General features: G+C 53.1%; 3 protein-coding genes across 6 annotated transcripts; 1 reads left to right on the top strand and 2 right to left on the bottom strand.

Annotated features, from left to right (window-relative positions):
- The first annotated feature begins 917 nt into the window (after positions 1 to 917).
- PCYOX1L (prenylcysteine oxidase 1 like) lies at positions 918 to 3,873 on the top strand. Its single transcript, XM_054287997.1, has 6 exons — positions 918 to 1,038; positions 1,289 to 1,495; positions 1,931 to 2,105; positions 2,186 to 2,397; positions 2,486 to 2,626; positions 3,143 to 3,873. Exons 1-6 carry the CDS (start codon positions 918 to 920, stop codon positions 3,799 to 3,801), a joined length of 1,515 nt encoding a protein of 504 aa, XP_054143972.1. The 3' UTR covers positions 3,802 to 3,873.
- Positions 3,874 to 4,854: 981 nt separating this feature from the next.
- Positions 4,855 to 5,488, bottom strand: IL17B (interleukin 17B). Its single transcript, XM_054288208.1, has 2 exons — positions 5,229 to 5,488; positions 4,855 to 5,104 (listed from the first exon to the last, which is right to left on the bottom strand). Exons 1-2 carry the CDS (start codon positions 5,486 to 5,488, stop codon positions 4,855 to 4,857), a joined length of 510 nt encoding a protein of 169 aa, XP_054144183.1.
- Positions 5,489 to 37,094: 31,606 nt separating this feature from the next.
- On the bottom strand, positions 37,095 to 69,174 carry CSNK1A1 (casein kinase 1 alpha 1). Of its 4 annotated transcripts, none has more exons than XM_054287681.1 (11): positions 68,746 to 69,173; positions 67,835 to 67,941; positions 57,364 to 57,490; positions 55,461 to 55,559; positions 52,988 to 53,071; positions 50,159 to 50,298; positions 47,023 to 47,101; positions 45,960 to 46,034; positions 44,530 to 44,636; positions 43,533 to 43,681; positions 37,095 to 38,614 (listed from the first exon to the last, which is right to left on the bottom strand). In XM_054287681.1, the coding sequence occupies exons 1-11, from the start codon at positions 68,866 to 68,868 to the stop codon at positions 38,607 to 38,609; spliced, it is 1,098 nt and encodes a 365-aa protein (XP_054143656.1). In that variant the 5' UTR covers positions 68,869 to 69,173; the 3' UTR covers positions 37,095 to 38,606. The 4 variants fall into 4 exon arrangements, with proteins under 4 accessions (XP_054143656.1, XP_054143658.1, XP_054143659.1 ...); XM_054287683.1 differs by having other exon boundaries at positions 43,569 to 43,681; positions 68,746 to 69,172; XM_054287684.1 differs by lacking the exon at positions 52,988 to 53,071 and having other exon boundaries at positions 68,746 to 69,163.
- Positions 69,175 to 69,374: the final 200 nt, after the last annotated feature.

The raw sequence follows: 69,374 nt of genomic DNA, 5'->3' as shown, positions 1-69,374 counted from the left end.
GTTCCAGAGTTTTTACTCAGCCTTTGCTATCCTTTGTAATCCGAGGAGCAGCGGGCTCCCGCGGGATGCCCTTGGCACAAACCGCTCGCTGTCAGGCTCCTTGTTTTGCCCGGGGCAGAAAGTCCGAGCGAAAGCTGGAAACGCCTTTGCTGCTGCACGAGGCGGGCAGGACCCAGCCTGCTGTGCTCTGCCGGGACCCGAGCTGTGTGAGCATCACCCGGGGCACACGGAGCCATGGAAAACGTGCTCAGGGTGCTCTGGCAGCACTGGGGCCGGAGCTGTGTGAGCATCACCCGGAGCACATGGAGCTCATCGAAAACGTGCAACACTGGGGCCCAAGCTCTGTGAGCATCACCCGGTGCACACGGAGCCATGGAAAACGTGCTCAGGGTGCTCTGGCAGCACCGGGGCCGGGGCAGCTCAGGCCGGACCCTCGCAGCGGGACGCGTGTGAGGAGCGGAGGGCAGGGGGACGCCGGCAGGGGGATGCGGGCAGGGGGATGCGGGCAGGGGGACGCCGGCAGGGGGATGCGGGCAGGGGGATGCGGGCAGGGGGACGCCGGCAGGGGGATGCGGGCAGGGGGACGCCGGCAGGGGGATGCGGGCAGGGGGATGCGGGCAGGGGGATGCGGGCAGGGGGACGCCGGCAGGGGGATGCGGGCAGGGGGATGCGGGCAGGGGGACGCCGGCAGGGGGATGCCGGCAGGGGGACGCCGGCAGGGGGATGCCGGCACGGGCTGTCGCAGGGTGTCACTGTCCCCCGTGTCCCCTCAGCGCCACTCCCCGCCCCGCGGTGCCGGGGCCGCCTCCCAGGCCGGGCCGCGCCGGGCTCGGGGCGGGGCGGGCGCGGGGGGCGCGGGGGCCGAGCCTCGGGAGGGGCGGGCCGGGGCGGGCGCTGCCGGCGCCGCTCTCCGCGCCATGGCCCCGCCGCCCGCCGCGCTGCCGCTGCCGCTGCCGCTGCCGCTGCTGCCGGCCCTGGCCGCGCTCCTGGCCGCGCTCCCGGCCGCGCCCGCCGCCCGCGCCGCGCCGCGCTCCATCGGTACGGGGGATGCCCGGCTGGGGTGGGCATCCGGGAGCGCCGGCAGCACCGGGCCGCCTCCCCGCCCCGCCGGGGCCGGCACCGAGCGTTCCGCACCCCTCCTGCGCTCCGCAGCCTGCATCCCCATTCCCATCCCCGCATCCCCATCCCCGCTGGCGCATCCCTGCCCTGGCAGGCGGCCGGGACAGCGGCGGGACCCCCTCGGCCCCGGGGCGCTGCTGACCCGGCCTCTGGCCGCTCTCGCCCGCAGCCGTGGTGGGCGCCGGGCTGGGGGGCTCGGCCTCCGCGTACTTCCTGCAGCAGCACTTCGGGCCGCAGGTGCAGCTGGACGTGTACGAGCAGGCGGGCGTGGGAGGGCGCCTGGCCACCGTCACCGTCAACAAGCAGCAGTATGAGAGCCGCGGAGCCTCCATCCACGCCCTCAGCCTCCACATGCAGGACTTCGTCAAGATCCTGGGTGAGACTGGGCGTCCCAGCGCTTGTATGGCCTGCCTCGCTGGGCTGGGGGGTTTGGACACCGCCGGGCTCTGGGCTTGGGGTGGTGGGGAGGGTTTCTGCCAGGCCCCCTTGGCACCCAAGGAATGTGGTGATCTCCTTGCTGTCTCTCCTGTTGTGCCCTGGAGAGAGAAGAGGACAGGGTGGTCACCATCAGGGGGTCTGCTGGCATTAGTGTTGGGTGGTTGTTCACAAACTCCTGCCAGTCTGTCCCAGTCGCCAGCAGCAGCTCCATGAGATGCCCCATCATGATGTGGCTGGGAACCCGTGCCTTGGGGTCCCTCATTCCTGATGCTCCTCCAAGAGCATCTTTGCCCCTGTCCCTGCTGGGACATGCCCAGTGCTGGCCTTTAGCCCCAGGGTGTGACCCAGCCACGCGCTCCCTGTGCTCCCGCAGGCCTCAAGCACCGGCGGGAGGTGGCCGGGAAAAGCGCCATCTTCAGCGGGGAGCACTTCGTCCTGGAGGAGACCGACTGGTACCTGCTCAACCTCTTCCGCCTCTGGTGGCACTATGGCATCAGCTTCCTGCGCCTGCAGATGTGGGTGGAGGAGGTGATGGAGAAGTTCATGAGGTAGGACAGCCCGTGGGGCTGGGGGGGGTGTCCCTGGCACCAGGGCATCACCGGGTGCCCCCTGCTCCTGTCCCCTCCAGGATCTACAAGTACCAGGCCCACGGCTACGCCTTCTCCAGCCTGGAGGAGCTGCTGCGCTCGCTGGGCGGGGAGGCCTTTGTGAACATGACCCAGCGCTCGGTGGCCGAGTCCCTGCTGGAGGTCGGTGTCACCCAGCGCTTCGTGGACGACGTCATCGCCGCCGTCCTGCGCTCCAGCTACGGCCAGTCCGTGCTGGTGCCCGCCTTCGCAGGTGAAGCCACCTCCCCTTGCTGTGTGACACTGCTCGGTGTCCCCTCTGCGGCCAGGCTGTGGAGCCACCCACGTCTTCCTCTCTGCAGGGGCCATGTCGCTGGCGGGAGCCCAGGGCAGCACCTGGGCGGTGGAAGGAGGGAACAAGCTGGTGTGTTCAGGGCTGCTGAAGCTGACCAAAGCCAATGTCATCTCAGCCAGGGTGACAGGCATCTCCCTGCACAGCTCGGGTGAGCCTGGGCACGGCTGTGGTGGGAGGCTGGTGGTGGCAGCGTGGGAATGCTGTGGCTGGAGGGCATCCTGGTCCTGGTGAGGCATTTGAGAGAGGGCCTCAGGGTCTGTCCTTCTCCCTTTGTCTGATCCTGCAGTGAGGACCCTGCAGCTCCAGCCTCAGCCCTGAGGTTGCTCTCCCTCCCTTCTGAGGTCCATCAGGTTCTCCTGTGGCACCATCCTTGTCGCAGGCTCGCTCCCCCTTCCACCACAGCAGAAAAATATCTGGGGCTTGGGATGTGGGCTGTGTTCCCCCAGTCCTCTTTGCCCCACTAGGCTGGGCCTCTCTGGAAACATTTTATGTCTTAATGAAGCCTTTCTGCCACCCTAAGGCATCAGAAACTCATCCATAACCATCGGGTGCTGTGGTGTGTGCTGGAAAACTAGGGGCTGGAGGTGAGGCTGGAAAAAAGAGGGTCAGGGCAGCAGCACCTGGGGCTCAGGGCTGCTCCTGACTGTCCCCTGTCTCTCTCCAGAGGGGCGAGCCCTGTACCAGGTCCACTACGAGAGCCCCGAAGGCCAGGGCTCGGCTTTCTACGACCTGGTGGTGCTGACGACTCCGCTGCACCCCAGCAGGAGCAACTTCACCTTCGACAACTTCGACCCGCCCATCGCCGACCTGCCCGGATCCTTCCAGCCCTCCGTCACCTCCGTGGTGCACGGCTACCTCAACTCCTCCTACTTCGGCTTCCCTGACCCCAAGCTGTTCCCCTTCACCAGCATCCTCACCACCGACACCCCCGAGCTCTTCTTCCACGCCATGGACAACATCTGCCCCGTCAACGTGTCGGCGGCGTTCCGGCGCAAGCAGCCGCAGGAGGCGGCCGTGTGGCGCGTGCTGTCCCCGCGGCCGCTGGACAAGCCCCAGCTGAAGACGCTCTTCAGGTCCTACTACTCGGTGCAGGTGGCCGAGTGGCCGACGTACCCGCGCTACGACGCCGCCAAGGCGCTGCCGCCCGTCGTGCTCCACGAGAGCCTCTTCTACCTCGGCGGCGTGGAGTGGGTGGCCAGCTCCATGGAGATGACGGCCGTGGCCGCCAAGAACGTGGCCCTGCTGGCCTACAACCGCTGGCACCAGCAGCTGGACAAGATCGACCAGAAGGACTTGATGCACAAGGTGAAGACGGAGCTGTGAGGCCACTGAGGGGTGCTGGGCCAGGAGCTTTGGGGTGTGTGTGGTAGTTTGGGGAGTATTTATTGCCTTGGGGAGGCCAGGGGGGGCTGGGGGACAAGGGACAGGCTGTGTCCCAATGACTTGAAGGCCTTCAGGAATACAGTTCCTGCCCAGTGCTGCTGTGTCTGTGCTGTGTGCCTCAGTTTCCCTGTTCCCTCACCCCAGGCTCTGCTGGAAAGGAGCCTGTGCCTTCTCCTGAGAAAGGGTCGCAGTGTTCGGGAGGGATCTTGGGGGGCTTTGGGAGGGATCTTGGGGGGCTTTCAGGGGTGAGGCTGGCTGTCATTGGCAGCAGATGGGTCCACCTGAGCTTCCCAGCTCCCACCAGTCTCTGCTGCCTTCCTGGCTTTGCCCTTGGGAGCCTCACAGGGAGGCCTGGAGATGCCAGGGCCTCTCCCATGCCTGGAGCCAACCCTGCTCCTGTGCCCCAGGGATGCAGGGAGGCTCTCACAGCTCCTGCCAGGTGCTCTGTGCTTCTGGGGGTGCCCAGGCTTGTGTTTAGGGGGCAGAAGAGCCTCAGTGGGAGAAGCCGGGCAGGACAGAGGGGCAGCGTGAGGGGCCAAGGCAGGGGCAGCTCACACCAGGGCCAGCAATGCGCTTTATTGAGACCTCAGAAGCTGCCCAAAGCACCAGCAGCTCATCCCCGCTCCTTGGGCTGCCCACCTTGGTACAGAGGAAGCTGTGGGAGGGCTGGGAAGGACGGGAGGGCTGGGTGTTGCCAGGAGCTGTCGCAGCGATGGAGCAAACAAAGGGAAGTGGGGACTTTGGGAAGGGAGGAGACCTGATGCTGATCCTGATCCTGATCCAAGCTGCCTCTGCCCTGGGTGTCCCCAGAGCAGCTGCTGGGGCTGGGGCTGAGGCTGAGGGAGGCTGCAGGGGGATTTTGAGGAGCCCTCGCACAGGGAGCTCCCCTCACCCTGCTGCCTCTCCCAAAGGGCCGGGCAAGCTGGGGAAGCAAGAGCAAGCTGGGTAGGATGGCCAGCACAGGGGGAGCTGCAGGGTGTGAGCTCTGCAGCCTCAGAAGATGCAGGTGCAGCCCACGGCGATGGTCTCCATCACCATCTGGTACTTCTTGTGGCACTTCTTGCCCTGTGCCCTGTGCCCCGGCGGGCCCGGGCAGAGCAGGCGGCGCACGGGCAGGCGGCTGAAGATGGGGATGCTGGCCATGCTGCGGTCCTCCTGCAGGCTGAAGGGGTTAATGCAGCCGCTGCACAGGCACCGGGCCTCGGGGATGTCGGCTGGGATCCGTGAGGCATCGTGGTTTATCCTGGAGGAGAGGGAGACAGGACGAGGCTGCAGAGATGGTGCTGGGGTGAAGTGGGTTCTGCATCACCAGCAGCCACCACAGCCCCCGTGCTGGCACTGAGCCACCTTGGCTGTCCCCAGCTCACCTGTAGGCCCAGGGGGACAGGCTCCTGCCGTTGGACCTCCAGAGCCTCAGGTTCACCTGGCACTTGGTGTCCCCCGGCTCGGAGCCGTTCCTCAGCTGGCGCACCATGTCCTGGATGCTGCGCTCGTACTGTGCCATGCTGCTGTAGGGCTCCTCCGGGGCCCAGGCCAGGCCAGGGGGGGCCGTGGGTGCCCGTGCCAGGCCCCTTCTCCTGCCCCTGGCTGCCTTGCTCTGGTCCTTGGCTGCGGGAACCAGGACCATGGCAAAGGTGAAGATGCAGAGGAGAAGCTGAGAAAGAAGGAGGATGAGGATGGTGAGAGGCTGCTTGTGCTGCAGGACTGGCATGGAAGGGGAGCTCTCCCTCCTCCCAGGGGTCTCCAGGTGATGGCAGGACCACGTTGGCTTTGAGGTGGCACATTCAGTGCCCAAAGGCAGTGCTGGCCTGCAGGTGAGAAACACCTGGGGGCAGTTTGCAGGGATGGTGGGCACACTCATGATGAGCTGCTGTGTGTGGCTGCCCCTCACCCTGCTCGCAGCTGGCAATTGGTGTTCCCCAAAGTGCCCCTGCCTGTCCTGCCCGAGCTGTGCCCTGTCTGAGGCAGCTGAGTGGGGAGTGACCCAGCCCAGGCTGTACCTGGGCAGCCTCTGCTTTAAAAGGAGCCTCACAGAGATGACACAGCCAATAATGAGATCTTTATCCAAGCCCTCCCTCTGTGCTCTGAGGACGGTGAGAGAGAAAAGATGCTTTTTCCCTCCCTTCTCCCTCCAGCCTCGCAGCCGTGTGCTCCTGCCCGGCAGGCTGCCCAGCAGGGAACAAGGTTCCTTTCTGTAATCCTGCTCGCTGCTATGCGTGTCCCTGCAGCGGCCCAGGCTGCCCCACACCCTGCCGTGGGTGTGCAGTGCAGGGGCAGGGAGGCTCGGTGGCCGGAGCCGCACTGTCCGGCTGTCTGTCTGTCTGTCTGTCCATGGCTCTGCTCTCCCAGGCTGCTGCAGCCTCACCCTGCAATGGCCCTGGCAGGCCACAGCAGCGCCTCCAAAGCAAACAACCCCAGGTAAACACGCATGCAAATCATTCTGTTAGGGAAGGAAAGCGAGGAGCAAGCCCCGAGATTTGGGGAGGCACCTACCAGGTTCGGAGCCCGCTCCATGGCCGCTCTCTGCGCTGTGGCCGCTCCCTGCGAGCCGGGCAGCTAAAAAGGGAAAGCCCCAGCCCCAGGCTGTGCCCTGCCAGAGGTGTGTCCGGTGCCCAAGGTGCCAGGGAGCCTGGGAGCAGCCAGGGCAGGGGGCCAGCGTGGTCTGGGACTCGGCCACCCGTCCCCGCCCCAGCGCTGGCCGTGCTGCCCGCGGTCAGTGTGGTCAGTGGTGGGTTCCCTCTGGAGCAGGCGGCCCCGAGGGGCTCTCCTGGCAATAACAGGCTCTGGGGAGGGCGTTTGGGCTCTCTCGGTGTCACCAGCACGGTCACAGCCCTGGCAGGCTGGAGGGACACGGCTGCTGGGTGGCAGAGCAGGGGCTCACAGCAGGAGGAGCAGGGGTGGCTGTGCCCCGTGCTGGCAGCAAGGTGAGTGGGTCACCTGGGGCTGAGGGCCTGCTGTCACCTGTGAGCCACCCCCAGCACAGCTCTATGTCCCCAGGAGCCCCCAGACCCTTTGCCCAGCAGTGAGATGGTGGCACCCATCCCTCCCTGCAGCCCTGCTCTGTCTGTCCCCAAACCCTTCCCTTGTGCTGTCCTGCAGCTCCTGCATGGGGACACAGCAGCTGTGCCACAGCTGGCCCTGGGGCTGCGGGGGCTGCCTGTGCTGGGTGATGCCCTGGCTGTCCGGGCACTGCGGTGCAGGGTGCTGTGGCGGGGGAAACTGAGGCACGGGGGTGCTGGCTGTAACTCCCTGTCCAGAGCACAAGGGCTGGCATTGCTCCCCCTGCTCTGTCGCTGTCCGTGCGGTCCAGAGCCACGCGATGGTGCTGTCCGCCAGCCAACCGCTGCCAGTCCTTCCCCTCTGCATCCCTCCTCCTCCTCTCCATCCCTCCCTCCATCCCTCCGCCCCTATCCCGCCCTGCATCCCTCCCTGCATCCCTCCTCCTCTGCATCCCTCCCTCCATCCCTCCGCCCCTCCATCCCGCCCTCCATCCCTCCCTGCATCCCTCCTCCTCCTCTGCATCCCTCCCTGCATCCCTCCTCCTCCTCTGCATCCCTCCCTCCATCCCTCCGCCTCCATCCCGCCCTCCATCCCTCCCTCCATCCCTCCGGGTCTCCTCCCCTGCAGCCCCAGCCGCAGGCGGATGCCGCCGCTGTTCCCCACGCTCTGCCCTGCTCCTTGGGATGTTTCCTCCTCCTCCCGCCTCGCTGTGCATCCCCAGGGATCCCGAGGCCCCTGAGCTTTGTAGGGCAGAGGGAAATTTCCACCTCCTTTTCCCATCCACGGACTGTGCCTCTGGGAAACCCCATAAATGGGTAAAGGTCTCTGCACCCCCAGCTCACCCTATCCCATTCCTCCTGGCAGCCCTGGGGTGCAGCAGGGACCGGCCTGGCTGCTCCCCCTGCCCAGCCCACATTAACACCCCCACATTAACAGCCCAGCACAGCTCCAGGGGCTTTGCTGTGCCCTGGGCTGGGATCTGAGCACAGTGTCCCGTTTGTCACCTTGGGACCTGGGCTGGGATCTGAGTACAGGGTCCCCTTTGTCACCTCAGGATCTGGGCTGAGATCTGAGCACAGATTGTCGCATTTGTCACCTCAGGATCTGGGCTGGGATCTGAGAACAGTGTCCCCTTTGTCACCTCAGGCCCTGCCAGGGGAGCCCTGCACCCACCCTCCTGTGCTTCAGGTGTACAGCAGCACCCTGCCTTTGGCCAGCAGCATTTTTGGGGTGCAGAGCCTGCACCCAGAGCCTTCACCCCGTTGTGGCAGGGCCGGTGGCAGCCCCGGGCGCCTGCGTGTGCCGAGCTGAGCGAGCGTTGTGTCAGCGCTCGGCAATGCTGTTTACACATGAGAGAGGCGCAGAGGCATCTGTGCCGGCAGCCAATTACCCAGTTTTGATCTTTTTTGGTGAAAAGGAAACCAGGCCTTGTCAGACATGGCCAAATTTGATAAGCTGGGGGAGGCGGGGGCGGGTGTGGGAGGCTTTTCCCCCCTGGCCTGGCCCAGGGGCTGGGATGGGGAGGCTGGGCCATGGCCAGTGTGGGGGCTCCGTGTGCCCATCCTGGCTGCAGTGCCACCCCTGAGAGAGCAGGGCTGGGGTTACCCAGAGGGGACAGGAGAGCTGTTCTCAGGTTTGGTTCGCGCTCATCTCTGCTGCTGTCACCACTTTGCCACGCTGCCATGGGAAATTTGGGTGGAGAGCAAGGCCTGGAGATGGGGAACGGGGATACAAATGGTGCAGGGGAGGATGTGAAGATAAGCTGCACCTGCCCTGAGTAAACCCAGGTGTTTATTGGCCAGATAAGCCTCATGGAACCCAGCCCAGCCCCAGAGATGCAGGGCATCTGTGTGGTGCTTGTGCTTGGCAGCAGGGATGTGCTGGGCAGGGATCCTGTGGCAGAGCACACCACAGGGACTGCAGGTAAGGAAACGAGGGGAGGTCAGGCCAGAGCTCCAGGCTGGCAGAAAACAGCTTTGTGCAGTTTCCCACATCAGGAATGTCCCTGCAGGGGTGGGAGCTGCTGAGGTGAGGGCTCCATCCCCTCCATCTGCACTGGGCAATGGCTGGTGCCACTCTGCAGGGCACGGCCGCTTCTCTGGGCACCAGGCTGCCCCAGAGCCCGGCTCCTCGTGGGGTTTGTGCACACCTGAGCTCAGCACACACCCAGCCCAGCCAGACAGGCGGGTCTGGCAGGAGGCTCCAGCACGGCCTCATCCCTATCTCTGCGTGAGCAACATTTTCCACTCATCAAAGCAAAGCTGCAGGCAGCTGTCCTGGCCAGAGCCAGCCCTGTGCCGTGCTGGGGGGGGTGGTCAGCCCCCCAGAACCCCCTGGCAGGTACTGCTGGCCCCGCCACAGCACGGAGCTCACATCCTTATTTGCACAACGGCTCCAGAGACGGCCGAGCCAAAAAAGCTTATTTTAAGCTTGCTGGAAAAAGAACATTGTTTGGTGGGAATTTAAACTCCCCATTCTCAAAAAAGGGAAAAACAAAAAGTGCTTCATTCTGCCGGCTCCTGCCATTGCATAAACACAGAGACAGGCACGGCTGGGCAGGGTGGGCAGGAATTTATCGCTGCCATCGAGCAGGATGGGTTGTGGGACAGGGACCCCTTCTCTTCTGTGCCCCCAGTGCCCCAAAATCCCTCATGCTGGCAGGAGGGAGGGAAGGGGCATCGCCCCACCGTGGTGCCAGGGTGCTGCGGGCAGGAGGGGTGAGCGCACTGGCAGCCCGAGCTCTGGCTGGCCCGGGCTCTGCATGGCTGCACAATATTATTAATAAATATTATTTATACAGCCCTAATCCAGCTCCCCGCGCGGGCAGCTGGCCATGCTCGGGGCTGGCTGTAAATCACGCCCTTCGCATCCCCGAACAGCAGATTTGGGCGTCGGGAGGCAGAGCTGAGCTGGGGGCACAGCAGCACCCGGACAGGAGGCTCCGGGGGGCCCGGGGCGGGGGAAGATGCGCGTCCGTCCGTCTGTCTGTCCGTCCGTCCGTCCGGCACATCCTGCGCGGCCCCTCCGGCGCATCCATCACCCGCCCGCGTTTACAGCACGTCGCTGCTTTTACACGATCCAGACGCGCAGGTTCCTCCTGTCCCGCTCCTCCAGCGCCTTTTGTTTGCTTTCGCCTCCTGCTGCTGGAGACAGAGCAGCGGATGGAAAAAGCCTGTCCTGGAAAGGGCGGCTTCCTTCCGTCCCTGCCGGCCCTGGCCCCGCTGCGGGCTCTGGAGGGGCCGGTGTGGGTGCAGGGCACGGACAGATCCCGGTCACAGTGTGGGACGGTCTCAGGTTCCTGTAGGACCGATGGGGCACAACCATGGTGTCCTCCAGGACCTGGCCATGGGTCCCCTCATCCCGCCTGGCCCTGCTCCCTCCATCCCCCTGTGCTTGCTCTCTGACCTTTTCCAGCCCTTTGAGCTCCTGTTCTGGCTGTGTCCCCCTGCCCACCAGCACAGAGCATGGGCTGGGGCAATGTTGGGTTTCCAAATATTTCAGTTTTCCTTCCCCCTGCAGTCTCAGGCAGCCAGACACCAACCCTGAGTGCTTTGGAGGGGTAGCTTCATTTTGAGCTGGACTGCAAAGGTGAGACAGCCCTGCCAGGACAGGGGATCCCTGTGCACCCCAGCTCCTGGCTGAGGGAAGGGCCGGTCCTTCAGCCCCGTGTGGGACACATGGGGGAGCCTGGAGCCATCCCCACCACCTTCCCCGCCAGGGCTGGGGCTGGGGGATGCTCCCAGGGACGTGCTGCCAGGGCAGCAGTGCCTCTGGGTCTGTGAGGAGCAAGACTCTTGCTTGAAGGGCTTTGGTGGCTTTTTCTGGCGGGCAGGAGTCCAAGCTGCCAGTTCCCAGGGCAAGGCGAAGGGGGAGGTAAGTGCAAAGCTTGCAGTGGCACTGAGGTCTGTCCTGGAGGGCTCTGACCAAGCCAAACTTCCCTCAGTGCTCCTGGGCAAGGGATCCCCTGCAGGGACCCCCAAACTGCTGGGGAATCATCCCCAGGTGGGAACTGGTGGCATGGAGTCACAGCAGGCAGTTCCCTGCCCTGCTCCCCATTCCCTGCTCCTGTGTCAGGGAGGGAAGGGATTTGCAGGGCAGCACTGGCCGCTCCTGAAGGTCACCTTGAGAGCTGCTGCAGCCCAGCTCCCCATTCATCACTGCCCTGGCCCTGCAGGGGCTGAGGGAGCAGGGGCTGTAATCCCACACGGGCTCAGAAATGCCCTCCTGCCCCCCAGCAGCCCCCTCTGGTGTCGGGCAGCAGATGAAAAGGTTCTAAATTCGGTGTGTTTGGATGTTAGCAGGGCTTGCAGGAGAAGGGTTCCTCTTTGCACGCCCCAGGCTCTTGGGAAGGTGGGAGCACCCAGGGCTCCCTTTCCATCCCAGCCCTGTAGCATCACAGCAATGATCTCCTCCCCACCTGCCTGGGACAGAGCTGCCACTGCCACTTGACCCTGCCCCTACACCCAGCCAGAGAGGCTGCAGGTCAGGAAAAATGTCACTTTAGTGGAGATACTGAAACTGAGCCCGTGCTGAGCAGGGATGGCTGGGCAGCATCTGAGTGAAGGAGTAACAAAAACAAACCCGCGCCAAGGAATCCTGCTTTGCCCCAAATGTTTTTCTTATGGAGTTGTAATAAGACAAGAGCTGTAAAGATAGTAACCTCCTAAACATTACCTTATTAAGGCTTCTCAGAAACCGCAGGGCACGACCCCTCTGGGTCATGGAACAAGAGCGCAGCATCCAGCGAACAAACAGAGGCTAACGTTACATTTTTCACTTCGTTTAGGGAACCTGGTTTCTAATTATAGTGTTTGTTTAATGGCTGAGCCTCACTGCTAGCCAGCCCTCCCAGAGCACAGGGAGAGGGGAGTGGGAGGGCTGGGACATCTCCCTGCTGGCTCCCAGGGCATTGAACTGGGGACAGAGAGGGGTTTGGGGGTTGGAGGCGGTGAGGGAGGGTCAGTGCCCAGGGAGAGCCCCCGGGGACATCCCACAGGTGCTGTCCCTGCTCAGTGCCATGCAGCAGGGGCAGGATGTGCTGGGTGTGCTGCTGTGGCTGTGCTCTGTTCCCATTGCATTTCAGTCAGCCTGGGCTCCTCTCTGCCCTGCTGACAGTGGGCAGAGCTGCTGGGCCCTGGCAAAACCAAGGCTTGTGCTGCCAGGGCCACTGCATCTCTGTGTGTGCACCAATTCAAAAATAATTTTTGGTTTTTTTCCCAAGCAGCCCCTGGGAAGTGCTTCATATTCCAGGTGGGTCACAGGTGGTTCTGGCCCCTCAGAGGCCACCAGGTGCCTCTCCCTGCCGGGTCTGGGCACGCTGCTGGCAGACCCAGGCCCTGCTGCTCCATCCCTGGCAGCTCCCTGGTGCCTCGTCCAGCACAGGCTGGATTCCTGCTTCTCCTGTCCTGCAGCTGCCTCTGGGATCAGGGATATCCCCAAAGTGCTGAGGGGGTGTTCAGCTCCTGCAGCACTGGCTCTGGTGCTGAGCTGGTGCCTAAGTCTGGGGAGAGCCTCAGGGATGCCAAGCACTCCCCACCACCCCTGTGCAAAGCCTGGCAGGATGGCACAGAGGCCTTGGCCCTGCCTTTGGGGCTGTCCCCACCAGTTCAGGGGTCTGAGGGTGGTAGGAGCCTCTCTGGGATGTGTTTCTGGTGGAAGTCCTGCCCTGCCTGACTCCTACTCCACATTTGTCCCCATCCAGGTTACAGCAACCACTGTGCCTGTGCATGGCTCAGGGTCAGCCTCCTTCCCACAGCCAGGATGCTCTGATGGACACAGAACCCAGCTCAGGGGACGTCACCACCCTGGGAAACCAGAGCTGAAGCTGGAGGTGTCTCCCTCAGTAATTTCATGGGGCAGAGGCTGCTCCTGCTGCTCCAGAGCTGAGCCCTGTGCTGGATTCACTGTGAGTGTCACCCAGCAGAGCAGCAGGGACAAACCCCCTCCTGCCCTGCTGGGGCTGATGGAGCAGGGGATGCAGGCTCTCAGTGCTGGCTGTTCCCTGCCCAGCTGCCAGCCTCTGCTCGTGGTGGGGCTGGAGGCCGTACATGGACTCACACGGGCCAGGAGGGGCTGGGCTGGTGATGGAGCTCCCACACCCTGGAACCAGGACAGGCAGCAGCCCTGCAGCCCCAGCCTTGCCGCAACAATCCCATGGGTGTCCCAGCCCTGGGGTGTGGGATCCTGGGCAAAGGGGCTCCCCAAAATCTGTCCCTGTAGCTCCATCCTGTGCTGGGCTTGGTGGGCTCACCCAGCTCTACAGATGTGGGGATGGACCCTCTGGGGCTGGGGGAGGAATCGCTGCCTGCCCTGTGGATGTCTGGGATGGAAAATCCGGGAAGGTGGAGGTGAGCCCGGGCGGGTGGGCTCCTCACAGAGCGGGGACATGGAGCCCCTGCCTGGCTGCTGTGCTGCTCCTTTTGGGGAAACCAGGGACATCACCCTGCCCTCCCAGCAGAGCCCCAGGGCTGCTGCAAGGCCTTTTCCCAGGCCAGATGGAGCTTTTCAAAGTCAGGGCAGTCACGGGAGCCTCCAGGCAGGCCAGGGAGCATCTCCTCCTCCTCTGCTGGCCTGCACACCACCCCAGCTCCCCATGGCCATCCTCCCCATGGGCTGGGGGATTCTTCTGAGTCAATTCTTCTCCAAGGAAAACCCGTGAACCCAAATGAAGTGAATTAAGGGCTATTTAAAGGGGGTACAGCTCCTTTAAAGAAGAATACAATCTCTACGAGCGGATAAACATTGATTTCCCAGTTATGCTGTGGGCCCTCAAGCAGCCATCAGCAAAGAGCGCCTTAAAGTTCTACCCTACAAAAATACAAGAACTTTATGACTCCCTCCCCATGAAGAGGCTACCCTATATTGAAATAGGAGAATTAATGCTAGAATGGAGTAACCAGGGTCCATACATGAAACCGGGAGGAAGTGAGTTAGCTATTCCAAGTGAGGTATTCCAAACGAGCTATTCCAAGTGAGTTGAGCTATTCCAAGTGAGTTATTCCAAGTGAGCTGAGTTATTCCAAGTGAGTTGAGTTATTCCAAACAACTTTCTCCGGCCGGCATGGCCCCGGTTCCCAGGCACAGCCCAGGCCGCTCTCCTCCCCCTCGCTTCCCCCATCCCTCCTTCCCTCCTCTCCCCCTCTCCGCCTTAATGACTTCCACATGGGCCTCTGGCGGCCCGGGCCAAGCCTCCCAGCATTGTCTGAAATCTCCAAATTTAGAAGAAATATGAAAATTGTCAAGCGGCCCTTCCTTAGGGGGTAAAAGCAGCGCCGGGCCCCACGTGACGGCCCCCCAGCCAATGGATCCCCCCGGCGCCCCTGACAGCGCTGCCCGCCGCGGCCTGGCCTCCCCCGCCAGCTCATATAAGGTAAAAACAAAAAGCTTTTTCCAGCTTCTCGGGAGCCTGCGAGCAGTTCTGCACCAGGGCTCCCGTGCCGGCCGCTTCAAAAAGGCCCGAGCGGCGTGCCCGGGGTGGCACTGGCGGGTGGCGATGGCCACGAGGAGGTGACGGGCACGTGGCCGTGTCCCCGCGGTGCCACAGGGCGGCTGTGGGCTCGCAGGTAGGCGGCTGTGGGTGGAGGGGGCACGGGTGGGTGTGTGGGGCGCTGGGGATGGGGAGGTTGGTGTGGGAGAAGTGTCTGAAACACGGCTCGTCCTGCATCCCCTCTGCCGGCCTGGGATGCTCAGCAGAGCTCTGGGGAGCTGGGTTAGGGTTATGCACCCCAGAGCTGAGTGGATGCTCAGGATGCTCAGCAACAGCTCTGGGGAGCTGCGCCCCAGAGATGAGTGGAGCCCAGCCCAGGGTGCTCAGCAGCAGCTTTGGGGAGCTGGGCTGCACCCCAGAGCTGAGTGGACCCCAGCCACCATCAGGGAAATCTGCTGGGCATTGAGTGGCCGAAGCCTCCTCAGGGTTGGGGGATCCTGGGCAAAGGGGCTCCCCCAAAATCTGTCCCTATAGCTCCATCCTGGTGCTGGGCTTGGTGGGCTCACCCAGCTCTTCAGATGTGGGGATGGACCCTCTGGGACTGGGGAGGAATCGCTGCCTGCCCTGTCTGGGATGGAAAATCCGGGAAGGTGGAGGTGAGCCCGGGCGGGTGGGCTCCTCACAGAGCGGGGACATGGAGCCCCTGCCTGGCTGCTGTGCTGCTGCTCCTTTTGGGGAAACGAGCTGGGCAGGGAATGGAGCTGGGGCTCAGAGCCTGAGGCTTGCAGGGTGTTGGAGCCGCCGTTGCCAGAGCACTCACACCGACTGGGAGCATCCCAGTGCTGCCCGTGGCTTTTGGGAGCATCCTCCTGGTGCTGCCCACGGCTTTTGGGAGCATCCCAGTGCTGCCCACGGCTTTTGGGAGCATCCTCCTGGTGCCCACCGCTTTTGTGACCCTGGGGCTGCCCAGCCTTGCCCTGCCTCTCTCTATCCCCCGGGAACGCCCCAAAAATTGCATTTTCCCAGCCAGGAGCCCTTCCCCGGCCCCATCGTTCTCCCGGGCAATGGTGGCTGCATCCTCAAGCCCCTGGAGCTGCCGTGGTGGCTGCACAGTGAGTGACCCTGCAGGGTCAGCACCTGAGCCCTGTCCTGGTGCAGGGGAGGGCACGGGGAGGGCAGCAGTGGTGGCCAGCAGGGCTGGTGGCCTTGCAGAGGCTCCCCGGGTGGTGCCTCGTCCCTCAGGGCTGCCTCTGTGGGCTTTGGGGCTGCCTCTGTGCTCCTGCCCTGCTCCCAAAGCCCTGGCAGGGGCTGTCCCCTCCCTGGGTCACCTGGGGACACTGCAAGGTGCCACGTCCTCCTGCCTCCTTCTCTGCAGGACAACTGCCAGGTGTCATTTGGGTCCAAGGACAGGCACGGTGCCATCCCTGGGGGTACAGGAGGCTCTGTGTGGGCTCTGTGTCCCTCTGCAATGGGCAGTGTCAGTGACCAGGGCACTGCAGTGGCAGCCCCAGCCTGTCCCCACTCTGCTGTTCCTCAGGGTTTCTCACTGTTGCTGGCTGTCCCTGGGGAGGCTGCAGCACCCTGGCCCTGGCATGCTGCACCTCGGGCTGGGGAGCCACTGCTGGGACATGAAATGTGTCCCCATCCCCATGGCAATGTCCCTGGCACTGCCATGCTGCACCTCGGGCTGGGGAGCCACTGCTGTGTCCCCATCCCCATGGCAATGTCCCTGGCACGGGGCTGTCCTGCCTGTGCCCAGCCTGGCTCCCCAGAGCCCGGGCACCATCCAGGAGCCCTCCCAAGGACAATGGAGCTGCCTCTCCACTGCCAGCTGGTGGGAGAGAAGTCAACTCCAGCAAACACAGGCAGAGATTTCCCAAGCGGTTATCAGCAGGAATTGGGGAAAGGCTGTGTCTAGACAGGCTGCAGCTCTGGGTGGCTGCTGGATGGAGTGGCATTTCCCTCCACGCTTGTCAAGAGACAGCCTGCACATGATTAAGATCCCTTTTTTCCTTCTTGGTCTCCTTTTCTGTCCAAGAACTTCCCCTGTCCCTGATCAGGCTTTTCTGGGGTTTGTTCCTCTGCAGTGCCCGGGTATTTTCTGTGAATCCATTTCCCACAACCTGCCTTTGCTCTTCCCTGGCATCCTGGGGCTGGGTGGGCACAGCCAGTGCTCGGTGCCTGGTGGATCATCCTGCAGTGGGTTCTGGAGAGCAGGGCTGGGATGAGCTGCTCCCTCAGACCGTGGCACCTTTGTCTCCTGGTCAGTGACAGCTCTGGCCATGGTGGGTGCTGTGCCATGCCCTGGCAGTGCTGGGCATGCCGTGGCACACACAGGGCACACACAGGGGCTGTGCCATGCCCTGGCAGTGCTGTGGCACACACAGGGCAGCACAGGGGCTGTGCCAGGCTGGGGACCCCGCTGTCCCCAGGGCAGCCCCAGCACCTGAGCCTGAGCAGGGCAGAGGCAGCAGAGCTCAGCAATGAGGCCAGAGGCTGAAACCTGAGCTCGGGGCTGTTTCACCACGGCCTGACCTTGGCTGGGAGCGCAGAGCAGGCCATGGGAGCAGAGCCGCTCCAGCCGGGGCGGGTGAAGCCGCGGTCACGTCCTGTGCCTCAAGGCCGGTGGTGCTGGGGGTGCTCCTGAACCCCAAACCCGCTGCCTGCCAGGACTGTGTGTGCTCCCAGGGCTCATCCCAGCCCTGGCTCCGTGCCTGCCTGCTGGGAACATGCTGCCTGCCCGCTCTGGGGTGCTGGGGCAGTGTGTGCCCAGCACAGCACCCGCAGCCGGGCACTGGGAGGGCACAGGGCAGCGGGATCTCCTCCTCCTGTAGTGGCCCTCAAAGGGGTCACTGAGTGGGAGGTGCTGGTGCTCCCCCAGCCCTGTCTCAGGGCAGGGACAGCAGGGACAGAGGCTGGCATGGGCATGGACACAGCTCCATGCAGGGGCAGTGCCGGGGCTGCAGCTCTGGCTGAGGTCAGGCTGGAGCTGCTTTGTGGACAAGCTGGGGATGGCCATGCTGTGTGTGGGGAGGGGGCTCTGGCAGGCCCATGGCCAGCCCTGTGCCCCCACTGTGTGCCCAGTGTGCAGCTGGGGACGTGACAGATGTGTGTGTGTGTGTGTGTGTGTGTGTGTGCTCACCCTGCCCAGGCTCTGCTGGAGGTAGCACATCCAGGCAGGAGCTCCTGAGCAGCAGCATTGTCCCTGTGCCACCCTCACTGAAACCTGCTGTGTGCAGGGCTGGAGCTGCAGGGCATGCCCGAGGTGCTGGGGGGCTGCCCAGCGCTCTGCCAGCCCTGCAGGGTGGCACCAGTGCCAACAACCCCAGTGCATCTCAGGGGGCTCGGCCCCTTTGGGCTGGACCCTGCTGGGATGAGCAGCTCCCCTTGCACAAGGGATGGCAGCAGCAGGGCCTGGGAAGGGGCTGTGGGCTCTGGTGTGCCCCGTGTGGGGCAGATGGGGCTGTGGGCTCTGGTGTGTCCCATGTGGGGCAGATGGGGCTGTGGGGTTTGGTGTGTCCCGTGTGGGGCAGATGGGGCTGTGGGGTTTGGTGTGCCCCGTGTGGGGCAGATGGGGCTGCTGTGGGGTTTGGTGTGTCCCATGTGGGGCAGATGGGGCTGTGGGCTCTGGTGTGTCCCATGTGGGGCAGATGGGGCTGTGGGCTCTGGTGTGCCCCGTGTGGGGCAGATGGGGCTGTGGGCTCTGGTGTGTCCCATGTGGGGCAGATGGGGCTGTGGGGTTTGGTGTGCCCCGTGTGGGGCAGATGGGGCTGTGGGCTCTGGTGTGCCCCGTGTGGGGCAGATGGGGCTGTGGGGTTTGGTGTGCCCCGTGTGGGGCAGATGGGGCTGCTGTGGGGTTTGGTGTGTCCCATGTGGGGCAGATGGGGCTGTGGGGTTTGGTGTGTCCCATGTGGGGCAGATGGGGCTGTGGGCTCTGGTGTGTCCCATGTGGGGCAGATGGGGCTGTGGGCTCTGGTGTGCCCCATGTGGGGTAGATGGGGCTGTGGGCTCTGGTGTGCCCCATGTAGGGCAGATGGGGCTGTGGGGTTTGGTGTGCCCCGTGTGGGGCAGATGGGGCTGTGGGGTTTGGTGTGCCCCATGTAGGGCAGATGCTCCATGGTCACCCTGCTCTCGCTGTGGGACCAGCTCGGTGGCCACTGGCACCCAGGACAGTGTCTCTCTGCAGCTTGGCCTTTTAAACTGGGATCCCTCACTGCAGATTTGTCTTTTGTTTGTTCCCTCTCCCTTTTCAATCTTATTTTTTAAATTTAATTTGATTCTTCCCCACCTCCAGCCCCACAATTCCTGCTGGAGGCTCTGCAATGCCTGTTGCTCCAATCCTGGTGGAAATTTGTGCTCCCTGGTTTTCCACATCTCATCTCCCCAGTGCTGGGAACTGGAGCCATTTAGGACATTTTATTTTAGTGTATTTTATTGTTGAGATGGCTGGGCAGCTGGGAGCGTGTGGGGGGGATGTGAATTACAACCTGACCAAGAGATAAGCTGATAGAACCTGGAGAAGCAGCCAAAGCTGTGCAGCTGAAGGAGCACAGCATGGCTGAGGCTCTGCCCCAGGAGGCAGCTCCAGTTTCTGGGCAGCTCCTGCATGCCCCCCATGCCAGGGGTGCCATCAGGAGCCCTGCAGGAGTGGGGTGAGGAGCAGAGCCCGGGCTCAGGAGGGTGCTGGAGCATCTCCCCGCTCTGCATGGGAACAGCGTCCGTGGGGAGCTGTCCCTGCACAGCTCTGGGTTCCCACCAGCCCTGCCCGGTGACGTGCTGGCCTGTCCCCTTTGGGACTTCACCCCTGCACCACTTCCTGCAGGCCGGGAATGTGATGGGTAAACAGAGCGGGGAGGCTGCTGCGGGCTGGGCTCCCACGCTCCGAGTGCTCTAGGGCCAGGCCTGTGCTCCAGTGCCATCCCTGTGCCCCAGTGCAATCCCTGTGTGCTCCAGTGCCATCCCTGGGCCATCCCTGTGCCCCAGGGCCATCCCTGTGCCCCAGTGCAATCCCTGTGTGCTCCAGTGCCATCCCTGGGCCATCCCTGTGCCCCAGGGCCATCCCTGTGCCCCAGTGCAATCCCTGTGTGCTCCAGTGCCATCCCTGGGCCATCCCTGTGCCCCAGTGCAATCCCTGTGTGCTCCAGTGCCATCCCTGTGTGCTCCAGTGCCATCCCCAGTGCCATCCCTGTGCCCCAGAGCCATCCCTGTGCCCCAGAGCCATCCCAGTGCCATCCTTGTGCCCCAAAACACCCTCCAGGACTGGGCTGGGGCTGGGGAGCAGCTCTGTGGGAGGAAAGCCAGGGGTGATGGGGAGTGCTGATCCAAGGGCTGGCAGCAGCAGGGCAGAGCTGAGGCCGTGGGAATGGCAGTGCCCAGGCTCCTGTGTGCCCGGGCTCTTCTGCAGCTTCCAAGGCTTCTTCCAGGGATGAGCCAGCCCCTGTTCTGCTGCTCCCTGTTCTGACCCTCCAGCTACAGGTCCTGGCCCTGCTGGAGCCTCCTCACGCCAGGCCAGGGCCTGCAGCTGGAGGGTCCCAGCCCCTCCCCACAGCACTGGCACCAGGGGGTTCTGCAGGGCACAGCCGGGCACGGTGGTGGCCGGGCAGGGACAGTGGGGACAGTGCCCTTCCCTGGGGTGACAAACAGAACGGTGGCAGAGGCCTCTCTGGTCCCTGGGCTCCCTCCAGCCGTGCCCTGCCGCGCCACCAGAGCAGAGCAGCGTGCGCAGGATCCCAGCTGTGCAGAGACACCAAATTCGGTGATTTCTCCCCAGCTCCGGCCCCACAAAGCAGATGCTGTGTCCCCTGTGCCCCCACCCCCTGCTGCAGCCCCCCAAACCTGCTCCTTTGTTCCTGGCGCTGCAATCCATCCCCCAGAGCCCGGGGAGCCGGAGCAGCATCCCCTGGGCCCCCTTGGCTCGTGCCCAGCTCGGAGGGGATGGGGGAGATGGGGCTGCTCCAAATGTGCCTTTTTGACCATAAAAGGGCAGGCACGCAGCCCCGCCGAGGATGGGAAAGGGAAGGCAGAGCTATTTATAGCTGAGCACCGGGACCTCGGCCTGAACCCGGGGTTAATCAGCCTGCCACCAGATTAGGATCTCCCCTGGCCCCTCCATTTTCTCATAAAGCTTTGATTTAATACCAGGGCTGGGAGGAAGGGAGAGGGGAGGCTGCTCTCCTCTGCAGAGGCCTCCGTGGGCTGGGGGGACGCGATGGGGACACAGAGGGACGGATGGGGACTTGAGGGATGGATGGGGACACTGAGGGACGGATGGGGACCTGAGGGACGGATGGGGATGCTGAGGGATGCATGGGACACTGAGGGATGGATGGGGACGCTGGCAGAGCTGGAAGGGGCATTGGGGCTGTGCTGCCACCATCCCATGCCAGGGAGCAGCATCCTGTGTGATCACTGCCTGCAGAAGCTGCCCTGGGCTCAGCCCTGTGAATTCCTGGAGCTGAGTGAGTCCTTGCAGCCAGGACATGCTCTCCTACATGGTCCCAGTGCTCAGCACCCAGGAGGGGCATCCGGGGGGGTTCTTGGGCAGGATTTACCTGGCCTGGTGCTGCCTTGGTGCTGCCATCAGGGCTGTTTGGGAAGCTGATGGATCACAGCCTGTCTGGGGCAGGGATGGGGCTCTGATGGCTGGTGGAGATCAGGATTTTGGGGGCCAGGAGGAGGGGAAAGGGACCTGAAGGGGGCTGAGCATCACCCAGTGCCTTCCACCCTCCTGAGAGCAGGGAGCTGCTCACAGCAGAGCCCCCCTGGCCAGGGGGCTCAGACATCCCTGAGGAGCCCCAGCCTGGCCTGGCAGGGCTGGGGAATTTCAAGGAGGAACAAATCCCAAGTGCTGTTAAAAAAGGACATTTCCTGCAGCCTGGAGAGGGGAAAGGGCGCAGTGTTGTAACCACGGGGAGGGCCGAGCTCTGACTCAGCCCAGCGCGGCCGGGAGCAGCTCCTGGGGTGGCCACGGGGCTCTGGGAGCCCTCACCCGCTCCTCCTGCTCCTCCTGGGGCAGCAGCAGCGGCAGCAGGGACACCAGGGACACCAGGGACACCCGGGACACCCAGGGACACCAGGGACAGGCAAGGCTGGAGGTGAGCGGCGGGTCGGGGCATGGGCAGTGCCAGCAGAGCTGTTGTGCCATGGGAGGTGCCAGGGGACTGTTCTGGCTGTGCCCTGGGCACTCTCTGGTCACCCTGAGCAGGGGGATGTGCCCATGGGAAGTGCCAGGGACTGTCCTGGCCATGCCCTGGGCACTCTCTGGCCACCCTGAGCAGGGGATGTGCCATGGTGCATGGATGCCCAGTGCTGGCAGCACCATGCAGCCATTCGTCATTCCGGATCATTCCAGCCCCTGTGTCACACTCACGCCCTCAGCAGTGAGATGGGCAGCCTGGGCTCAGCTCTCCTGCCCCAGGGGACACTGGTGTCCCCACGGGAGGTGCCAGCAGCAATGGGAGTGTGGGGACCAGTGCTGTGCTGGTAGCAGTCGTCTTTCCTTGGGAATTTGGGGGAAAATCATGAGTGGAATCAAGGGGGACAGGGCAGGCCCTGCAGGGCTGGGGTTCTGTCCTGCTTTGGGGACACTGAAGGGAGTTCTGGGGTGTCTGTCTGTCTGTCCTGAGAGCCCCTCGGGGCAGGGCAGGGCAGCTGTGCAGATGTTTTGCCTCCATCCCAGCGGGATGCACAGCCCAGCATTCCTCCCCCTCAGCATTCCTCCCCTCCCTGGGGACAGGGACAGGGCTGAGCTGTCCCAGCCCTGCACCAGGGGCACACAGGGCTCTGTCCCACCAGGGATGGTGGCAGGGGAGGGCAGGGCCACGGCCAGGCCCAGGACAGGGCTCCCACACTCCTGGGGGACCTGGCAGTCGTTCCCAGGAGAGGAGACGTGTCCCACACTGGTGGGCTTTGGGCACACAGGGCTGTGAGCAGCAAAATGAGGATTTTGAGTGGCTGTTGTAGGGCTTGATGTGCATACAGAGATGTCCCGGCATTGCTGTGGGCACAGAGCTGTTGGCACTGCTGTCCTCAGGCCCAGGGGGTGCTGAGCACCCAAAGGGGCCCCACAGCAGCTGCCCAGGACTGGCCCAGTGCCATCCCCATGCCCCAGTGCTGTGCTCCAGTGCCATCCCCATCCCCGTGCCCCCGTGCCATCCCCGTGCCCCAGTGCTGTGCTCCAGTGCCATCCCCATGCCCCAGTGCTGTGCTCCAGTGCCATCCCCATCCCCGTGCCCCAGTGCCATCCCTGACCCAAAGCTCGTGGTTCCACACTGAGCCCCTCACTCCCTGCTGACCCCCCTGCTCTGTGTTTTACAGGCCCAGCTGAGGCTGCCCCTGGGCTCTGGACGCTGCTGGACACACAGAGGATGGCACAGCCCCGACACGGCCACCAGGAGAGAGGGCAGAGCTGATGTGCCACCACGCTGCCACACGGCCACCACCGGGTGGTGACTTTCCTGGGCACAGGCAGGGACAGGCTCTGGGCTCATTTTCACTGCCAGCCATGCCAGGGGGATGGAGCCCAGGGCTGGATCCCAGGGATGGATCTCAGGGATGGATCCCGGGGATAGATCCTAGAGGATGGATCCCAGAGATGGACCCCAAAGGATGGATCCCAGGGGCTGGATCTCAGGCATTGGATCCCAGGGATGGATCCCAGGGGTTGGATCCCAGGGCATGGATCCCAGGGGTTGGATCCCAGGGATGGATCCCCTGTTGGATCCCAGGGCATGGATCCCATGGTTTGGATCCCAGAACCCACAGCAGCCCCTTCGTGGGGATGAGCAGGGCCCAGCAGAGGCTCTGCACAGGCTGGAGGGTCCCTGCAGCCCCTCCCCTGCTCCGTGTCCCTGTGCCTGCTGTCACACTTGGCCAGGGCCCAGCGCTGGCCGTGGCTGGGACAGACACAGCCCGTGCTGGCCAAGGCTGCTCCAACCCTCGCTCCTGAGCAGGGGATGCTGCAATGCTGAGGCTGCACAGGGGACTGCAATGCTGGGGCTGCACAGGGCTGCTCTCCCCTCTCTGTGCCCCCAGGGAGGCAGGGGCAGCAGGGGACCCCAGCCCTGAGGTTCCTGTCCCAGGTCCCAGCTGGGTGAGCGTGGCCAGGGAGGCCGGGCCGGATGCAGGGGCTCAGGGCAGAGCTGCAGCATCTGCTTCTCATCAGGCTGCTGGGGCTGCTGGGCCGTGATGGATGGGCTGTTTATCAGCCTCAGCCTGCTCAGGATGTTAGTGCTCGCCTGGGGAGGATATTTTTGGGCTTGGCTGCTCCCTCCATCCTCCCTCGCCTCTGCTTCCCCCCGGATCTTCACTCCCAGGCCAGGTGGGCTGAAGCCTGGCCAGACCCAGGGCAGGAGATGCACGGAGCTCCTGTCCCACAGCCCAGGGGAAGGGCTGGGCTGGGCTCTGCCAGCCTGGGAACGGATCAGGCCAAGGTTTGGGCTTGGGAAGTGAGGTGCTGGGCAGCTGCAGTGCTATCTCAGAGGATGGATCCCAGGGCTGGATCCCAGGGGATGGATCCCAGGGAATGACCCCAGGGCTGGATCCCAGGGGATAGATCCCAGGGCTGGATCCCAGGGAATGACCCCAGGGATGGATCCCAGAGGTTGGATCCCAGGGCTGGATCCCAGGGGTTGGATCCAGGTCCCCCCTTTGCCTGTCCCTGGAGGTTGGGGACCCCCGTTTGGCCGTCCCCAGGCCCAGCCCCTCAGCGAGGGGGTCACAGACACGTCCATGTCTCCCAGCCCAAGGTGCAGTGCTGCATCTCTGGTCAATTGGGAGTCTGAGATGAAGCACTGTAGCTCGGGAAGGGAGGAGCTGCACGCCCTGGGGACCCCCAGCCGCGGGGACGAGTGACACAAGGACAGCTGGCTGCAGGACAGGGGCTCATCCCAGAGCTCCCAAGCAGGGATGGGAGGGTGGGGAGGCTTTTCTGTGCAGCAGAGGGACCCCTGTGATTGCTCAGGGTTCCCAGATGGTGCTGGGCTCAGTGGGAGGGGTCCCACAGGGACGGGAGGGGTCCCACAGGGATGGCAGGGTGGTGGCACGGCAGGGACACACCAGCATGGGCTCCCCCATCAGCACCAGCCCCAGCCGGACCTGGAGAGCAGCGAGGACGCAGGGCTGGCACAGAGCCTGGCACGCCGTGTCCTCAGGGTCCAGTTTTCCCAGGAATCCCTTGGGCACTAGGATGGGGATTCCTGGAAATACTGTTCTTGGGGCCACGGCTCTGCAGCCACCCCAGGGAGCCCGGATGGAGGAATGGAGCCAGGAATGGAGGTACAGGGAGGGGAGGGTCAGGGGAGCCCCCACGGGGGTGTTGGGTGTCCCCGGGGGTCACCACCCCCTGCAAGGGCTGTGGCTCATGGGCAGGGGCTCCAGCCAGGCTCAATAAAGGTCTCCTGTCCCCAGTGACTGTCCTGGGCTGTTCTTGGGGGTGGGAGATGGGTGGGACCGAGGGAGGAGCGCCAGCACCAGCACAGGGTGGGGGGGGACAGGAAACGCAGGAGCCACCTGTGGGGCACAGCCTGGGGCTGCTGTCCCCCAGTGTCCCCCAGTGTCCCCCCATGCCCAGCCCTGATGGGCACTGATGGGCACTGATGGGCACTGATGTGTGATCCCGTGGGGCACCGAGGGCACTGCAGGCAGCAGCTGCCTGGGCATGGGCTGGGGGCTCTCCCTGCAGCCCCCCGGGCACCCTGCATTGATCCCTGCCTCATTGAGCCCTGCTGCACCCAGCCCTGCCTGCACCCGGTGCTGGATGGACACAGAGGAATCCCAGAACCGTTTCACTTGGAAAAGTCCTCCCAGACCATCAAATCCAGCCTGTGCCCCATCCCCACCCTGTCCCCAGCCCAGAGCCCCCAGTGCCACCTCCAGGCATGGGGATTCAACCCTCCCTGGGCAGTGCCAGTGCCTGAGCCCCCTTTCCATGGGGAAATTCCTGCTGTGCCCACCCTGAGCTGCCCTGGCCCAGCAGGCAGGTGCGGGTGCAGGTACGGGCTGGGCAGGCCGGCAGGTGGCACTGGTGGCTCGATGGCAGCAGGCAGGGACAGCCCAGCCCAGCCCTGCCCTGCCCATCCCATCCCATCCCATCCCATCCCATCCCATCCCATCCCATCCCTTCCCATCCCATCCCATTCCATCCCATCCCATCCCATCCATCCCACACTCCCCAGTTCCCACCATGGAGCCCCCGGGCTGTCCCACAGAGGCTCCCCAGCCCTGGCAGCAGCAGCAGAGCTGTCCAAGGGGACAGTGACACAGGGCCAGGACTCCCCACACACCCCATGCAGGACCTGTAAACCCATTTGGGGAGGTTTAATGGGCACACAGGGAGGTTTGGGGTGCTGGGATGGGCAAGGAGAGCCGCAGGTGAACCCCCAGACCCAGCCAGGGGAAGGCAGCGATGGGCAGAGCCCTCCGTGCCCCACAGCAGAGGGCACAGTGGGAATCACAAAGAATGGAGAGCTGAAATGCAGCCCTGCTGCTCCCCTGCCAGCCCCGGGCCTTTGCCAGGCTCAGCCTCTCTGTTTCAGCACTTCCCAAGCATTTGTTTGGGTTTGGGTTGGTAGGGGCCTGCAGGACATGCCGGGGCACGAGGGAAAGCCACGGCTGCTCTCACACGCCCAAATTAAAAAAATGTGGCACTGACTGCAGGAAATGCCAGCTCAGAGAGCTTGGAGTCTTTCTTTCTTTCTTCTCCTCCCCCCTACCCTTTTTTCCCAGCCAGAAAATCTGCCAATGTTTTCCCTGTCCCTGAGAGAGAGTTAGGTTTGGACAGTATCAGTCATTTTAGACCAGAAAAAGCTCTTTAATTGGAGAATTCCAACTAAATTCCAAGGGAAAGGAAGGGAAGGGAAGGGAAGGGAAGGGAAGGGAAGGGAAGGGAAGGGGGACAGGAAGGGGCAGCTGTGGCCCCCAGGAGCAGGGAGGGGTGGCGCTGTGCCAGGGCTGTCCCTGCCCAGGGGCTCTGCCCTGCTCCCTGCACCAGGCTGGGCTGGCAGGCAGTGCCTGCTGACTCAGCAGCGGGCAGGGCGCTGCCGTGTCCCAGCCTGGCACGCCTGGCACACCCAGCCCGGTGCCAAACGCAGCTGCCAGGGCTTGGCTGGCACAGGGGAGGCGGTTTGGGCACTGCCAGCACCTACCCAGCACCAGGGGTGGCAGTGGGAGCCACCAGCACAGCCACAGGGTGCCAGAGCTGAGCCCACAGTCAGGCCTAGAGCCCAGCCCAGGGCACAGCTGAGGGCCCTGCTGCCCTGCCAGCAGTGCCCACGGGCTGCCACAGCCAATATTGACCCAAGGCACAGCTCCACGGGCCTGGCTCCAGCCTTATCTCCTCCTCCAAGTCCTCCCAGCAGGTCCTGAGGCTGCCCCAACCCCACCAACCCCACCCTGGGCTGGGGATGAGCCCCTGGGCAGGGTAAACCAGCACAGGAGCACCAGAGCAGGGCAGTGCCATGGCCAAGGGTGGCACCCAGTGCCCTGCTCCAGCAGACGCTCCCAGGCAGCAGGAGGGCACAGCTGGCTGTGCTGGGCTGTGCTGAGCTCCCAGCTGGACTTTGCCCACGTTGCTGGGATGCCGAGGCTGCAGCTGCCCCCTCCATCCCCAGTGCTGTGCCTGGAAGCTGCAGGGCCAGCTGGGCACTGCCAGGGGTGCCCGGGGCAGAGCAGGGATGGGGGATCCCTGTGAGGAGTTCACAGGGGTCTGAGGATGAGGGGAGAGACGAGGATCTGACTCCATGTTTCAGAAGGCTGATTTATTATTTTATGATATATATTGTATTAAAACTATACTAAAAGAATAGAAGAAAAGGTTTCATCAGAAGGCTGGCTTAGAATAGAATAACAAAGAATGATCACAAAGGTTTGTGGCTCGGGCTCTGTCTGAGCCAGCTGACTGTGATTGGCCATTAATTAGAAACAACCACATGAGACCAATCACAGATGCACCTGTTGCATTCCACAGCAGCAGATAATCAATGTTTGCATTTTGTCCTGAGGCCTCCCAGCTTCTCAGGATGAAAAATCCTAAGGAAAGGATTTTTCATAAAAGGTGTCTGTGACAGATCCTGTTCCAGCAGGGACACCCAGACACACAGGGGGGACAGCAGAGCCCACACTGTCCCTGTCCCCTGGTGTCACCGTGGTGTCACCTCCTAGCAGCAGCAGCCAGCCTGAGGGCAGGAACACACTGTGGGCCTGTTCCCCTGCACCACGGAGGGTAAAACCCCATCCTGCCCCCTCCATCCCTCCCTCCATCCCTGGCAGCAGGCACCTGCCGGGCTCCGCTGGCCTCTCCTCCTGCAGACCAGCCAGGGCTGGGCTCTCACACGGCCCTGCAGGGCAGAGTCAGCCCCAGCCTGCCCTGCCCAGCCCTGGCAGCTCCTCAAGTGGGTCTGTCCAGAACAAGGAGAAACAGAACAACTTTGTGCCTGCCCTCAATTAATGAGTGACCTATTTAGAGGGAAATCTGGGCTAAGTGGGATGAAGGAGCTGGAGCTGGGTGCTTGGGGGTGGCACAAAGCAGCCTGAGCCCTGCAGCTCCAGAGTCACTTGGGACAGAGCAGCCAGGGCACAGCACTTCCTAAAGTGCCCTGCGAGGTTTTATTGCTGGGGAAAGGGAGCCCAGCCTGGGAAGGAGCTCACACTGCTGCACATTGCTGCACCTCGCTGCACATTGCTGCACATTGCTGCACCTCGCTGCACATTGCTGCACATTGCTGCACATCACTGCACATTGCTGCACATTGCTGCACATCACTGCACATTGCTGCACATCACTGCACATTGCTGCACATTGCATCCTGAGCCCAGCGGCCAAGGGGACATGGCCAGCCAGGGGACATTTCCATCCAGCGGACACTTCCAGTGAGGGGACATTTCCATCCAGGGGACACATCCATCCAGGGGACACATCCATCCTGGGGACACTTCCAGCCATTCTGGGGGCTCGGGGACAGGGGGAGGCAGCAGGAGGGTGGCACAGGGTGGTCCAGCAGAGCCGGGGGCTCCCAGCCCTGCTCCTGTGGGGCTCTCGGTGGCAGCAGAGCGGCAGGAGCCTGCCAGGGGAGCAGGGTGGGCAGGGGGAGCAGGGGGAGCAGGCACAGGGATGCTCCCCATGGATCCTGCTGAGGGCAGGAGCGCTGCCGTGCCCGGGCAGAGCGCTGAGAGCAGAAATGCTGATGTGGCAGGATGGGCTGGCAGAGGCGGCTCCGTGCCCCCAGGGCTGCCCCGGGCCCGGACAGATCCCTGGGAACGCCGCCGGTTCAGAGTCACAGAAACACAGAATCACACACAGAATCACAGAGTCATCACAGAATCACACAGAATCACACACAGAATCACAGAATCAGAGAATCACACAATCCCAGAATCCCACAATCACACACTCACACAATCACAGAATTACACAATCACACAATCACAAGAGTCACAGAATCATCACGGAATCACAACCATACAATCACACAATCACAGAATAATGAGGCTGGAAGAGACCTCTAAGATCATCAAGTCCAACCCATGCCCTCACACCTCAACCACACTATAGCACCCAGTGCCACGTCCAGTCCTTTTTTAAACACATCCAGAGATGGCGATTCCACCACCTCCCTGGCAAGAGCATTCCAGAACTTTATTGTTATTTCAGTGAAATTTTTTTCCTAATATCCAACTTATCCCTGACATATCCAACCTATCCCTTCCCTGCCGTAGCTGCAGACTGTGTCCCTGGTTCTGTCAGAGACCGACCCCACCTGTGGGCAGCCTCCCTTCAGGGAGATGCAGAGAGCAATGAGGGCACTCTGAGCCTCCTCTTCTCCAGGCTGAGCACCCCCAGCTCCCTCAAACCTTCCTCACACACTCAGCTCTCCACCGGCGGCTATCGGGCAGGGCCAGACGAGCCTCAGGGCGTTTATCACCCCCTCCTGATGGCAGCTGCGGGAAGGGGCAGCTCAGGCCCTCCCTGCTGCTCTTTGTGGGGCTGGGGGGCTGGACAAGGCAGCCAGGCCGAGCCGTGCTATGTGCATATGTGACATACATGTGCTTCCATGTATGTCCCTGTATTTCCCATAAACACGGGGAAATAAACTTATGGAAACACATGGAGATACACATGGACACACAGGGGGACACAGGGACACACAGGGAAGGCCATAAGCACAGGGAAATACAGGGAAACACATGAACACACATGGAAATACACATGGACACACAGGGAAGGCCATAAGCAGAGGGAAATACATGAACACACATGGAAATACACAGGGACACACATGGACACACATGGACACACAGGGACACACATGGAAGGCCATAAACACAGGGAAATACATGGAAACACATGGAAACATGGAAATCCATATGGACACACATGAACACACATGGAAATACACATGGACACACAGGGACACACATGGACACACAGGGACACACATGGAAGGCCATAAACACAGGGAAATACATGAACACACATGGAAATACACATGGACACACAGGGACACACATGGACACACAGGGACACACATGGACACACAAGGAAGGACATAAACACAGGGAAATACAGGGAAACACATGGAAATACATGGAAACACATATGGACACACAGGGACACACATGGAAATACACATGGACACACATACACACACATGGACACACATACACACACAGGGAAGGCCATAAACACAGGGAAATACATAGAAATACATATGGACACATGGAAATACACATGGACACACAGGGAAGGCATAAACACAGGGAAATACAGGGAAATACGTGGAAATACATATGGACACACATGAGCACACATGGAAATACACATGAAAATACACATGGACACACATGGACACACAGGGAAGGCCATAAACACAGGGAAACACAGGGAAATACACCTGGGAAACACTCCCAGCACTTCACTTAAAGCTGACATGCAGAGCACCACAGGCACTTGCTTGCACCCCAAATTCTGCACCCCAAACTGCATTCCCAGGTGGTGCAGGCAGGCTCCCAGCTCAGCTGGCACACCCCAGGAGATGCCAGCCCTGCCACACTCTGCCAGTGCTGCCAGAGCCCTCCTGGCACCTTCAGCAGCCCCAGCACCAGCCCAGCCTGGCACAGCGCCCCTCCAAACCCCCGTGCACCCAGAGCCCTGCACAGAACATTTCTGATGGGGGTAAAAGGCTCTGACAGCCCCTGAGCAGCTGCCCTGGGCTCCAGGGGCTGTCACGGGCCCGGGGTGACCTCGAGGTGCTTTGTGATCACCTGAGCTCCCCTGAGCTCATCCAACTGAGCTTTAGCACAATCAGGGCTTTTCCCAGAGCTGCTGGCACACAGCTGCAGGGTCAAGGTGAGCTGTCCCCAGCCGTCCCATGCCCTGGCATGCTGCCCCGCAGGCTGGCGGCGGGCAGAGCTGCCACCAGCTCCAGTGTCCCCACACTGGGGGCTCCCTGATGCTCCCCCACACCAAGGAGAGGAGCCAGGCAGGGCAGGAGAGCAGGGGCAGCTGGCACTGAGCTCAGTGCATGGATATTCACATGGCAATACATGGAAATACATGCAAATACACACAAACACACATGGACACACAGGGAAACACAGCTGAGAGCTGTTTGAGAGCTGCTGTGGGGCTGGGCCAGCCCTCAGCTCCCAGCAGGACTCCAAGCCCAGCTCTGCCACCACAGCCAAAATAAAAGCAGCCACAGAGCCCAGAGGAGGCTGCCCCGACCCTCCAGACATTTGGGATTTGGGCACAAACGCTTCTTTCCTGGAAAGTGTATCCTGGCATTTGGGATTCCTCCCCGTCCCACAGGGCTGCCCTTGGACACTGATCCAGGAGTGCCTCACATCCCACGTTCCTGCAGGAGCTCAGCTTAACAAACACCAGCAGCTGGGAGGTTATTCCCAGAGCGGGGCTGCTCCCAGAGCTGCTCTGCTGTCCCACAACCTGCCAGGGCTGGGGTGGCAGCCCCAGGGCTCCGCACACACACCAAATACTCACAGGAAGGCCATAAACACATGGAAACACATGGAAACACATGGAAATACACATGGACACACAGGGAAACACGTGGAAATACATGGAAATATACATGGACACACGGGGAAGGCCATAAACACAGGGAATACAGGGAAATATATGGAAATTCACAGGACACGTATGGAAATACATGGAAATACGTGGAAATACATGAAAATATGCATGGACACACATGGAAACACATGGAAATACATGGAAACACATGAACACACATGGAAACATGGAAAGAGGCATACACACGGAAACACATGGAAATACAGGGAAATACAGGGAAATACATGGCAACACACATGGACACACATGGACAAATATGGAAATACATGGAAATATACATGGACAGACAGGGAAGGCCATAAACACATGGACACACATGGAAACACAGGTATACACAGGGAAATACATGGAAATACAGGCATATACAGGGAAAACATGGAAACACAGGCATGCACAGGGAAACGCAGGACACACATGGAAATACACATGGAAATACACATGCACACACCTGAACACACATGGACACACATGGAATACACGGACACACATGGAAATACATGGAAACACATGGAAACACACATGCACACATGTGAACACACATGGACACACCCCCCGTGCCTCAGGGATGCCCAGGTGCTCCCTGGCACACAGGACCAGCTCCTCCTGGGAGCAGCCAGCCCGGGCAGAGCTGTGTGCCCAGGGCATCATCCCATCCCTGAGAGCCACCACGGGGTCCTGCCCGCCCTGCCCTGCCCTGCCCAGAGCTGGGATTTTGGGAGGTGCCACAGCAGCGGGCACAGCTGGCTGGCACCCCCCCACCAGCAGATTTTCGCTGAGCAGAGCCAGCTCGGAGCCCAGGAGCTGTTTGCATGTTGGGAAGCAAAAACAAATCACTTCCCATCAGCATCAAGCTGCCAGGGCCGGGCTGCATCTCCTGGCAGGGCGGGCAGGGCTGGCACGCGAGGCAGCCTCGCACCCACCTCGCTGTCCCCGGCCCCTGCCAGCACCTCGGGGAGGGCACCATGTTAAAAGCTGTCAGTGAGAGGGAGAAAGGTCACTGAGCAGGGACTTAACACCCATAATCAGTTTATGGGATTTGTGAGCAGCTTCAGGCCGGCTGGGAACGGCGTCAGCACAGCCCCAGCACAGCTCCACCTTCCCAGGGATGCTGATCTGGGAGGGCTGGCAAACCCCCCAGCTCCCCAGGACAAACAGCAGTGAGACATCTCATAAAAAACAGCAGCAAACACCTCCTGGGCAGGAAAGAATGGCCACAGCCTGTTCCTCACCTTTCCTCCCCATAAAAAGGGGGTTTGGGAAGCAGAGAATGGCCACAGCCTGTTCCTCACCTTTCCTCCCCAGTAAAAGGGGGTTTGGGAAGGATAGAATGGCCACAGCCTGTTCCTCCCCAAAGAAAGGGGGCCTGGGAAAGCAGAGAATGGCCACAGCCTGTTCCCCACCTTTCCTCCCCACAGAAAGGGGCCTGGGAAGGAAGGCAGGCGCTCCCAGGGTGTGTCTGGCTCAGGATTTCTGGCTCTGCCTGCTGTTCCATGGAGCAGGAGCTGCCCAAGGCTTTGGTGGCACCATGAATGCCAGCCCTGGAGGGGCATTAGCGCCCCCACCCACCGTGCCCACCCCCCTGGAGCTGCCCACAGGCTCTGCCCCGACCCAGTGGCACAAACAGCCCTGGCCCAACTCCAGCCCGAGAAGAGGAGGAGGAGGAGGAGGAAGGCAGAGCTCAGCACCAGGCAGGGCTGTGCCTGGGGGAAGCTGTCAGCACATGAGAATGATTCTATTTGCTGCCTAAGTGATTTTTCTCAGCTCAAAGGACTGGCACCAGTTTCTGGCTTTACCTCTCTGCTCTCCTCCCCCTCTGCCTGCCTGCAGCTGCCCAATGGACACACATGGAGGAGAGAACAATCCCTGCTCTCTGTGCCCATCTGGGTGCCCAGCAGATGAGCGATCCCTGCTCTCTGTGCCCATCTGGGTGCCCAGCAGATGAGGATGAACAATCCCTGCTCTCTGTGCCCATCTGGGTGCCCAGCAGATGAACAATCCCTGCTCTCTGTGCCCATCTGGGTGCCCAGCAGATGAGGATGAACAATCCCTGCTCTCTGTGCCCATCTGGGTGCCCAGCAGATGAACAATCCCTGCTCTCTGTGCCCATCTGGGTGCCCAGCAGATGAGGATGAACAATCCCTGCTCTCTGTGCCCATCTGGGTGCCCAGCAGATGAGCGATCCCTGCTCTCTGTGCCCATCTGGGTGCCCAGCAGATGAACAATCCCTGCTCTCTGTGCCCATCTGGGTGCCCAGCAGATGAACAATCCCTGCTCTCTGTGCCCATCTGGGTGCCCAGCAGATGAGGATGGGGCAGATGCCACCAGCCTGGTCTGGCTGCTCAAGCAGAGGCAGCTGCCAGCCCCAGGCTGGTCCTGGTCCCCACTGTGCCCACTTGGATTTCTGGAATCCTTGCAGTGACCAGACAGGGGTGAGTCAAAGTCTTTAATTCATGCACAGGGCTGAGCAGCAGCTAAAGCCCCAGGAGAAGGAAATGCAGCAGCTCAGGAGATCCAGACACACCAAGGCAAGCTCTGCCCAGGGCCCAGCCCTGGAGATTCCCAGTTAAACTCAGGATGGTCTCACTGGGACAAGTCCCAGAGCATTGCTGTGGCCACAGAACACGAGGGACTCACCTGAGCCATGAGGAAGGGGCAGGATCTGCTCCTCGTGCCCTGCCCTGGTGGCTCATGCAGTCCCACCAAGCTGAGTCACACCAGGTCCCTGCCCCACCTTGCCAGGCACAGCATTTTGCCAAGTCAGGCTCCTGCCCCGGGCATTTACAGAGCTGTAAAGCGAAGCACGAATTTATCATGCACACTCCGAGAGCAGCAGGCAAGCTCACAAGCCAGTCCACCCTGTAGGACAACATGCTCACTCCTTCAAGGGCTCCCCAGCAGCTCAAATTGCTCCCATTGGAAAGGAGTTCAAAGTCTGCCACCTGCAAAGCAGCCCAGGGCTTGGTGGCACTCCAGGGCTGGGGACAGGGAGCAGCAGAGCCTCGGAGCTCCTGGGACATGAATGGGGCACACACAGCTCTGGGAGAGCTTTTCCTCCTGCCAAACTACAAACTCAGAGGGGGAAAGAAATGCAGTTTATCAGCTGTGTTTACAAAAACAAAAGGCAGAATGGGGAGGGCTGAGTGTGCTCAGGTACTTCCAGGACAGTCCCTGATACCAAACCCCTGAGATCAACATCAACCTTCAGTGATTTATGAACACAAATACCTGCAAAATCCAAACGACTCGAGTCTGCTGTGAGAATATTCCCTGGCTCCTCTGGATTTCCAGCTCCCAAAATCCAGCACTACCCACAGTGACATCGAAGAACACCTCACATCGTGTAAAAAGTCACATTAGCATCTCAGAGGGATGGATTTTACACCTTTAGCACTGCTCAGCGTGGTGAGCTCAATGAGAGGGACAGGGCTGGGCGTGTTTGGAAGGTCCATTAGAGCAGCTGTGCCCCAGCACGAGGCAGTCTCGGTTCCTCCCCCGCTCCTGCTGAGCCCCGGCTAACGAGGATCACATTAAAGAGCCATTTCCACAGAGAACAGCCAGGGACTCAGTGCTTCCATCGGCCCTGTTGGGAGGGAGGGCATTTCCTCTGTGTCATCCTTGCAGTGAGGATGGTGCAGGGACAGCTCCTCCTCCTGCCCACTTCCCTCTGCCTGCTCACCGACGTGTGCATGACATCGAGCTGATATGAAATCATGATGATTTCACTGCAATTAAGGCAGGAGCAGATGGGGCTGATGGAGCTGGCTAAGCAACAAATCTTCTAAATTGGAGAACGCTGTCAAGAGAAATTAAAGCCTCGTGCAAAAAGTCGACTTGGGATGGCAGGAAAATTCCACATGGGAGGGAGGGAGGGACTGCAGGGAGGCAGCCAGGCCAAGCTCCTGATCAGGGCAGTGGGGCTGGGCTGAAACACTTCAGTCCACAAAAACCCCAGCACAAAGCAGGGACGGGTTCCCAACGAAAAACACCTGAAAAGGCCAAGAGAGAACAGGCACAGCACTGCAACAGTGAGGCAACACTTGAAAAACAACCTCCAGAGAGACACAGAAATCAGGGGAAAAAAATAAATAAAAAGTGTGGCACATGCTGGACAGGCTCCAGACCCAGCAGACACATCGAGTGTTTTTAACACAGCCAGGGGTTGTGTTTGTCACTTGTTACCAACACCACGCAGAGCAGCAGCCAAGCAGTGACGCTGGCAGAAGCTGGGAGCCAGAGCTGTCTCTCCTCAGAGCCTTTACAGGAGAAGAGAAAAAGGCTCTCAACCGCTTCTGACAAGGAATGGCTTAAATAGGTTAAAAATAATGAAGCAGTACTGTGCACATGAGCACTCGTGCTCCCAATTAAGCAATCCTTTAGAAGGTGGCCTCAGGAAGCCTCTCAGAGCCCTTCTAAGGAGGTTAATGAATTGCTGTGGAACCCTGGACGCAGCTTAGCGAGGTGACTGAGGAGCTGCTGCCACAGCCTAATGCCATTACCCGAATTCTGGCACTTTCCAGCGAGCTCCGGGCTGCAGATCCTGAGCTTTGCAGCCTCTGGTCCAAATGATGATTCCTTCTCAAGGGCCTGGGGCTGCTTGCAGAAGTTTGGCCTGGGCAGGTGAATCTCTCTCCACAAAACCTCTGCAGAGGTGCAAGCAGAAGTCAGGATCCAGGGTTTTAATCCTTCAGGGTGAAGTCTTTGTTACAAACCCAGGAGAGCACACAGCAAACGGGTGTTGGGTGCCTGTTTGAGGTGGGCATCTCCTGCTCTGCCAGCACATCTGGCACAGGCTGTTGATGCAAAACACTTGGAAACAAATTCTGTTCCCACACATCTGCAAGGCTGACAGAGCTCCAGGCTCCTCCACAGCCCTTGCAGCTCCCCAGACTACAACCCCATGCATTTTGACACCCTAAATGTGTTTACTCTCCCTTGCAGAGCTCATCAGGAGCAGCTGTTTCCAAACCCCCCCTCAAAGTCACGAGCAAATTTAACGGACAAAGAAAATAATTTATTCTCCTGAAACCAAATTGTTTTCTCCAACTTTTCAGCAAGTATCTCGTGTCAGAGCATGAAAAGCGATGCCACAACAATTCCGAGCAGCCTCTCCAAGGCCAGCTGCCAAGAAGGCATTTCATTGATGCTTCCTCCCCTCCTGCCAACGTGTGTTGTCAGCCACGTTGCCTAGACAGCAGAAATCACGGATAAGGACATCTCACAGTGCTCTAGATACCAGTTCTTACAAACAGACTGGTTTTCACAGGAGGCATTGCTTGAAAACCATCCTTATTTGGATGGGGCAAGCCTCAGGAGTTTGGGAAACCATCCTGGCCAGGAGAACGAGCTCCATTTCTCCTTGCACCTGGCAGGCAGCAGAGCCTGCTGTGTGCTCTGCTATCTCTGAAGCCCAGCAGCCTCCCTGCCTCCCTGATTATCTATCCCAGCGTTTATTATTGGTTATTATTAGCACACGGTGTTCTCCACCCAAAGCTTAACATCTCAGGGCAGATCCTTCTTGGACAGAGTGCATGGGAGCCTTCATCCACACCATCACCATTCCAGGAGTGCACAGCGTCTTATGATCCTGAAGAAATGGTTGTCAAAAGGAAAGAAAGATCTTTTCCAACAGTAAAAAAGATAAACTGTGAGCAGGAACTCTGCTCCATGCATGGAAACGGTCTAAAAAGCAAACATACAGACAACATTTACACAATAGGCATCTGGCAGCATTTTCAGACATTTTTTTTAATTTATTCTGACATGCTATAAAGGAATAAATTACACTGTTAAAGAATTACCAGCAATAAAAGTATTTCTTTCTTTCAGCTGGGCTAGAATAGGAGTGAGAAGGAAGACAGCCTGGGGCAGTAACCAATGTGAACTCTGCATGGTGAGAGGCTGCCCCCAAGAACAAGAGGAAATCTGGTCATATCCACTTCACAAGAACTTGAAAGAAAATGCCTTGGTTTCAAACCATCCAAATTTTTTCAAACCATTCCAATTTTTGTCTCCAAAGCAGCAATCACAAGTCAGTCCGGCCGAGGCAGGACACGGCAATGCTCGGAGGCTGCCAATCCTGGGTCTGCAAAAGATGCCATTTCATTTTAAAAAATTCCAATCTTATTATGGAGGGCTGGTCTCAAACAACAGGTTATAAAAATGCAAGACTGCCCCTTCCCCCTCAAGGAAAAAATACAAAATTTATTTAAAAACAAAATGAGGAAGAGTTACAACACTAAATCTAAAATGATTTAGAAAGAAATATGACTTCTTTTGCTTAACAAATGGCCTTAAACTTGGTTTAAAAACAGGGTAATGTAAATTTCTTAAACTGAATTAACAAGGCAAATTAAAAAAATCTCATTTCCTTACAGAAACAGTTTTTAGTTTTTAATGAACTTGTAAACAAAAAAGCTCCCGCTTCAAAATAAAAACAAAATCCCAGATCATATAGATGTTTACAGTGATTACATTTATCTAAGCAACTTACATACAGGTTCAGTTGTAAGATGTTAACTAAATTTCGTGACAAATATGCTGTTTTTCCTTTTATACCAAGAACATTATAGAGTTAATGCAGAGTCCTAAAGATTATCTAGTAGTCGCTAAGTTTCTCTTAAGTCTTCACTTTAGATGCTGTTATTTCTAGCACAGGTAAGCAGGCAGAGTCTTTCATATGCTTAAAAACTGGAATCTTTGGTTACTACCATGTCAGCTGGCTTGGTATGTTGCACATAGAAGCCAACAACTTTAAGAATGTTTTAAGTGTACAACTTTCAAAACCCAGGGAGGAATAACCAGAAAAGAGTGCACAATTGTGAGCATTTACAATTATCACAACTGTTGCCGAAGACTGTTCATGCCATTCTTCCAAAACAATGAGATCTCATAAGCAGTGTAGTTCAAAGTAAAAAGGTAACAAAAATTGGCATATGCACAATTTTCTCCACTTGTGTGTCAACCATTAGTTAACTTTTCCACTTGAAAAAAATGCAATAGAAAACTGGACACCATGTTTCACTATCTCAGTAATATTCACAATTACAGCTGCTACAACTCAAAGTGCAGCATCACTGACACTGCCCAGAGCCAGTTTATACTGATATTAAGTTCTTTACACCAAGGAAATGGTTGCCCACAGCCACTGGCAAGTGTATCAACTAAAATTTCTAGGATTTGGGGAGTGACAAGTCCTGCTCCGATCTGCTCTGCTTTGTCCCATCCTCGTCATGCTCAGAAACCTGCAAGATAAACACAAGGGCAAACTTACTGATACGGGATGGAAACGAGCAACAGCATTCACAGGAGGAAAATAAACAGCAGTTATGGTCATTCAAAGGGGAAAATGCTGCTCCATCCGGGAATTGCAGAGTTCCTGGTGCCCATTTCCAAAGGTAACCAGCACTTGCCACAGCCCTGGAGCTCACACACCTCTCACTGCACTGGGACACAGGCTGAGTGCACCAGCTGGATGCCACATTCCTCCAGCAGGAATCCAGCCCAGCAGTTTGAAAACAAGCTGTGTTATTGCCACTAGGAAACAGGATGTAATTTCATAGGATTGTTTTCTACTCGTCTGCAGCGGCTCATGTTTATATCCCTGAATGTCAAGCTGTCATCTGACTGCAGGGCGCTCTCCAGAGCCGCAGTACGGCAGTGGCACAGGGGATGGCACAGGGGATGGCACAGGCAGTGTCACACGGCCACCCAGGGCATCACTCATCCACCTCACAGCAACTCTGGCACCACAAAGCCACAGCAGCACCCACAACAGGGCAGCAGCAGCACTGGGACACCCCTGGGCAAGCAGCACACCTCAGCCTTGGCAAGGACAAGGGCTGACTCACACGGCAGGGGAGGTGCTGCACACACAGCAATTCTTTTCATGTTCAGAATTCCAAATGACACTGGGGGACAGGGAGAGACAGGAACACACAGAGATCTCCTAGAACCAGTTACTGCAGGCTAAGCCAGTCCTCCCTCCGTGCTGCTCTCTGGTGACTCAGGTGGCAGGGCTGTGCTTCGCAGCCCCAACCAAAGATGGCCTTGCCAAGCCAGTTCCGTTCTGGATGCTCTCCAGACAGGATGGTTCTGCCCGTGGCTGAGTTCATCACAGCAACAGCTCTGAGTTTTTGCAACAGAAATCTCTTCTCAGTGAAATACAGACAGAGCTGACCTCAGCTATAGCTTGTGCTGTCATCCAGAGAGAAGCAAGTGCAAACAAGTCTTACTAGTCTGACATTCTGTCCAAAATGTATCTGGAGAGCACCCAAAAAATGGCTTTAACTCTTTCAGAAGTGGCTACAGGTCATTTCAAAGAGGTTCAAGAACTTGCTTCAAACCCAGTGTTAATGCATTGAGGGACAATTCTCTTTATCCAGCACTGGTCATACTAAAAAAAAAATCCTGCACCAGATTTAAGACAGCCATTCCCACTTGAGTGCAAGTTCCCACAGAAAGCCCAGGGACTCCTGAGTTCCCTAATCCCTACTTGATGTACACAACCAGAAATTATGCTGTTTTTCCATTTAGTGTGTTCAGCAGAGAACACTGATTCATCTTTTGAACCACTTTCTCCATCAAAGCAGCCAAAACAAAGTCAACAAAGGAGAGTGTGGAAAGAAATAAATCAACTCATTGCTTCAGAAGCCTGAGTATTTCACAAGAAATGGGAGCCTGGACCTGAGGACAAAGGACATCCTACCAAATGATCTGCTGCTATCAGAACCCCTCAAACCCAAGGTAATATGGGCAGGAGAATGTCCAGCTACAGAGAGCAACAGGGAGCTGGATTCAACTCAAAATGTCCCTTCAAAGTCCTGTAAAGACACAGCCCAACCACAGCTGACAGGTGAGATGGAGATACTCAGCACACAGAGCACTGCTGGCATGAGGAATGTGCTGGAGAGTCCATGGTGGCATCTCTTTCACACATCTTCACTCCATACAGGGCCAAATCATCACTCCTGTCCCTCTGAGGTGTTACCCAAAGCTCTGAAAATCTCTGTGCTACATGAGGGATCCTCAAATTGCTTTATTATCACCATGGGTGAAGATGTGATTGACAGGGGAGCAGCAACTCCAGTGTAATTCCTTAAAACCCTCCTCGGTGTGAAATGCTCAGACTTTGTGTATTCTCCATTTCTCCAGACAAGCATGTGAGAAGGATTCAGGTGTCAGTAATTCTAATTCTCAAGCAGAGAAGTCTCAGTCTGTTCTGAGCAATCCTGCCACCAGCACGGGCATCCAGTAAATATTAATGGACCTGCTGACAGCCTCACAGAATCTCCACTGCCAGGAGTTAAAAACACCTCTCCCAAATGGCCCTGGTAGACTTTATCCTGCAGATTGACTGCTTGAGTCACTTTTATGACTGAGGGAAGCTGAGTGTAAGCACAGTTACAAATCACACCTGAACAACTGCTGCTCTGGCAAAAGAGAGGCAGCCCAAGTTGCCCGAGTCAGCAGAGCTCTGTCTGCTGGAACAGTTCACCTCTCCAAGTTCCAAAGCAGCTGATCTGGCTGTTACAAAAGACACTGCACACAGTTCCAGAGAGGGGCAGGGGAAAAAAACTGAAGAGAAAAAAGGCCATGGACATAAGAGGTTATTCTGGAAGCAAGCAGAATATTTAGCCTGGATAAACTCTAGGATTCATTGATGATTCAGCATGGATCTGAGCTAAGGAAATCAGGAATATCTGTAAATGAGCACAGTGGGCAAACAATCTGAGTCAGTCCTTCCCTGGCCCACCCTGCCCAGATGAAATCTCCAACAGCACTTTACAAATAACTGCACCTGTGCATTGCTATTTGCAGGACTGCTGTTCAATGGGTAGGGTTACCACAGGGGTAACATTTGATACCAGGAAGCCTTTTAAGCCATTTCCACACAGGCTTTGCTACAGCAACTACAAAAGAATTTAACTGAACTCCAGAAAAAATAACCAGGTATTTCATCCTCTCCAATGTGACACAGCATCCAAGCCACACTGCCTCCTCCTTCAGCTTAGCTGGGTTCAAAAAAATCTTCATTAACAGGCAGAATTCCTCACAAAAAGACATGCAGGATTTTAGGACTCTGGAAATCTCTACTTTGCTGAAGAGATGAAGCCTCTGAAGTCTTCAGATGTTTGCCAAGCACTGCTTTAATGCTCTGCTGACATTACAGCTTGATCAACCCAAAGGTCACAAGCCTTTCTTGGTAATGGGGAGAGTCATTCCCCAAAAACCCAAAGCAATTGTGCTAAAACCCCAAGAAATTAATCTTAGCTGTAGCAAGGGGTCTCTCCAAAGGACAGTGTGATAAGGAAGGTAAAGCAGTGAACAGAAATGGTCTGAGGCTCCATGGCAAAGCTCCCCTGCCCACCCTGGCTGTGAGCTCAGCTCTGCTCTCTGGCACTGCAGCATCACCTCAAGGCGCAGGCAGATAATCACTGTAATGACCTTTTCTGTCTTCACACACAGCACTTGGGCAGAGACTGACTGAGGCAGGAGAGCAGCACGTTAAACCTCAGAACACTCCAGCCAAACTGTGTTTCACCAGCTCACAACCTGATTTTCAGGGCAGGTTCCACCTACAGATCACCACTCCTGCAAAGCCCTCACTCTGAGCATGAGCTGCTGTGAGGAATGTGCGTTTTTGCTTAAATTATCTCCTCCTGCTGGAACAGTCAACCCCTCCACACCCCAAATCGGGCTGGGTTCTGAACTTCAGTCAGAGTTTCTTTATTTCAGGAAGCAATCCAAGCCCAGGTGCTTAATCACCCAGTCTGCTACTGGTGTTGCAGCTGCAGGAACTGGTTTCCAGCCTGTCAGATCCAGCCACTCTATGCCAAAAATCTGACACTTAATGGCATCTCTGAATTTTTATTTTTTTTCAAGAACCACTTCAATCTTGGGAAAAGCAGCAGGTGTTTGAATACTTCATTTATTCTGAACAAAATGTGGGTTTTGATAGCTATTTTGACTAAAGACACCTGGTAAGGTTTGAATGCTCCCACACTATGTGAAGAACAATGTTTAAGTTTATTGTAAATACTTCTGCATTTCTCTGATTTCCAGGATTGTCATGTTAGCAAGTATGTCATTTTATACATATAAAAATGACAGACAAGAGGTACTGAAGAGCAGCAATGCCTCAGTACAGAATTTAAACCTTGCTTCTCTATTCTCAGTCACACAATCTCATTAGTTTCAATTCAGCTGCAGGAATTGGTTTCATGGCAAGACTGGCTCACAGATGTGGCAGTTTCATCCCAAGGACTTACCAGACTCAGACCAGCACATTTGCATCATTCAAAAAAAAAAAAAAGTATTTTAAAAGCTTCTAGACCATGTGGGAAAAAAAATGGATGTGTCTTTTCAGAACTCAGTTTTCAGTTATTACACAATTACATCTGAACATGTCACAACATTTCCCTTTGAAACCATAACCTAGAAACATCAAAAAATCATCAGGAAACCTGAAGCCCCACCCCAGAGCACCCAGATACTTCAGAAAATTGTGAGTTGGCAATCCACAGCAGTTTGGGGCTACTGCTTGACTTAGACAAGGCATTTTGAGCACACTGGTCTTTTCCTTGAACTCTGGACCAAATGTCTCAATGTAAACCCACTGCAGGAAGCCAGAGCAGTCACAATTTTCTGTTCCCAGTGTTTGAGGCATACAGAACAGAAGCAAACCCACAGCACTGTACCAGCTGCCACAGAGCAGAACCCAAAGTCTCTAGATCCTTGCCTAGGCAACGAGAATTATCCCTTAAAAAGTGTTAGGTCTAGGATTTTGGATTGCATTATATATTTATACATATATAAGGACCTATATATGTATATATATAAATCAAAATAAATAAAAATGTCACATTCCCAACACCAAGTCAGTTTCTTGTTTTTGGAAAGTGGTTAATGCGGGAGCAAAAGATGCAGTGGTTAAAAATGACCCAACATCCCCAGAAGAAATGATATGAATAACAAGGACATTTTGGTATAAAGTTAGTAGTCAAATTCTCCAAGGACGTCTTTTGGTTTTGCTTTTGAATTTAAGAGCCAAATGTAGTTTTTAAACCACCTCCTTGATCTAACACTTGGAATTGCCGCCGTTGTCCAAATTCGTGGAATTTTTGTTTTTCCTGTAACGTCACTTGGTTCTTGGCTACTAACCTTTCATGTTACTCTTGGATTTGTCAGTTTGCTTGCCTGTGGGGGTTTGGGCCTGCTGCCCCTGCCCACTGGAAGAGGCTGCCTGCTGTGCTGCTTTCTGCTTTAACATTGTCCAGTCGAATGTGTAGTCATACTGGTGGTTCAAGGTCCTGCAAGAGAGGGAAACGTTCTGCTGTAACACATCCGAGCCAACAGCCAGCCCTGCCTGAAATCCCACAACCAGGGGATAGCTCCTTCTCTAAGCTGCTTTAGAGATTATGAATGGTATAGAAATGCTAAGTATTACTAACTTAAAGGGATTCTTGCAGCAAGCCCAAATGCCAGCCAGCAGCATTTACTCATTGCTTACACAAAGGTCTGCACTTGTGGAAGCAGCACTTCTTCCCAGCCCAGCTCACTCACCGTCTGCACTGAGCTTCTGAGCTTTTTTTTTTTTTTAATATAAATATAATTTCAAGGAAAGACTGCAGTATTGTACATCACTGAATAGGAATTCTTTGGATCCCAGAAACCTGGGGGGAAACTCGAGAGATCAGTACCTGCCCTTCTTTTGACAGGTGCTGCTCAGTGCACAAGGTGGAGTTTATGTTCCAGTTGCTCTAACGAGCTCAATGAAGCAGCATTATTCTCCTCCACTGAAATCTCTCTCCTGAGAACCACTGCTGGGCCCAGCACTGATTTCTAAACATAAAAAGCTTCAAAGACTTCTGCCAAGGGTCAATTTCTTATGGTACTTGCAACAGAACCTGAAGCATGGGCTCAACCCTGTGGTCACATCACACAATGCAAAAACAAGAGACTCTTTTCCCTTTATGTTTAACATTGAACAATAATTTTCAGGTCCTTTAAGCAGCTTTTGAAGCTCTGAAATGAAAGGGAGTCCCAGAAGAACTCCCTACACCACACACAGGAGCTGCTCTCTGCAGTGCCAGTCCCACAGAGCACTTCCCAACTGGATCCCTGAGAAGTTTCTGTACTTTTCCACTTGGAGACTGACCTGAAAAGAATACGGAATAATTGCCTCAGGTACATGTAATCTGGTGCCTCTTCAAAGCGCAGGCCACGACAGTAGTTCAGGTACATGGCAAATTCTGCAGGGAACCCCTGGAAATCAACAGTGTTAATCAAGCCGTGGTTCACAGCAAAAACCTCCTACCAAAGGCAAAAAGATGCTGTCTCCAAGAGCAGAGGAAAGCTGGTTGAAGATGCATGAATTAATTCCACTTTGCCCCTGGTTCTTCATGTGTTCTGTAGTTCAGCATGTGCATTTGCTCAGGTGCACACTCCTTCCCCAGAACTGTTACCTCATGGCTGGTTTGCAATCATAAGCTCTCTGCTACCAGAACCTTCAACATTTAACTTATTTATAAAGCACACTATTCATCCTAATTAAACCTTGTTCGTATTAACTAAGTCTCTAAAATAATGATAATTATCTGGTAAGAGATTCACTCGTGTTTCCTTGATAATCTGCTTGAACACAGTAGAGACAAGGTCAGTTAATAAGTATTAAATGTGAAAACTTAAATTATGAAAACTTCTTTCAAAGATTTTCTGCTTTACATTTTTAAACATTGAATTCTGTATTAAAGCCTGCCTGTAATGGGTAATAGCACACAGTAAAAATCCCAGGGTACAACACCCCTGCAAGTTCAAGGCCACACTGGATGGAGCTCTGAGCACCCCAGACTAGTGGAGGGTGTCCCTGTCCCCAGCAGGGGATGGATGATTTTTAAGGTCCCTTCCAACCCAATCCATTTCATAAACAGTTCAAGGGTTTGGGAGATGCTGTCAGACTCTGGGGACAGAGATGTGCAGGACTAGAAAGTGCAACCCTTGGTGCTGCTGTCTGAGGGGCACAGGCCCTGCTGTGTTCTCAAGGATCTTGGTTGAGAAGCACTCAGATGTCACAGTGCAAGAGGAATCTTAAGACTCAAAGGAAAACTCTGGAAAAACAAAGATCACTTGCATCCAATTCCACCACAGCCACTCCTTGAGTAAGGGCAGACAATATGAACCCTCCTGGAGAGGCACAAAGTGGCTGTGGGCGAGCCAGACAGCTCCACCTTGGTTACTTATTTACTTCTGATGTCAAACCTGCACTGTAAACCTTGAGGAACTGACCAAGCCTCACCTAAGAGAGCTGGGAGCTTGCACAGCCAACAGTCAGCCAGCCCTGAATGATGGTGCCATGAACTTGGCCAAGGAGCAGCAGCAAATGCTGCCCTGTACACGTTCCCAGTTCCCACTGGGTGGCCAAACACAAGGCACCCAGTGCCTGCCAAAGCTGAATTATTCAGCAGCAAATGCCATGTGAGGCTATTTAATATATTGGCTCAAGTTTAGGGGAAAAAAAACCAACAAACAACAAACCAAACAAGAAAAGCATTTCCATTTCACAGTATGACATCATTTGGAAACTCTTACCTTACACAAAACCTCAACAGGAGTGGACATTTTCTTTTCACTAATCTTTTCATACTTTTGCTTCTTTGTTGCAGCCTGTGGAACATGTAGGTCACAATATAAGAGATATTGTGCAACACTGGATTAACAAGGACAGCAGCAAAAAAAAAAAAAAATGACAAAAATCCTTTGGTCAACCATAAGTATTTTATGTGAAATCTCCAAGTCCCACACACTTATTGCAAAGAGAATGAAGGTCAATCTGGTATTAAGATTTGGCCACAGTTTAATACCATTTGTCGCAGTCTAATGCTTCCATCACATGGCACAGCTCGTGTAGCTCTAGCTGCTGCTTTTGTCCATTAACCACAGCAGACTTGCAGCTACATTTGCCAAAGTTGTATTAATTCCCACTCAGTGCCTCATTCAGGGCTGCCTGGTGCTTCAGCACCCTTTACATTCATCTGCAGCTGAGGAGTTCCAGTGGCCCACAAGCTGCTGCCTTTTTAGAAACTGTGCAGCTGCAACACTATTGGAATTACACAACTCTCGTACGAAGAAAGAAAAACAATTAAAACATGAGAACCAATCACTGGAGTCTAAATGAGGGAAATAAGAAATGTCTGCCACGTTTGTAGCTGGCTCCCATACATGGAAATCCTGAACAAGCCTGCTGCAGTTAATAATTATTCAGTTGTGCCATAACCTGGACTGAAGACACCACTGAGGCTGAACTTGCCAGGCAAGAGATTATTTCCATGCTCTCTCCAGCAATTCAAAAAGCCACTAACAATGTTATTTTTTATTTCCCAAAGGGGCCTCAGCCTGCAACAGGACAATAACTGGCAAAGATGATGTCAGCTATTGTTTAGCATAAATTTTCAGACAGTCCAACAATGCACATTTTGCCTGCTGCGTAAGAGGCAGAATCCACAGTCTATAAATATCAAGCTTTGGGAAAAGCTGCTTTGTACAACTGAGGCTAAACATTATATAAACCCACCTGGCAGGCAGAAGCATGCTACCCAAACATGAAAAAAAATATTAAAAGGGTGGGGGAGGGAAAAAAAGCATCCTAACCTACCTTTAATCCCTGCCAAGGCAGACTGGTTCTGTTAAAGTACATCAATACATAGCCTAGAGACTCCATGTCATCCCGACGACTGCAGGAGGAAAAACACAAGGAATTACAAATTCTGCCATTTCTTACTTTATTCCACAGTGCTAGCATTCAAAAATTTAAATTAAAAAAATAATTCAGGAATAAACCCTAAGAAAACCCTAAGATGAGAAGGGATTCTATTCATTTTTTAAGCAAGGAATATTCTGTAGGTATTGTGTGTTCTAAGCTTCCATCTGCAGTTACACTGATTTGGGAAACAAAATCTTTGGAAAATGAAAAAAATAAAAAAAACCAAAACCAACAACAAGAAAAAACCAACCATGAAATGTCTTTCCTGCCTTCTTAAGTAGCTTGGGTAGAAACTGAAGATTTTCCTGTAGGAACCATGGAATGCATGGTAAGAGAGAATGAGGTTAATGGGGTCAATAAGGCTGTAACATCTTGTCAGTCACATTTTCCCCTGAACCTTGGCTCAGTCTGGGATCAGTCCTGACCACCTGGTCCCTAAGGGGCACTGCTCCTTTCTTCCTTGCCTTCTGTCAAATCCCCCTGAGCTGCCTCTGATTGTAAAAGGCAGCAATATTTATGGAAGTACATGGATCAGTCTGAGAGGTGCCTCTGCCTTCTTCCCCCCAAAGTCTGGAGAACTCCAAAGTGATCCATCCAGCTGAGGACTTGCACAAACTCTCATTCAAAAGGCTTCAAATGCTTTCTGCCCTGCACATGTTCCACATCCCCACTCTGGCCACATGAACTCCACTGTACTTTGCTCACAGCTTTGCTGAGCACCAAGAGCAGCACAGCTCATTGGAGTGGAAAACACACTCCAGGATTTTTTTTCCTCTTGGCAAAGTTGCCTCTTCCCAGCTGTGGTAAAATCAGATTTTTCCTCTGACTGCCCCTCTCTGCAGCTGACATCTATTTAATAAGAGGCAGAAAAATAACTTCTTTTTCTCCTCCCTGCTCCCTTATGGGGAAAAGCTGGTGGGTTTTGCTGCTGCTCTCTCAGGCAGAGAAGGATTTAAAGGGTGGCAGGACAGACTCTACAAGGATCAAAAGGCTGACAGTGGTACTGCAAACAGGATTACACACAAAGGTGAGGGGAAAACAGCTCCCCTGAAGTGGGAACAGGCTCCAACCTGATCTCTCTTGGTAGGAGAAGAAAGAAGCTGGTGATGTTTTGTGTTCTAGCCCAGCCAATAGAACCAGAACAGCCTGGCACTCCTCACTCATGGGCCAGCTCTGTGACCCTTTGGGAACAAAGGCAAAGCAATCCCAGGGGAAAATCAGCTTGGCTCCAGAAAGCTTTGAGCACAAGGCCAGCAAAGCTCTGCAGTGCCCAGGGAAGAGGGGATTGGTTCCCTCCCCTCAGATCATCTCAGCTGCAACATGAAACCACAGACAAAGGGCTGAAAAATGATACTGAGCCCACAAATTCCAGCCTGCAAAACTTGCTAATTCCATTAGAACTGCAGATTTTAATCACCAACAGCATTCAGTGAACCTGTACAGGGACATAAAATTCTCTGAGAAGGCAGTGGTAAATTCAGAAGCAATAAAGGGTTTAAGAGTGTCCATCCCCCACCCAGCTCATTGTTTTAATGTTTAATGCAATGATCTCGTAGTAGGAAACATTTCGTTCTGTAAATCTGCAGTGGGTACATTATTACAATATATTGATAAAAACAGTTTTCAGGATTTGGGAAACAGGACAATCCTCTCCATTATTAAAATAAATACCACTGCAAAGAGCTCCTTGAGCACAGCTGTCATTACCTGTAGGAAAACATGTTCTGTAACAGTTAAAAGTACAGGACTAGAGGTTGAAATATTCTGCCATAAGCCCCAGAACTGGTTTCTCTTGATTACAGGAATGCATTACTTCTTTGCCTCACTGCTGGCTTGACCTAGACAGTTTAGCAGCTTTTAGCAAGCACCAACCTACATTTCTAATTATAACACAATTCCCATTACCAGCAGATATGGTGTAAAATTCAACTAAGCTCAATTTTTGGTGCCCAACTAAATTGAAAAGCAAGATCCTTTGCAGATCCCTCCTTCACTCTCAGGTGCAAGCACAGATATTCCCTTACCAGGGCTGCTTGGGATCTGTGAAATGCATTTATTTCAGAAGTGACACCTGTCATTATCTCCCTGAGCCACATACCAAGCTGCCTTCAATAATGGCACTGACAAACAATAAAATACCCTGAAGGAACCTTAAGGAAATTAAAGTAAAAAAGGAAACATGGAGCATTTTAAAGCACCATTTGTGGGTTACATGTTCTGTTGAAGCTGACCATGAGAAATTCTGTCATTCTGATCTTGGTTAACACAAAGGTCAGAGGCACAGACATTCCTGGAAGCTTTAACTATCCAAGATAGGTAAAGCCACACTCTTCAGTTATCCAATACAATTTTTAGGTACAGATATAAGGAAGAGTGGCATCCCTTGATATCCCATAAACACTTAACAATTCCAAACAACTTGAAGTGCTCTCTCCACTAGAAAATGCTAGGATTCTGTAGGAATGAAATGCCTTTGATCCAAAAGATAAAAATGTGTTTGTTGATTAAGCAAAGCTCTAAGAAATATATCCACACACATGTGTACATAGCTACAGACATAAAACTAAAATACAGTGTGACTGAAGGTATTTAAGTCTTGCTTGCAGGCAAAAGGAGAAATAATGGTTTACTAAGTTGATGAGAGTGGGAAAACAGGCCAGACACCAGCTTTAGAACAGCCCTTCTGCTTACAGAAAGGCTCTCAAGCCAGTCAGCAGTGCTGCCAACAGGTACCAACACATCAGCAAAGTGCACCATTTTATGTGTGAAGGGCCTCTGACACACCCACATCAAAGTATGGCTTAGCCTTTAAAAAGCCAAAATAATATGCAGAACATCCACATGATGTCTGCAAGACACACAGTCTCTTCAAGAAGCAAATGAGGTGCTTGGATTTTCCCCCATCCTTGCACAGGCAGCCAAAAGGAAGAACACTTGCAAAGAGATGGATAGACTTTTCATACAAAATGATTCAGACTCTTCAGAAGCTTCCAAAGAGCACCCTGCACCCTCCAGAAGCTGCACTCACCTCTGCTCAATGCCAAGGTGTGCATTGATGCTGGCATATCGAGCTGTGCCAGTGAGATTTTTGTCTTCTCTGTATGGTATGTGTTGCCTTGTCCTGTTGTCCCGGTACTTTTTGGCCAAACCAAAGTCAATAAGGAATAACTTCAAGAGAAATGAAAACAGGTTAGATTCCTATCCAAAACCCCAATTTCCCAACTTCTTTCAGTAGGCATTAGCTATGTTTTAAGACACCCAGACAATGTAACAGCCTACAGTTAAAAGAAGCAAAGTAACAGTGCGGAGGCGCAACCAGCTTTAACGAGTCAGTTAAAAACTCAATGGTGAATTAGTTCAAGCCTTTTCTCAATCCCCTGCAATGGATTAGATGGTGCTACTCAGCCTCTGGAGCTTAGTTCTACCACTATTTTCTATCACTACTGCAGTCTGCTGAGGGAGGAAGATGTGTGAAAGCACATCCCAGACCCCACTGGCACACAGGGCACGCACATGGAGCTAAGGGCAGCTTAATGTACAAGGCACATCCTGCAACGTCCTGTCCCAAAGAACAGTGGCCATTCTGCAGAGCACAAGGCCAAAACCTTCCCCAGCAAACAAGACAGCTTGTTCTTGGCTCATTTGAAGGCTCCCAGAACACTGCCACAGCAGCAGGACAAACTCGCTGCTTTTAACACAGCCAGGAAGCTGGAGCCAAGCAATGGATCCAATTTGGGTTTCTAATAACCAAGCTTGCCCAATGATTTGGTATTTAGCAACCTGAGTGTGTGGTAATTAGTGTGTGGTAATCAGTGTGCTGCCAGCCAGCCCACCTACAAAGGGTCATCCAGGCTGTACTTTCTTGGGCAAGATTTCAGGACTAGGCAAAAACAGCTGAGGCAGAAAGAAGCACATAAAGAACCTTTCAGACTTCGAGCTACAAATCCTGATTCCAACACTGGATTAATGCTGCAGGATCAAGGACTACAATCCCTACAGACTGATCAGTGCTGCAAAAGTAACTTGGGTGGGGACAGAACGTGATGGAAAGAAGACATTTAAAGTTTGATTAAGTCTCAGTAAAAAACAACTCTGTATCACCTAAAAGCTGATTCCAGAACTGAAGATACATCTTTAAAAGCAAACTGGAGACTAAAATACATCCAAGGCTGAAATGGGGGGGTCACTGGCACACTGGAAGTGCTGTGAACCAAGAAGTTCAACTATGAAGTATCCAAGATACTGAAAGTTTCTGAATTGCAGAGTAGCTATGGCTCAGAATTCTGATTCAAGATTTCCCAACTACAGTAGCCTAGACAGGAAAAAGCAAAGCTAAAATCCTCTTCAACTACTGGTGTCAGAGCAGAAAACCTGGGGCTGAAGCCTTGCCATGATTTACATGCAAACACAAGGCACTGCAGTGCTGCATTTGCTGTTCAGGTGAAAGTCATCCTGAAAGCCCAGAATGTTTGGAGCAAGGGACATTAACCCAAGTTTTTAAATCAACTGCACTGCTCAGACAGCTCAGCAAGGTGTGGGTCCTGGCTGTGCTGCACCCACTACAGGCAGCTACTCAGTGAGCATGGATATGTTCCTTAGCTACCAGGAAATCACCTGATATGCCAGGAAATATTTGATATTGAATCCCAAAGCAGACACTACAAGGCTCTACGTGATTGCTCCTACGTGACTTTCCTAGAAGCAAAGCCTGAGCTCGAATGCAATCCCTCATTTTCTGATTTGGTCCACAACACAGACCTGTAACTGGCTATTATTTTAGAGCAGCAGCTTCCCAGGGAAGTTTGCTCTGTTCCCTAGCTCAGGATCAGTCTGTATTTCCCTGTGCACGGGCTGAAGGCAGAGGAGTGAGCCCCTCCTGGAAAGAACTGAGCTGGGAGACACAGCCCAGTCTGGAGGAGCACAGAACGTCCCAGTGCCAGTTCCCAGATAACCTCACACCACCTTCATTCTGTTTGTTGCACTATCAGCAGGAAACTGGAGAAGTAGGGCACGATTTTTGCCAAGAGCAACTAGAGAAGTAGATCAAAGTCTGTGCCTCTGATAAGAAAGTTTCAGAAGCAGACAACAGAAGCCTGTCAGCTTGTGTACAGCAGGAATCTGCCTGGGATTTAATCCATGGAGACTACTGTGCAAAGCTGTGCACCAATGGCCAAGCTCCTGAGCAGCAATTCATATTCAGCAATTTCCAGCTGTCCTGCTACCAACTGGCAAATGTCTTCCTCTCTCTGCAATTCATCTTCTCTGCAAGAGTCAGGAATATGACATTAGACAGTACAAGATAAGCTCCTGCTTCTCCAAGACGCAGTTTGTTTGAGTAATTTCAGATTTTAAGCAAAATGGATGAAAATATTAAATCTTCATTGCACATTTGGGGTGGTTTTGAAAGGAAACTGCACGGGGAGGAGTCTGGCTGAAGTGGTAACAGAACCTCTCCACATGCATCCATAGGAACTGCAGGAAACCTTCAGCAACGCAAGCAGGAGCCCTGCTATTTCATATCTATCCTTCACCACACTTTTAGGAGATTGCCTTTTGAGTTGGAAAGACCACAAATGAAACCTGCACCTGAAATCAAGCACGTACATTTAGCCCTATCAAAGTTTAGAAATAATTCCACAATTTAAACAAGCGCCACAGGGAAACATCTTAGTAATGTTACATGTTTGCCAAGTATGTCTGAATAATGCCAACATAAGAGGTGCTTTTGCAAGGTCTACATTCTCCAGAAAAAACAAAATAAAAAACAAAAAATAAACCAAACGAAAAAAAAAATAACCGAAACAAAAATAAAGCACATGAATTTGGGGTTGAGGTTGGAATAGGAGACAGTTCAGACCTGGTTTAATCCTGAGAAAGATGGGTCCTGAGAAGTACTAACAGTCATGCTTCTTTTCCTCTTCCCCACTGGAGATTCTAAACACTGAACAAACAATAGAGGGTGGCAGTGCATCAAACAGTCTTGCTTACATTGCAACATTGGCCGGCGCAGACAGGCAACACCGAGGCGTTCGAGAAAGAACAGGGTAGCCAAATGCCATCCTTCTTCCACCAAGCACTGTACTTTTCAAAAAAACTGTATCTTTCCATCTTTTTTTTGAGTCATATTTTGATTATTTAGAGTGGTATTATTTTTTTCTTTTTTTTTGCAAGGAGAAAATTTGACAGATGGGACAAGGTAAATTTCAACTGTGAGCCGCTCCAAAATGGCACTGCCTTAACCAGGGATAGCAACGGTGACATTTGGCTCTATTAAAAAAGGAAATCCAAGTTTTTGCTTACAAAAGCAGCCTTTGGTTCCACAAACTGCCCTTCCCCCGTAAGATATTTAGAAAAAGTAAAATCTTCAGTAAGGAAGAGGTAGAAGGCATTTAGTCACCTTAAAGTTTACTTTCATAAGCATGCAGGGCTTATTTCTAGCAGAGCTGGAAATTCATCTTTTAAGGTGGGAGCAAAATTTCTCCCAATGACCAAATTAAAATTTGGGGGGAAAAAATCAATTTTTTTTTTTTAAATATAACTGACAGGAAGCTACTGGAACAAGATTACCATGCTGTTCTAGTCTTTGTGGCTGATTTTCTTTGAACTGTGTAGAGTCATCTCAAAAAACCTCAAAACTACACTTGGTTACAAAAAGAAACATTAAATATTGTATGGTGGCAAACGTTTCCTAGACAAAGCACTTGATTCCAAACTGAAGGAACCCATTCCATATTTTGCTCATGTAAAACTCTTAATTTGCACTTGGGTCAGGAACTAACTCCCTAATTCTGTGAAATATAAGTGAAGCCCATGCCACAGTGCTTTACCACCATATCATTGCATGGCTCCCCCTAAAGGGAAAAAATCAAATGGTTTGTAGGCAATTTTGTCTTTGATTTCAGCTGATGCAAATCTAATGTGTTCCTCCTCTAAAGTAAGCAGAGCAGCAATTTCTAGGCCATTAATCCACACCAAGATGATCTGGAGTGCAGCAATGCCAACCTAGCATGACTGTGCAAAAGTACAGAAAAATGGCCCAAAAAGAACAATTGGAAATCAGAAACTAAAACTAGGAAAAAACCAAAATAAAAGTTCTCAAGTTCTACTTTGAGTCATGCCAGAGAATTAAGGAGCCTAAACTGCTCAACACAGCAGAGAAAAATAGAGCTGTACAGAGTGAAAGTATGAAACTTGGGAACAAACAAAGTTTAACAGCAACAGGATTACATAAAGACTGTCTTTCAGCTGGAATTACAAGCTTTTCCACCAATGGTTGTCTCTAAACACTCAGTGCATTGCACCTCTTCAGACAAGAGCTGTTATCTCACATTATCCAAGCTTTCCCCTTCTAATGCTCATGGCCCTGAAGTTGGCATTCATACAGGCAAACAAAGGTAAACATTGTGATTACTGGCAGTGCCTAACCAGATGAGACATCCTGGGATGGCATCTAGAGAAGATAAGTGGGAATCTTGCTTCCAATAAACAGCTTGATCACGTACATTTGTCCTGAAGTTAATTTCTAATCAGTAGCATGCTTAATGCATTGCCAATGCTGCCTGTCTGCCCGAGCTCGACATACAAATTGCAGGATTAAGCATATTTCACTCAAGAAAACTAAAAATAAAATGAAAAAGTTGCCTTCCAGGCAGGAAACATGCACTTCTGACTATGTTTACCCATCCCAAAAAGTGTAACAACCTCAGCCCACCCCCCACCCACCCTCAGCTTTTTTTTTTCCCCCCACAAAGTAAACTGAGACAAAATTTTTGTTGTACAGCAGGTATTCTACAGCTTAACAGTTTTCCATCAACATAATTGCATCATTTCTTTTATTTATAAAGGCATCTGCATGTTGGCTCTTGGTCTTATCCACAATTCTGATGGCTGAAGGGACTTTACCAGTCTGTCACTGCAAGGTTTAATGCCCTGCTGACTGGTAGGTCAGGAGCTCCCACGTGGCACAAATTGTTTTCATCCTAGGAGGTCAGCCCCAAGGCCAAAGATAAGATTTGACTTTATCAGAGAGGAATAAAATGCTATGACAACAGACATCTTGAGAGAAGTAGCCAAGTCTTCTCTAGGGTTAGTTTATAACCTTGTTGCAAGTCCAGAAATCATCTTGCAATCAAGTGCATCTCCCAGGGTGGGTCACAGACCCACAGCATTTACAGGTGGACACCAAGAAAACCAAGTTCTCACAGCCAAGAACTGTGGTTCAGCATCCAAAACAGCAGTTTTAGCAATGGATTTTACAAAGGTTGTGCAGCTGGAATCAAATCCCACAGGCATTCCCTCTGCAGCTTGGAAACAAAGAGCTTTGGACTAACCTTATTACAGTGACGCCCAATACCCATTAGGAAGTTATCTGGTTTAATGTCTCTGTGTATAAAATTCTTTGTGTGCACATATTCAATTCTACTGATCATCTGTAAAAAAAACCAGCAACATGTAAGATTTCAAAGAGAGCAAGACATTTCATTAAACCTTCAATGAAAGCATGAATTTTTAGTGTTACCTTCCTCTGCAACTTCAGTTTATGCATTTGCTTAATGAAAACCAATTACTTAAATGCTGAGTAACTTTTTTTCATGTTAAAATTCCACAATCTTAGTCAGAAACTGGCAGATTAAATACCTGAATAATTCCCAGATATTGAAGTTCATGTTTCTAACTATAGCATCCTATTAAAAAGTAATTTTTTTCATTGTTTCAAAGCTTTTATAGCTACCATAAGGCAATTTTAAAGCTCATTCCCTCCCCCTGCCCCAGTTACTCATTCATCTGGTTATTCATTCATCAAACATCACTTTTCAGGTAAGAGTCTTCACGGAGCAAGTCACAACTTGATGGGGGCCCATCCTGCCATAGCCAGGCTACCCTGATCCCAGAATATTGCAGACATGGAGAAACTCTGGCACATCTGTGTCATCACACAGGGCCAGCCCATTTCCTGTGGGTGAGATCACAGCCATGGTTATGTGGCACAGCTCTGCAGCTCCTCAAACACTCCCCTTGCAGCCTTGAGCTGTTACATCACACCCTGACAGCTCTTTGCTGGACTGTGCCCCAGAAGCCACTTCTGAGCACTGCCATCCCCATTTCTGCCTGTTTCCCAGCTGACAGCCAATTAATGCTCATCATCCTAAGGAATAATGCACAAACCCCTCGTGGGTTCCTGAGATGCTGTCACACCCTGGCTGAGGGAGCAGGCAATGGCTCTCCAGAGCAAGCACATCACCCTCCTAGGGCAGGGAGAAAGGGACAGCTGACCTTGTCTCCAGACAAGTGCCTTGAGCTTCCTTGGCCAAGAGCCTGGGATTCTACGAGCATCTGGCTGAGTGACAACTTGGTACTGATATCTATTACGTAATATTAGATGAAATTTCAACTACCATTGAAAAATTCAACTTGAAAAACCCTCAGTGCTTTTGAAGGAGCTGAAGGAAGCACAATCAAGCCATTTATTAAGCAGCAAGAAATAAATATGGCTGCTCATTTCAAATGCTGTATTCTCATGACCAAGTTGGAAAAATACCAACTGCTATAAAAAAAGACTTAAGAGAGTTTTAGAGGCTTTGATTATGTTGGAGGCAGAGTGGCATCTCCACTAACAGCTTTAAGAACTGTCTGTGAGGACCAAACAAGGAAGGCAGTTATTTATTATTAGCTCACTGTCTGGGCCTAGTGATGCCTTGGATCATTTGTCCTTGGTGCCCAGCTGGAGCAGGAATTGTTTTGTCTCCCTGCTCTGTGCACAGAGCTCACCATGCCCTGATATGAAGCTCAGAACTGCACACTAAAACAGCACAGAACCTGAAAAATAGAAAAGCTAAACCTGAGGCATCACTAGGGGCTACAGGAGGGTGTGAGAGCACAGGGACAGACTTGCATGTTGTCACCACAGGTCCCAGTGAATCAGATCACCCACAACTGAACACTGTTCAGCCCCCCTACCACAGACCCCATGGTGATACTGGCAGTGAATCCACCCAAATGAGTCTGAATATTTTCATGGAGCTGCCCTTAAAGCAGCAGCACAAAGGAGCTGGCAGCTGCAGTGCCCTCCCACTCGGGGCACTTTGTAGGGCAGAGCACACACAAACCACCATCACTTTGTCCCCATTTAGGTCAAGTGCTCACTTAGCGCATAAAACACTGCATCAATTATTGAGCCCACTCTGCAGGAACCCCCAGGGCTCTGAAGCTGCTCCCACCCAGGTGTGCACGTACCTGGTCTGCTAGCATAAGTACTGTTTTCATGGTAAACCTGCGAGAACAGAAGTTGAAGAGGTCTTCCAGGCTGGGCCCCAGAAGATCCATGACTAGAACATTGTAGTCCTTTTCTTGACCATACCACCTGCAAGACAGGAAATGAGCCAGCATTATTAGCAGGAATCCTGATGCAGCCCAGGGTACCCTCAGTGCTCTCAGCTGCAAGGGCACGTTGCTGACTAATGTACCATCTTGAAAGCTAATGAGAAATTAATGCTGGTAATATCTTATTTTTCCTGGAAACAAAAGTCTGGGCACAAACCAGAACACACAAGTTGGCAATCTTCCCTGAAGAGAAAACACTACTCCACATCAACAACCAAAATACCAAACACCAGAATGAAAATGCAGCCAAAGCAGCGGTGTCCTTACACTGAGGGGTGTGTACAACCCCTGGACTGAAATTCCTCTTCAGGACACCTTACTCTCATTGTTCCTGCATCATTTCACTTCACAAAAGCATCTTGACATGCCTTAGACTTTGTTTTCAGGTCTGACTTCTCTGCACCAGACCAAAGCAGTTCACTCACATAGTTTTTCATTTATTTCTCAATTTAAAAAATGCCAATCAAGTTCTATTTCCAATTAAGTCAAAATAAAGGCTCCTCATCAGGCTTTTAATATCAGAGAGAAAGCAGCATTTAGGTGTCAGAAAAGCAAAAGTAGAAACATAAAATATTAATTGCAGCTATATTGTGATAGTAACCTTTAAGTGCCTAATACATCCATTTTGGACAAAAATAAAGGCTAACAATGCTGTGAGGACGAGCAGAAGTCCTTCCATGGATGTTTTCCTTTCCAATCCATGTTTAACATTTCCACCACAGCCCTGCTTTATTGGGGTGGTATCTCCCCAGCCAAGCCCCTGAGCAGGCCTGGAGTCACCCCTGGACTCCTGCACATCTCAGTGTGAATCTCCACCCTTGAAGGACAGGGCAGGAATATTCTCCTCTCCCGTCCTTCTGCACGTCCCAGATAACCACAGTGAAGTGACAGCTGTGAGTGAAAAACTGTTTTGAAGCTGACAGGGCACCTGTTTGATCAGAAGGCTGCAATTCTGCCTTTTCTGAGCTCCTGCTCCTTACACCAAGGACCTACTGTCAGCAGTCCAGGGAAAATTTCCTTTAATTTCCCAACAGTGGCACAGACAAGGTGCCCCAAGGATGTGCCTCATAAGAAGAGTATGCAGATTAAAAAAAAACCTCAAGATTCAGCTAAAGCAGCAGTTGGGACTTAAATATCTGTACAGACACTGTATTTCCACTTTAGGCAATGACTCCAGTACACCAATGCATGGCTGTCTGGAAAACAGTTACCACTGATAAAGTCAACAAATTCCTAGGTACTCACAGGATTCCAGGCTTAGCTAAGCTGGGATAGTAAAATAAAATGTTTACAAAGCCAGACAGAAAAGATTCTATATTTGGATTTGCTTCAGGAACTACTGGCCTGTACCTTCCCACTGTCTGGATCCTAGGAGAAACCATGCCCCTCATTCCTGCATTGTTATAAATCTGATTAAAGTTATATATGAGCTGTGGCTCACACTCCCTGTTTTACACATCAGTCTAAGACCTTTATTCATTCTCTGCATCAAAATAGGATGCAGAAAATATGGATTTTGAAAGCAATCATTCAAATGAAATGTCAACAGAACAGTTCTGTAAACAACTCCAGGGGTCACAGGTGAAAATGAAACATTATGGTCACCTAAAGAAATGAAATTGGAGCAAATGACCTGCCTAGGTATTCTGTGCTATGAAATTTAGGTTTGTTGAGGAAAAAAAAAATAGAGAGTAATGGGCTGAAATGAAGAATTCTAAGAAGTAAATCAAGATCTAGGTAAAGTATCATTTTCTTCAAGGGATGGAATTCTAATTGAGATGCTGAGTGTAATTGTTCAGCACAGCAATGGTTCAGTGCCCCAGAGATGCAGTGAAGGGAAAAAGATCAAAGTTCAGCCTTCAGTGGAGCTCAGAAAATGGAGTCCCAGCCTCACAGACAAGGTGAAGCTGATGCAAAGGAAGCCCACCCTGGAAGGAACATTTTAAAAACCTTTTTGTTCCTCCACAGGGATCTGTCTCTGACTAAGTGCAGTAATTCAGGATGATTGCACAACCTCTGTTTGCCCTATTTCTATGTATGAACAAGAATTCTCATCTCCTGACCACTCTGCTCTGGTGGAAAGCACATTCAATTCTCCAAGCCAAAGAAATAAGGCAGAACCTCTTAATATTTCATTTTCACATTTACCTGCCTGCGATTCCTCACTGAAGACTGTGACACCATTTCTGCTGGCAACTGGAACTCCTTCCAAGGTACCAGAGTGTTTTATTTACTTTGCTAACACTCCAACTAAGTTTTCATTTCCCTTGGAAGATCTCCAGGGAAAATGGGATTAAGAAGTAAAGCAACATCATGTCCACTCAAGGTGTAGGAGCTGCTACTACTGGCAGCTCTGAATGAAAGAACTTCAGGAGTCTTGGCTTTTCTTAGGAAACTTGGATATTAGGATATATAAAAGCTGATGTCCCAAAAAGAGATCTTCACAAGTTCTTACACTGCATCAGCAGGGAAACTTGGAATTATCTCCTAATGTGAGGGAATGATGTCATACAGAGCCCTGGGCAACTACTGGGTGGCACTGGCATCTCAGAATACAAGTGTGCCCACATCTGAGAGATCCAAGGACTTCTGTCAGCTCACTTGAAGTCCTTTCCCTCGTGAAGCAACACATCTCAAGTAAGGGAGAGTTTTGGAGAGGAGTAAAAAGTGGGAGCAAGAGACTGAACTACCTGAGAGCCATTTTGGGTGGGTAATTACCCTGATTTAGTTACATACAATGTATTGTTTCAAGAAGAGAAGCTGATTTACCAGAAAAACTTCTCCTGATCTTTCTCTAATTGATTCCTAGTGTGCTTTACATCCTTACACAAAACATTAACAGGAATCATGAGGAACAGTGGAGGGTACCCTTGACCAGGCAGCGTCACACAAACATCTGATACAGATGTCACAAACCTCCTTGGGCTTCAAGGTGTGCCCAAGTTCCCACGCAGGAAAATGCTTCATCACTCTCCCTTCCCTCATCTGTTTAGAGCTATACAATCAAACTATTCCAATTAGTCAGAATACAGTAAAGCTCTTTTATGGAGCTTTCTATCAGAGCATGGTTAAAGGCTGAGCACAGTGACCTGAATTTGACTTCAGTGACTTGTCTGTGTGAAAAACCAGAGTGGACACGTCACCAAGTTTCCAAATCATGTGGTGTGAGAGCCTCGTCTACAACCCCAGCATAAACACAGAGCTGAAATTCTCTAACATCTTGAATTTCAGTGTCTGAGCTCTGTGGCAACATCCAAGTCACACCACAGCAGTTTCAGATGTTTAGTTTCTAAATAACACACAATACAGCAGGTATGATGTCAGGTCACATGCCAAGTGGATGTTTACTTGACTGACATGGGGTGGGTTTTAAATTCTCTTGACTAACCTTGAGACAAGGAAGTGAAGCCTTGATGCATATCTAGTACTTGGTGGCAAACACTGCAGTCAGCTCTACCCAAACTTAAAATCCTTCTGCCTTTTCAGAGCTGCATCTTTCAAAAAATCAATGATTTCTATTTCAGCAACTGTGGATTTTGTAAATAATGTCAAGGACAAAAGAAATGTTTGAGGAAATGTTTTTTAATAGCTGGGTTTGTTTTGTTTGCATTTTTTATTTGTTTTACCTAAGCAAACATTTCATTTGGTTATTAATAGTATTTTTTCACATCTTCCTTTGAAAGGGTCAAACAGAACTAGGCAAACTAGCAGAGGAAGGGGGTGAAGGACTAACAGAATCACACAGAAATTCCAGCCCAGTTTCACACTACTGTGTCACTCACAATTCCTGTCAATAACCAGCAGTTTCACTACACCGGCAATTATAATAATTACAACGAGGTAACAAACCCAGCACAAGTGGGTTTATTTATTTCTGACCCAAAATGTGTCAGAAATAAATAAAAGGATTCAGGAGATTCACATTTCAAAAAAAACTAATTCAGATCAAGACGAAGCAAATTACTGAATTAGTAAATGGCAAAGAAACCCCAAATCCCAGAATTCTGAAGACATGGAGGCAATAAAGGCACCCCCCTTTGCCTACAGCTCATACAAAAAACCAGAACATGAGCTCAATATCACAAAAACTGTTCCCACCACCAGACAAACCATGACAAGACCATTTTGTTCCAAGTTAATAAAAGCTCTCCTCAATCAACACCTGCTTTGCCAGGTAACCCATCCTCCACTAAAAGCTTCTGTCAGCTCCATCACTGACTATTCCCACAGGGGCTCTGGCAGCCTGGAATTACACCCAGAGCTACAGGAGGCCGTGCCTTTGTCAGACAAAAACATCTCCTGGTGCCTCACTGCAGGGAAGGACAATTCTTCCAACACTGAATATCTGAACTCAAAACTTTACACTTCCAGAAACATGATTCTGAAAAAGGGTGATTCTGACTTCTCTGACATTACATAAACTTTTGCCACTTTCATAAATTATGGTGTGTGACTCTATGATTACTCTGTGTAATCCTATGTAATTAAGTTTCTCAGCACTTGTGTTTGCAAGCAACAAGTGAAAGAGCTCTCCTGACAGAAATGGAGATTGTCAGAAAAACTAAGGTGGATTAAAAAGCTGTTAGAACAAAAATGAAAGGTGAAAAAGCAAGCTGGAAAGAACTTGCTAACAAAATTACCTGAGATCACCTAATTAGTAAGTTTGACAAGTCAGCAGGCACATGAGGGGGAATATACAAGTCTGGAAAGCCTCATGGACACAAAGGATTCAGACATCCCACAGAAATCCAAATGGCCCTGATGTGGTGAACACTCTGGAACTGTATTCCAAGCCTGCCAGCCCTAAGTCACTCACACAAAAGTCTCTGAGCTGGGCATTAGTCAGATGATGGGACTAAAGAGAAAACACTGACCTCCCTGTAATTACAGAGCTCTGATAGCCCTGAAAAACACCAGGTTATCCCACCAGGAAAGGGGCAGCTGTTCCTCACAGAACCTGAATTGGGATCACTGCTGCAAGCCCTGGCACCAGCTCAGGAGAGGAAACCCAAATCCCAACAAGGGCACAAAGAGACCTCAGGAAAAACGGGAGAGTTGTGACCTCTGCAGTCATTTACTCCAACAGCTCAGCAGGGCAGCCATGGAGCTGTGCAATTATTCCTTATTACAGGAGGATGGGCATAAGGGAAAGGTTTTTTTAACAAAAATCAGGGAAAAAAGAACGGGCAGCTGCCTGCCTGTGGGTACAAGCATTATCTGAGGCACAGAAACTCGCTGGCTCTGCGTCCCACAACACTGCCCTGCTGGCCTGGAAAGTTGTGATGTGGCACCTGATTGATTCAGACCCCTCTGCTCCCATTTCTCAGCACAGACATCTCCTGACAATGACTGCAGACAAACTGGAAAGGGATTTTGCCTGTAAAAATGCACTGAGTCTCACAGACACTGAAGTAACACACAAGAGAAAGGTAATCCATCAGAGATTCATTTCTAAATTGACACATATTTTATATTTCTGCTTTATCTCCCCTGAAACTGGAAAAGCACTTAACTGCTAAGCAGCTAGGAGTAATATAAATGAACTTCACATAATATGGCATGACTGAAATCCTGAAGTGCAATATTTAGCAGATGTCACCCAACGTTAGTTGCCATGGAGAGCATGAATTAGGCCACCCAAGCACTAAATAAAGCAACAGCCACGAACACCCTACGCTATGGAACTGGCTGCACTCTATAAATAAAATTCTGGATCACTTTTTGTACAGTTCTGAGAGCAATCCACGAAGGATGCCAGCACAACTCGGCCCCCAGCAAGGAGGTGGCTTCATGTGCCCAGGGTGATGCTGCAAACACGCAGCTCCCTGCTCTGCTGAGCTGCTCCACAAACCCCACTGACACCTGGGGGAAGGCAGGAGGGCAGCTCAGTGAGAACTGAACCACTGATCCACAGTGGGGACAGCCAACAGCACCGAGGAAAAGAATATTCCAGTGTCATCTCTGCTGATCTTTTGTTTCAATCAGGAGTAACACTGACCGCAAACTCCAAAAACTGAGTTAGGGCAGGGAGAAAAAAATTCTAACTTTGGTCTCTCTTGGATGCTTTGACCAAATCCACCAAGAGTTTAGATTGGTGGAAAAGAGGAAATAAATTTTATTTATATATATTTATTTTCTTAATAAAGGAACCACAGGCATTCATTTAAAAGATTATCTTCCACTTTATTTAGAGGCTTCTGGTTATCTATCAGGTGGTTTTACCCTTCAATATGCAACTAACTAATAACAGAAAGTTAATTAATATTAGGGCTTATCAATAGAACCTTTTCTTTTCCTGGAAGGGGGAGAGGGGTTTCATGAGTGCTTTTCTGTTTTTCTCATGGTGGTTTGGGTTTTTTTGGTGGTTGGTTGGGGGTTTACACTGCAGGAAGTTACTGAGAAAACAGTTAAAAATGCAGGTGTTTGACAGGTGTGTTTACAGCTTTTTAAGCATTGCTAAAACTCAACATTTCAAGTGCTTAAGGCAAACTTGGTTGTGATAACTCTTGGATTACCAGCCTTGACCACATTTTTCCATCACAGGTAGTATTTAATGAAAATATGTAAGGGCACGTTCTGTTGTTAATACTTATTCAGCGACATGGCAGTAATCAACCAGAAACACAAATATTGTAGATAATGTTTTTCCAGAAAACTCATCTCAATTGAGAATTTCTCTCTGAATTTCTCAACATCAAAATATTTGCAAGTGCTGCATTGAAAAACTCAGAAAAGTGGAGATTGACTTATTCAGTTTGCAAGGGAGCTTTGCAAAAAAAAAAAAAAAACCACAAAAAGCCACTCACAAAACACTAAGTCAGTAACTTTTGAATTTACAAATAGCTGATCTTCATCAAGGATACAACCAATAGCTGATGAACACCATAAATGGCAAAAAACTCAAGAGCTGCTGTCCCAGGTAATTTGAATGATTGCTTTTGTGAATAAAGCTTTAGCAGAGCTACACTGTGGACAAACACCCAAAAATCAAACACACTGTGCTGCATTCCTCCAAGGCAGCAGCAGGAATTGGGGAATAAAGGTGGATAGGCCCAGCTAATAGGATCAGTGCCCAGTTAACAAGATTACAGCTCAAAATGCTTTGTCACTGAAAAAGAGAGGAAAAAAAGCAAAGGGCAGCTGATGAGGGAGAACAATGAGAGTAAGCCCAGCAGAATGCTGGGGCCTGGCCACAGTGTCCTAAAGGCACAGCACACTGTCACAATGTTAAGCTTGGCTCAAGAGCCTTTTGGGAAAAATTAAAGTAATAATTAAGCAAAATTTGAACATCAAGAATAAAACATAGCTTAATTTTCTTTTTTTTTTTTTTTTGAGTATTAATGAAGGTTTTGTGAAACTTTAGGGCTCATTTCAGAAACTTTGCTGCTCTTTTAGGGAACAATAAGCAGCAAATTTAAAGACCTAAAGCGGTTTAGAATAATCAGAGAATAAAATTTCCAATTCATTCACGCCAATCTCATTTTTTGCTATTTTCTGTACAAACACATTCTATTAAAGTGGAATTAAGCACCAAGGCCCCTTGTTCAACTTCCACAACAGGTGAAGGCTCACTTCACAGAAATATTAAACTTTTAACCCCAAAACTGAGAATTTTGCTCATTGTTTCTTGCAATGAGCCACAAAGTCCCTCAAATCAACCTTAAAGGCTGTAAAATGAATTGCTTGGTTCTAGATAATTTCAGTGACACTCCAGAGACATGTTCTTGTAATTCTAAATTCTAAAGGCAGAATCAGCTCTAGAACAGGAGCCCCAGTGAATGAGCAATCCAGACCTCATTTATTATCTCAGTTCTGAGTCACAGAACCACAGCAGAGACCACTGGAGTGAGGCAGAGTCACATCATGCAATTGCCAGGAAGTTGATCTTGGCCAGTGCATCACTTAAGTAGGTGAAAAACAGAGCAAAAGTCCATCACTCCCAAATGAGGAACACAAATCCTCGTGTTGATGTGTCCAAGATGTGCACTGAGTTTTATAAAGCATGGCAATGGGGAAATTTTTGGCACGATTCCTTCATTTCCTATCAAATTCCTGTGCTGCTGCTATTTAAAGGTGTCACATTACAGAAATTTTACCAAATGTATTGACTTTCCTTCAACTTGATTCACCCTTGTGAATACACTGAGCCAGGAACAGCTTATTCCCATGTGACAGCATATTATTATAACACAATGGTGGCACTGGATTATCAGCCACACATGCAAAGTGACCTAAGTATTGACTTGCATTCAAAGCACCATGGATTCTACTGCTACTAAACACAGAACATTTTCATATTTGTCACAGGAACTGTGCTGGTCCCCTGCTCAGCTTCCTCTTAAAAGGAAATAAACCTAAGAATGCTGGTTTAGGTTTTTTCAAGCATCACCAAACCAATACCAGCAGCCCAGAGAAACCTCTCAAGGAGCATGTGGCACATAAAAATAGATTTACAATTAATGTTGTTTCTGAAAAGAAAAAGAGCATTTCCAAAAAGAAAAATACTACAAAGATTAATGTTGTGAGAACCTGAAAGGAGTGACTGACAGTCTTTAGCACAATGAGCCTATGAATCAGTTTGGTGTTTCCTCATTTATCCATTCTCAATGTTTTTGGACTTTGTATTACTTTTAGGGGATACAAGAATACCAAATAGAAGAACGCTGTAGTTGAAGCCAGAGGCAAGTTTCTCAGCATGCAAGGTATCAGTATTTCCCAGGACATTCTAACCAAATACAAGAAATGAAACAGTATCTCAGTGGAAAAGCCAAAAATTTGCAACTTGGCCTCATTATAGCACCACTCACTCATTTACTTTTCAAAAAAGTAGCTCAAGAATGCCTGCTTTTCCAGTTCTGTGATGAAACACTGATATCTGCTTGCTCTGGCTGTTTTCCCAGTTATCCCTGTTTTAGCATGCAACTATACCATGAAAGCTTTCCAAAATGCAATCCCTATTCTTTCAGTTGAGAAATAAAGGCAGCCACATGTGCGAAAAGAAGGAAACTGTATTCTCAAAGAAAGACTGCATCTGTTTTCACACCAGCAAGTGTGTTGAAGCTGCAAGTATTTAATTCAGGTATGTTGATTGTGTCCCTGCAAAAGGCTGGAGTGAATGGGGACAGATGGCCAGGACAACACTGTCTCCTCAGCTCACATTCAGGATCAGAGCCAGTTGTGTTTGGGGGGAAGGAGGAGGGAGATATTAACCTCAGAAATGCAGATTTGTACTAGGCTTTGTCCAAATTAATACAGAATCTGGGCTATGTCATCGTGAGAACTTTAAAACAGACCCTAAATATCACTATTCATCCTGTACTAAGTCAGGAAGGGTTAAATTAAATGAAATCTACAGTTTGACACAGAACCTAAATTGAAATAGTTCGTGCAGCTCAAGGAACAAAAATCCTTCAGGCCACTGCGTCAAGGGAAAAAAATTACTTACTTTAAAAACAATTATTAACAAAGTTTCAAATAAAGGAACAACTTGTAAAAAGCCTCCCGGTGCAAAATGAAGTTTCATGTAACTCTTTGACACCCAGATTCCGGAGCTGGGCTGTACCCCAGGGTAACACCTCGATAATCCCAGCAGGAACAGCCCCTCCAGGGGTCCTGCACCGGCGATTTTCTGCCAGATCGGGAAATTCTGAAACCCTGCCGAAACTTTTCAGCTGGAATACGAGGCGAGGAGCCGCATAATGAGGAACTGGGAGGGATTAATCCCGAAAGGAAAGGCTGGTGACGCATCTGTTGCGGGCAGCAGAAAGGAGCCGCTGCCATTTCATTCCTGCTCCAGGCTCTCCGCAGTCTCAAGGCTGGCGGCTCGTAACTATGAAAGGAAAAAAGGCACAAGCCCGAGCACGTCCCTTGTCCCACCAGGAGAAGGGGGAGGGTTAATCACGTCCAGCCGCCATTTTCTGAGCGGAGCAGGAAGACATGTTGAAAAAAAAAAAAAAAAAAAAAAAAAGAGAGAGAGAGAGAGAGGCAACAAAAGAAAGCAGCCATTTCCATGGACGGCTCCCAACTCTCTGCCTCTCGGAGAAACAGCCTCCTCACACTTTGTTCTGATGGCCACAAGAATTTCTCGCTGGGTGTCCCGCTCTCTATACAGCCAGCAGGCCTGCCAGGGGAACCCTGCGAGTTGGAGAGCTTGGAATGGAGCATTTCCCCCTTTATTACCCCCAATCCTGCATGGATAAATTTCTTTCTACCCTGCCTCACACTACAAAGTATAAAAACCTGCCAATATATAGTAATAAGCACGACAAAAAAAAGTGATGCCAAGCACGCAGAAAGGCCGCTGGCACACACGGCTGATTCCTACCGTATATGTGGGATGCCAACTCCTCCCTGCAGGATCTTGTACAGTTTGCTTTCATAGAGCAGCTGGGGGTGCCGAGCCTTCTGAGACTCCAACTTCACAGCAACTTCCTGCAGTGAGAGGGAACAAGGAGTCAGGGCACAGCGTCCACCGGGCTTTGAGGGACGCAGCACTTCCACATCCCCCACACACCCCCGGTGCCAACGCTTTCGGGTATATATTTATTTATTTCCCAGCTCGACGTGCTGCTGCATTTTCTGGCGTCTTCCGAGAAAATCCACATCGCGGTGATTTGTACATAAATATCCATCCCGGGTCATGCGTTTGAGCTATAGAGATGTGGAGTCTTCAGAAGCACTTAAGTGAGGAAGAACATACGTGGGTGTTTCTTCTTTACAGCTCAGAGCCGTGAGGGGGAGGAAGAAAAGAAAAAAAAAAAACCCAAAGGAAAAGCTGGAAAAACAGGGGGATCTTCTTTGTTTCTATTAGTGTTGATGAAACGAGATACAAAGTGTTCCCCAGCTGAGGCAGAGGAGGAGATGAATGGCGGCCGAGGGACGACGACTTTGGCCGCTCACAAAACACAAATACCTTTAAAAACCTTTGCCCACAATGGTTTTCGCCTCTTTCCTCCTCTCCCAAGCGCTGGGTGGGGGAGCCCGCGACCGCTCCGCTGTGGAAGGGGCACCGAGGAAGACGCTCGGTGGGGAGGGGGGGATGAAGCCCCTCGGGGGAAAGGGGGAGAATGAAGCCCCTCGTAGAGAGGAAAGAAGGGAAAAGGAGACCCTCGGGGGAAGGGAAATCCCACCCCGGGACACGGAGGGCACCGCCGGGGGCAGGTGGGGCTCGGAGCGGCGACGGCTGGCGCCCGGTTCCCCCCGCGGAGCTCAGGGGGCAGTGCGAGCGGCCCTTACCTCCCCGTTGGTGATGTTGATCGCCAAATAGATGTCCCCGAAGGAGCCCGAGCCGATCTTCCGCACCAGCTTGTATTTGCCTCCAACAATGAACTCGGCCTTGGAGCCGCTGCTGCTCGCCATGGCGAGGGGCGGCTCTCGGGCCCTCCCGGCCGGCTCGGCGGGACAACGAGGGCTCTACGGCCGCCCCCGAGGAGCGGAAAGGGGCCGGAGGGGGGAGAGCGGCGCAGCCAAGGACGGTCCCCGCGCTCAGCTCCAGCCGGGGCCCTCGGGCGGGCGCCCCCCCCCTGCACGGCTCTACGCCGCTCCCCGGCTCTCGGCGCGCTCCAGAAACAGGAGAAGCGGCCCCCGAGGTGCTTGTGCGAGCAGGGAGGGGAAAGGGGGGGGACTCGCGGGGTCGCGGCGGCCGCCGGCCGCTCACTCGGCCGCCGCCGCCATCTTGTGCCTGATCCGCCGCCGCCGACACAAAATGCCCCCGGCGCGCGGCCGCCGCTTCTTCACCGCGCGGGGCGCGCTGGGAGCGGGGCGGGCCGCTGCCGCCATAGCCACGCCCCTTCTCGACGTTTCGCCAATCATCGCCCTCGCTCTGCGCCCCGCCCTCCAGAGAAGGGCGGTGATTGGTTGCTCTG

This window comes from Melozone crissalis, unplaced genomic scaffold (genome assembly GCF_028551555.1).
Source record: "Melozone crissalis strain CALT ecotype California unplaced genomic scaffold, PUWL_Pcris_2 ptg000061l_1, whole genome shotgun sequence".
NCBI lineage: Eukaryota > Metazoa > Chordata > Aves > Passeriformes > Passerellidae > Melozone > Melozone crissalis.
This window is presented reverse-complemented; position numbering and strand designations above follow the sequence as displayed.

What these genes read in the sequence shown, in the direction of transcription:
- IL17B (XM_054288208.1), bottom strand. Translation starts at nt 5,488, where the DNA reads ATGGTCCTGGTTCCCGCAGCCAAGGACCAGAGCAAGGCAGCCAGGGGC. An exon ending in CTGTCCCCCTGGGCCTACAG is followed by an intron (nt 5,105 to 5,228) that starts GTGAGCTGGGGA and finishes CCTCTCCTCCAG; the next exon opens with GATAAACCACGATGCCTCAC.
- CSNK1A1 (XM_054287681.1), bottom strand. Translation starts at nt 68,868, where the DNA reads ATGGCGAGCAGCAGCGGCTCCAAGGCCGAGTTCATTGTTGGAGGCAAA. An exon ending in TCAACATCACCAACGGGGAG is followed by an intron (nt 67,942 to 68,745) that starts GTAAGGGCCGCT and finishes CTCTCACTGCAG; the next exon opens with GAAGTTGCTGTGAAGTTGGA. An exon ending in GTTGGCATCCCACATATACG is followed by an intron (nt 57,491 to 67,834) that starts GTAGGAATCAGC and finishes CCTGTCTTGCAG; the next exon opens with GTGGTATGGTCAAGAAAAGG.
- PCYOX1L (XM_054287997.1), top strand. Translation starts at nt 918, where the DNA reads ATGGCCCCGCCGCCCGCCGCGCTGCCGCTGCCGCTGCCGCTGCCGCTG. An exon ending in CGCCGCGCCGCGCTCCATCG is followed by an intron (nt 1,039 to 1,288) that starts GTACGGGGGATG and finishes TCTCGCCCGCAG; the next exon opens with CCGTGGTGGGCGCCGGGCTG. An exon ending in CATCTCCCTGCACAGCTCGG is followed by an intron (nt 2,627 to 3,142) that starts GTGAGCCTGGGC and finishes GTCTCTCTCCAG; the next exon opens with AGGGGCGAGCCCTGTACCAG.